The sequence below is a fragment of the Polypterus senegalus genome, chromosome 10, assembly GCF_016835505.1.
Source record: "Polypterus senegalus isolate Bchr_013 chromosome 10, ASM1683550v1, whole genome shotgun sequence".
Lineage (NCBI taxonomy): Eukaryota > Metazoa > Chordata > Cladistia > Polypteriformes > Polypteridae > Polypterus > Polypterus senegalus.
In genome coordinates, this window is record NC_053163.1 from 32823360 (window position 1) to 32895448 (window position 72089).

The following is a 72089-nucleotide window of genomic DNA, read 5'->3' on the forward strand; positions in this document are numbered from 1 at the left end:
AAGGAACTGCTTACTGACTTTCACCACACCAAAGAGCCTCTATGTTAGGTCACTATTCAAGGAGTGGATGTTGAGGGGGTCCACTCCTACAAGTACCTGGGGGTCCACATTAGTTAACAGTGGAACTATATAAGAAAAGGCAGAACACACTCTTTGTCCTTAGGAGACTGCATTTGTTTAATATGTGTAGTGACATCTTCACATCTTCTACAACTCTGTGATCACCAGTGTGATTTTCTACACTGTGGTGTGTTGGGCTGGTAACGTCACTTCAACAGAGGACCACTGAATCAACAAGCTAATTAAAAGGGCAGGCTCATTTATAGGATGCACTCTGGACCTCCAGGAGGTCGTAGCGAACAAAAGTGAGTGTCATTATGAACTATGCTGCACATCCCCTCCATGACACACTAACACTGAGGACTTTCAGCCAATGGATTACTCAGCAGAAGTGCATTAAGAAACACAACAGGGGCTCCTTTATAACAAAAGCAATACACCTGCATAGTTGCTTCAGTGTAACTGGGACAGCCAAGTCAGAAGTTTTCTTTCTTTTTCAATTTTCTTCCTTATAGTCATTCTTTTGTGTGTTCAGACCAAAGTGTGTGTGTATATTTATGTATTAATTTACTTATTTATCTTCCTAGTTATTATTTATTTAAAGAGCTTCTGTAAAAGGACAAATTTCCCCCTGGGGATGAGTAAAGTTCTGTCTATCTAACTGCTTGTAACTCTTTTTTTTAAAGTGGGGGACAACAATATGGAAAAACTCTGAAATCACTTCTACACTGCCTTGCTTTGACCCTTCTGCTTAATCTCCAACAAAGAAGATGATCAACTGGAAGTCGGTGTTCATTTTGCACTCTCCATTGAAGAATCCTATTGATCAAAACTGTTGTTGCAAACCAGTGGTGCTTTCATCTTTGTGCTGCTTATTAAATGGGGTTACTGCCCTCACCCCCCAGAACAGCACGATCTTGTCATGAGCATGCAAACAGCAAAGTGGAATTGTAAGACAGGAAAGGGTTGATTGATTCAGCAAAGTTTTAGAATATTAAGCAGAATCATTGAAAATCAATACCTCGAGTACCAAAGAAGACAATTCACTTTTATTCTTTTACAATGACATAGTCTTTATGTTTCGTTCCTACAAACCTTCCCTTCTTAATAACATGCTGTCTTAATACGCCATCAATTGACAAGTGTGTAGTGATCACGTTACACGTGAAAGTGTTACTGGAAACAAAAATTATTTTGAAAACAGAGTGGTGGTGGTGTCATCAAAAACAAAGAAAAAAATCAGTTCTTCAAGGAAATAAAACATGAAAAAATCTCCAATGGACCAAAAAAGTAAATGTAACCTGCACGTGATTCTGAAAGTCATGTGCTTGACCTTAAAACTCCCTAAGCCTCAGTGTTTAAATCAGGACTTGAGATGAGTATTTTAGCCCTTTTAGAGCTGCCTGCTAGGCTCTTCATATAGCACTTTATTTTTCTTTTTCTTTGCCAGGCGATAATATTAGCAATAATCATAACTGGATATTCCGGTTTCTTTAAAATTTTCTTTCATCTCACAATGTTCATGCTTTGTGCCAATGTTACTTCAAATATGTAAATGTGACATTCAAACATTAGAACACTCTAGACGAGAACAGGCCATTCAGCCCAACAAAGCTCGCCAGTCCTATCCACTTATTTCTTCCAAGAAAACATCAAGTCGAGTTTTGAAAGTCCCTAACGTCTTACTGTCTACCACACTACCTGGTAGCTTATTCCAAGTGTCTATCATTCTTTGTGTAAAGAAAAACTTCCTAATGTTTGTGCGAAATTTACCCTTAACAAGTTTCCAACTGTGTCCCCGTGTTCTTGATGAACTCATTTTAAAATCACAGTCTCGATCCACTGTACTAATTCCCTTCATAATTTTAAACACTTCAATCATGTCACCTCTTAATCTTCTTTTGCTTAAACTGTAAAGGCTCAGCTCTTTTAATCTTTCCTCATAACTCAACCCCTGTAGCCCTGGAATCAGCCTCAGCTCTCTGGACCTTTTCTAGTGCTGCTATGTCCTTTCTGTAGCATGGAGACCAAAACTGCACACAGTACTCCAGATGAGACCTCACCAGTGCATTATAAAGGTTGAGCAGAACCTCCTGTGACTTGTACTCCACAGATTGTGTGCTAGGGTGGCAGCATAAAGATGAAAGACGCCTCACGCCTGGACAAACTTGTTAAGAAGGCAGGCTCCATTGTAGGATTAAAGTTGGACAGTTTAACATCTGTGGCAGAGCGACAGGCACTAAGCAAACTCCTGTCAATCATGAAGAATCCACTGCATCCACTGAACAGTGTCATCTCCAGGCAGAGGAGTAGCTTCAGTGACAGACTTTTGTCACCGTCCTCCTCCACTGACAGACAGAGGAGATCGTTCCTCCCCCACACTATGCGACTCTTCAATTCCACCCAGGGGAGTAAATGCAAACATTAATTTTACTTTTATTTTTTTCATTTTTTCATTTTTATTACTATTTAATTTAATATTGTTTGTTTGTATCAGTATACTGCTGCTGGATTATGTGAATTTCCCCTTGGGATTAATAAAGTATCTATCTATCTATCTATCTATCTATCTATCTATCTATCTATCTATCTATCTATCTATCTATCTATCTATCTATCTATCTATCTATATAACCTGACATTCTGTTAGCCTTCTTAATGGCTTCTGAACACTGTTGGGAAGTCGATACCTTAAAGTCCACTATGACTCCTAAATCCTTCTCACAAGGTGTACTCTCAAATTTTCCAGCCGCCCATTGTGTATTCAAACCTAATATTTTTACTTCCTATGTGTAATACTTTACATTTACTGACATTAAATTTCATCTGACACAAATCTGCCCAAGCCTGTATGCTATCCAAGTCCTTCTGTAATGATATAACGGATTCCAAATTATCTGCTAATCCACCTTTCTTGGTATCATCTGCACATTTAACCAGCTTGTTACTTATATTTCTATCTAAATCATTTATATGTATTAAAAATAGCAGCGGCCCGAGCACTGACCCCAGTGTAACGCCATTCTTAACATTGGCCAGTTCTGATGAGGTTCCTCGCACCATCACCCTCTGCTTCCTGTGTCTGAACTAATTCTGCACCCATCTAAAAACATCACCCTGAATACCCACTTCTTTTAACTTGATGCCCATCCTCTCATGTGGCACCTTATCAAATGCTTTCTGAAAGTCAAGATAAATAATATCATAAGCTCCACTTTTATTGTATCCTTTTGTTGCCTCCTCATAGAATTCCAACATGTTAGTAAAACACGACCTCCCTCTTTTGACCCCATGCTGACTGTTCAGAATAACTCCTGTCCTTGCCAGGTGTTGCTCTATCTTATCCTTAATAATAATAATAATAATAATAATAATAATAATAATAATAATAATAATAATATTATTATTATTATTATTATTATTATCCTAAGTAATAATAACGGTGCGGGTCAGCTCCTTGCTCCATCTTCCATAATGGAAGCCTCTTGAACCCGACACTGTCAGTACCATAACTGAGATGAGCATGGCATATGAGGAGAAAACACACCAAGCAAAGGGATGGTGAAAAGTGCAAGTGCTGTTATTAAAGCAGTGTTCAAAAAGTGTAGTGCTCAAAAACTTAATAAATGATCCATAATGGAGGTTAAAACCAAAATGAATACATCCATTTAAAACAAGGTTAAACACAATGTAGGAATCTTCTTTAAAATTCTCAGTCCCCAGTGCTTCCCTTTAAAAAAAACGACTCCTCTCCGGCTTATCCTGCTTGGATCTCTCAGCACGGGGAGACCACCAACAGGAGCAGGCATCATTCAAATCTGGCCCGTATCCCCATTGCCCGATCCATGGTGTTACATGGAGACCCACCAAACCCTGCTGCCTCGCCAACCGCTGCCTTTCCAGGCACCATCCTCCCAACGCTGCCAATCACTGACTGCACCCAGCAAGAGGACACTCCAGGAGTTTAATAATCATTACTGCTCCCTGGTTGCTCAACAGGAGTGATCTTTGTGCCCCTCTGTTTGTCTTTCTCTCTGTCCTTTAACCTCCACTTTCTTTTGTTTCTCTCCCTTTTCTTCTCTTTTTAACGTATGCACCCCTTTTATATGATGGGGAACTATTATAACATATTATAAAGCAATCAGACTTCCTGTATGTGCCAGGAAGGCAACGCATCATCCCAGAGACAGGGTGTCTTCACAGCAGATCGCTGGCACCTGATCCACTCCCCAGCACAAGCAAGTTCATTATTCCTTTACTTTATTAAAAACTGCCAGTTTTTCTGAGCCGCGGACCCACTATACCACAGTAATCAGTCTGGTCTTGAAATGGTACACATATTAATAACGAGAGAAAACATGGAGGCAAATACAAGAATCAGATCATCAAATGATTTCAGCACAATTAGATGGTTGCCCAGGGTGGGCATGAGCAGCCTGGCATGGGTAGAATTGCTTTCTGCAAATACCTGATGTTTGCTTCCACCAGAATCTGCATCCAGCGGAGTTTTAATTTCCTGTTCTCTGTTGTCAAGTGGCCTTACTTTGCCAGCTTTATAAGCTTTATTTTTTGACCATAAACACCAAACTACAATGACTAAAATGGAATTTAATAAAAAAAATTCAAGGTGTATTCACAATAGCAGTTAATTCCGTGCCCAAGCATGTTTACCCACATGTAACCCCGCCAAAGTCTAGTTTGTTTGTCTAATGCGATCACTCCATGCCAGGCCCTGGCCAACTTGAAAGAGATGGGTCAGTAGGGAACCGTGTGATCGCTAAACGTACCTGAGCACGGATCACAGACATGACGTCAGTGATGCAACGTCATTCTATTCGATACCATTTGAGTTAAAAACAAGCTTTTATTCTCACCTTACCATTTAACGTGAATTGCAGTTGGCAAGAAAAGCTGCCAATTCCTCCCTTAACATCATTTGTCTCTATAAAAATCTCATACGTGCAACATGATTAACTGCAAAATATTGCGCTGCACACTTGATCTGTAAGAGGGTGGCATGTTATCCTGCCCTACACGACTCCAAAAAGAAAAGCACAAAATAAGGAAAATCATTTTGGCATGCATACTGTCCCTCTGTGTTTGGATCTTTTTTCAGCTTTACATAAAGTCACAGGGCGACAACGAACATTAAAGTGCAGTGTGAGGTCAGGCCAGCAGGGGGAGTAGGGAGGGCAGACAATCAAACTCGGGCAAAGTAGGGAACAAACATGCCTAGTGTGAGTACAACCTCAATGAGTCTGACATTCTGTCATTATAACATAATCAGCACTTACGTGACAGAGAGCCTTTTGTAAGATAGTTCCTCATATATGTTTAAACATCAAAAGCAAAGCTGAACACAGACATTCGCACGGCAAGCTTATTTTAGAAGAATCTTAATGAATTCTTGTTAAATTTTGAAGAAACACTACACTGTTCTCTGAAGGGAAAACTTATTTTTTCCAGTTGTGAAAAGCACAACATGTTTCTCCTTTGAGCTATGGAAGGTCAGTCAATGTGCAAGCACTGTAGTACAAGAGATTACAATTCCAAGTGGTGTTACTGCAAACAACACCACTAACTGGTTTAGACATAGCTGTGGCTCCACCACTCTCTGACAAATAAGCACATCTTTTGTTCACATCTTGTCTTAATGTAGGACAATGTGGAAGTGTACAGTAGATTCAGAAAGTATTCATACCCCATCACTTTTTTTATTTTTGTTTTTAACATTTTGTTATGTTGCGGCCTTATGCTAAAATTATTTTTTACCTAACATTATGTAATACTCAATAACGAAAAACAGAATTTTAGAAGTGTTTTAAAATGTATTTTTATGACACTTTGGAATTCTGGCTTCATGTGCATCCCATTTCTTTGATCATCATTGAGATGTTTCTACACGTTGTTTGGTGTGGTCAATTCAATTGATTGGACCCGATTAGGAAATGTCTCTCTATTGAAGGTGCCACAGTTGATAATATCTATCAGAGTCAAAGAAAAAGCCAGCCATGATCACGAAGAAATTGCCTGCTAGGCTTACAGACAGTTTGCTGGACATGCAAGGCATTGGTGCCAATAAATGTGTCACCGTTCTGCTGTCAAAATGATAATGATTATTATTTATCTCTTTCATATGTCATTGAAAATAGGCTATAGGAGTTTTTTTTTTTACTTCTTGCTTCACAAAAACAGTGTCTTATGATCTGTAAAAAGCTCAGGTCGGTCTGATTAAAGTACACAGACTGAACGTAAATTGGAAAGCCATACCCATAACCACCCACTCTCTTCCGCCCTTTAATCTAACTCACTAATTATGCAGGTTACTTCATGCGCCTGAGCTTCTCAAAACTTCTGCCTTCGCATAATGCTGCATAAAGTGATCATCAGTCATGCTTGAGTAAAAGTAGCAATAACTTTCAGAAAAGTGACACAAGTAAAAGTAAAATTTGCCCTTGAGAAAACTACGCAAGTAGAACTTTTAAAGGTAAATATAGGACCTCTCTCCCCATTTTATATGCATTTTCAAAACCCACTTATCCAGAGCAAGGCTGCAGGGAAACCAAAGCCTATCCCAGCAAGCATTGGAGTCAAGGCAGGAACAAGCCCTGAACAGTACAGCAGCCTATCACAGTGTGAACACACACACACACACACACACACACTTTTTACATGTGAGTCCTACTGAGACTGACGCTCTAAGCAACCCCATGGTGTTCTATCAGTGCAAACTGAGCAGGTTAGAATGTTTCAAACAGACCAGGGAATGAATCTGAAGTCTTAAAAGAAATTAGCTATAATCCAATAAAATCAAAACCTAAATGTAAACCAAGGTCAAATTCAAAAAAGAGATTGCCGGATTTTTAAGAACCTGAGTATAGTATTTAAAGCTCAATAACTGTGCGTGTGAGATATTCAACAGCTTAAGGGCTCTGATGATGGTAATTTTCCTGCCAAATGAGCGGTTGTTTGACTGATGCCTTCTCTCTTCCTCCCTCTGCAGAATGGATGATTGACAGCCTTTCCACTGCTGACATCACTTCGATTGTCCTCCCTCCTGGACCCTCCCCTAATCACCTGGAACTCAAATGACCTCAAACCTCACCATTGCTGTCAGTTCTTTGTTTGGTCTAGTGTCTGAAAAGGCGTTGGTTTGTCTTTCACTTTACATTATATGGGGTCATGGAATGTACCCCAAACCTTTTAACAGTGTTGATTCTCTACTTTTACAATATACTAAGGGGCTTCGCCCCCTGCTCACATCGCTCACCAATCCCCCCGGCCTGCGCTTTCACCATCCTCTTCGCGTCTCTGTCGTTCACATATGTGGATTTCACTTTCACCAAAAAACAAATCTTTTAATTCTCACTGATATGCCTCTACATTGGGAAGAAACACTATTTTCCCCTGATGGCAACACAAATTAGATGATCTACAAGTCTCCGACTTAAAGTTTAAATCCGAATAATATATTCGATCGCTTTTCGCTGTTCTGTTATTTCACTGAGTAATAATTTCCATTTGTTTGCGCTAATGCGATCTTTATTATAATTTTTTTGAGACTTTCGAATTTTAGTACTTTCATTATCTCTATCCTTCTCTGCATGTGTATCACGCCGACGTTTTTTAATTCTTTACGACGTTCTACTTTGTCATCTACTCTGACTTTTATTTCCGACCCATGGATAAATTTCTTGGCACAAAGTCTCATCTTGAGGTATTTCAAGGTATCTCTCTGAAAAAGTCATGTCTCATCCCACGGTTTTTTATATGTATACACAGATGTGCTTGAAAGTTTGTGAACCCTTTAGAATTTTCTATATTTCTCCATAAATATGACCTAAAACATCATCAGATTTTCACTCAAGTCCTAAAAGTAGATAAAAAGAAACCAGTTAAACAAATGAGACAAAAATATTACTCATACAACAATACAATTCTCACTAATAAACAATAAACCAATTCTCCACTCCCAGACGCGTTGCCACCCTTCCACCCAGCTCAGCTCGACATCTGGGATTTCCCATAGTCCTTTTATAGTCCTTGACCTGGAAGTGCTTCTGAATCCGCAGTCCATGTGACTTCCTAGCACTTCCGGGTCAGATCCAAATTCTTCTTTTCATCCCGGAAGTACGTCATTTCTTCTGTCGCTGTAATTAAGACGTTCTTCCGGTTTAGAGGTGACATAGAGGTCTCCGAGCCTCCCTGCAGGGTCCACTGGTGTCCCCGACTTTATCCAGCAGGGCTGTAGAGGAAAACTCCAATGTCCATGATGCCCTCATGGACATTGAAGTTTTCCTCTACAGCCCTGCTGGAATTCGGGGCATCTCGATGTCGTAGGGATGGCTCCCTCTGGCGGCCTGGAGGTATTGGCCAGGATGAATATCTATATATAATATAAATATATATACTATATATATAGTCAAAGTCTCAGTCAACGTTTGCAATTACCCACCGAGACAAGAGTGAAGCTGCTGGTAACTTTATTTTCTCTTTCTTCCCACTAAGGGGAACCGAATCCTGCCCCTTCCAGTCCAGGCCCCATAAAAGTGTGTGTTTTCAAACATCTTGAATTCTGAAACCATTTTGTTGGTATTCTTTGGTGATCCCAAGGTGTTCATGTATACTTGTCTAATATGCTATTGGGGTGGCCACTGCCGATCCTGGAGAGCCACAGTGGCTACACATTTTCATTCTAACCATTTTCTTAATTAGTGACTAGTTTTTGCTACTAATTAACTTCATTTAATTCATTTGCTATTTAAGACTCAAACCCTTTAAATCAAGGCTGAGTAACATCAGTTCTGGAGGGCCGCAGTGGCTTCAGGTTTTTGTCCCAACCCAATTGCTTCATGAGAAATCATTCATTGCTGATGAAGCAGTTGTTGCTCAAGTAACATTTATTTGGTTCATTTTAGTTGTCTCACTTGTTAAGATTTTGAACCCTTAATTGCTTATTTTAGTCTTAAACAGCTGTATTGTATTACTTTAACTGCTCCTTATTAGCATTAAGATGCAAATGACAAGGGAACCAGCAGTTCTTTATCTAGCTTGTCTCCATTTCCACCCATGAGTATTCCTCATTCTCTATTTGGTTTAGTTAAATACTCAGAAGGAAACTAAAGGGAAAGTGAAGAACAGAAATTACTCAAACGTTTAAGGATTCAAATCACTTTGATTTAAGAATGAACTGACATGGTAGAGTTAAAATACTAACAAGCCATGAAATTAAATAAGATCTGTTATTGGTGAGGGTTGGCTTCTAATTAAGCAACTGGGATGGAACAAAAACCTGCAGCCACTGTGGCTCTCCAGGTTCGGAGTTGGCCACCCCTGCTGCTGCACATGGAAGTGTGAGTGTTTCTAATATGGCAGTCCAAAACCTGTTAAGTCCCATTGATTGTCACAGGGAGCCCGAGCATCAGGCACAAGGCAGGAGTCAATACTAAACAGGGTGCCAGTCCTTGGGCCTGCTTATACACATACTTACATAACCATGTGGCTAACTAGGAATATTAGACAGAGCCACAGGGACAACATGCAAACTCTACACAGGCAATGACCAGGCATGAGCCATAAACCCGGAATGATGACTCTCCAGAGGAGAAGTGCTAAGTTTAAAGCTGTTTTTATTGAATAATTCAAACACAGCACACCCTTATTTCAAATGAACAATTCTAGACACAAACTCCACATTCTAAAATATTCAAATCTTTTGAACCTAAAGTCCCAACCCACTCCATGTATATAGAAAGAAAAAAACATGAACGGAGGAAGTGACCTTTGGGTCAGTCTGTTTCATCATCAGGTTGACTACTGCACTCAGAAGAAATCTGAAAAAGAAGCACAAACATTTCCTGATGATGAGCAGTCAAGAGCCCTGGGAAAAATCTGCTGGGATTTCAGAAAGCTTAAGAAACTAATGTCAGAAGTGCAGGTTTGATTTCCTGCCAGTCGGTCCTGTGGGTGGACTGGCTATTTATTTGAAGCAGACAGAAAGTGTAGAGTGACAGTCTGTTTGGCATACCACAAAGGAACACTGTGTGCAGGTCCAAAAGGAGCAAGGGCCTACGCGCTCATGTGACGGTTATGTTCGGAGCTTTTATGGCCAGCGTGGATCACATGATATGCACACTCCTCTCTATCAGCGACATGCATCTCCCATCTATTTAAGAAGTTTCAATTTCTCTTTGTATGTTTCCTTCATCATGTATTCATTTGAGCAGCACACACAGACAATGGCTTTCTAGAATTTGGCATACAGGTACAGTAAATATTAGGAGTGATATAGTAATTTACACTACTGTCGCAAAACTCCATGATCCTGTGGTTTTCCATCCATCCATTATCCAACCCGCTATATCCTAACTACAGGGTCACGAGGTCTGCTGGAGCCAATCCCAGCCAACACAGGGCACAAGGCAGGAAACAAAACCCGGGCAGGGCGCCAGCCCACCGCAGGGCACGCACACACACACACACACATTAGGGACAATTTAGAATCACCTCAAGAAATGGCTACGTATTTTTATGAGTTTTGAGTATTTAGACTTTCCTACAGCATACTCAGAATTCTGCAGTGTAGTTAAAACAAGTGACGTCTGTATGTGTATGTGACTGTGACTGATACCCTTGTCCAGGGTTGCTGTTGATGAGGAACCTTCTCACCTTGATTCTAAACTGGAAGTTTGGACATGTGCTATAATGGGTGTATGTTAGACTTCATGGGAGCTTCCTGTACATGCACATGGTAAGGATGGTGTTTCTTATCAAGGATCACAGAAAGTATTTGCATGGCGTAGGCCAGGGGTGCCCAATGCGTCGATCGCGATCGACTGGTAGATTGCATTCCATTAAAATTTTTTTTTTTTAAATGTTAGTCTATCATATATCCTCCCTATGGCATTTGCCACTTGATTGACATGCAGGGCGGCCAGTCTGAGATCTCTTTTCTTGTAACACAATGGTCATCCCGCACGCACAATCAAATGCACAAGCTACTGCAAAACACCGGCTGTGATCTAGTAAGCCTTCCAATTTATATCGACTAAAGAAGGGATTTAAAAAAAATAGTTTGGGGACGGTATAGGCTGGATGTGGAATTGGAAAAGGAATTTTTTCTCACAATGTCACAACTGAAGTGCGTTTGTCTGATCTGTCAATCTATCATTGCTATTCCAAAGAAGGAAAATGTGGAAAGGCACTTTCGAACTGTTCATAAAAACTACGAAACTGACGTCCTTCCAAAAATCGATCTGAGAAAGACAAAGGAGAGGGAACTAAAATCGCAGTTAATCGGACAGCCGTCATTTTTCACTCGGCTGAATTCAAAAGCTCCTTGACTGGGCACTACTTATTTATGCAAGTCAGCCTTTTCCCACATGACGATTATTAAATCCAAATAGAGTAGTGACTATAAATGTAATAAATTGTTATTGTGCCATAAAGGTTATTCAGTTATGCAAGGTACGACAACATACATTTTATGTATAAAGCATACTCAGTATATATATGTACTGTATATATATATATATATATATATATATATATATATATACTGTATATATATATATATATATATATATATATATATATATATATAATTTTTAATGTAGGTAGATCATTTCGGCCTGGTCATTTTAGAAGTACCTCGCAAGCCGAAAAAGTGTAGGCACCCCTGGCATAGGCACTCAGCCCCTTCCGGGTTAATTAACATACGCTGGGTGCTCCTTTGTCTTCACTGTGTATTTTACCGATTTACCACAAGTTGATCCTTTCACATTCAGGTTTTTTTAAACAACAAATTGAAACCCCAGGCTGGTGATCTCCATTGAGCTAATTCTGTGACTTCTGAAAGAACATGGGCTGCACCAGTGATGATATAGAGGTGTCAGAATAAAGGGGATAAATACTTATGAGATCAGCCATTTTGTATTTGTCAATAATTTAGACCACTTTGTGCAGATCTGTTCTCACTTTGACATTGAAGATTTTTTTTTTTTTTGCTGTTGATCAGTGTCAAAAAAGCCAAATTAAATCCACTGTGACTCAATGTTGCATATCAAGAAAAGGTGAAAACTTCCAAGGCGGTGAATCCTTTTCATAGACACTAATTACGGTGCCAGAGAGTGAAAATGAATTCCATGTTGATTAGCATATACAAGTATGAAATTCACTGTTCTCTGTATACATAACAATAATGACTCCATAAAGATATAAGGAGACAGACAAATAAGAGGAGACCATTCAGCCCATCCAAACTACATTGGTTGAGTTTTTTAAATCTGACAATCTGACAAGGCTTGATGTAGATGGGCTTCCAATAAACATTCAATATACTGTAGGTATGCAGCGTAGTGATGTAGTGGATGGGCACTCCTGCTTTCCAGCATCCTGGTTTAAATTTCTATGGTTGGCTGTTGCCTGTATGAAAATTATGTCTGATTTTAAAGCCTGCAAGGACTTTCCTTCACCATTGCCTACTCTACTTCTGCCCCTTCACTCTTTTGTTTGAATGTCAGGACTGGCACATTATCCATCGTTCATTAATAGCAAATTAGACCCGGTTCTCTGCCATCCTTACATGTCTGTATGGCAATGGACACTCATGCATTCATTAATTGATTTGTTTGCCCACAGATCATGACTGCCAGGGGAGTGATGTCTACCTGACCAGAGTGTGTACAATACAGCAACAGTGTGCCCCAAAAAGGGCAAACACAATCACCTCTACAAAGATGGACAATAAAGAGGTGCCAAATAAGCAATGTGCTTCAAACTGTGTTGGTGTGACTGCAATCCAGGAGTGAAAATTCAAATCAAAAAGATCCATACCAGGTAACAAAGAGTTTTTATTTAATGGATTTCATAAAAGGTTACTCCATATAAAAGAAAATCAATACAAAACATACAGTAGTTACTACATGTTAAATGCTGTCAGGGGAAAGAAAGGTTACAATGTTGTAGCAAGCAAATGAAGAACTATTAGAGCCCTTTATTTATACACCCAAAGGTTCAAATTCTAAGTAATGGAGACGAGGAGACACTCTGTGGGTTTCAGCCTATGTATAACAAGATAGATGTTTTCTCCCCCTTTTCATTTCCCCTTATCTATCTCTGCATCTAGAAGAATTTACGATCATAAAAATAGAGTAACCATGACAATGAAAAACCATGTAGCTTCACTTTCTAAAGCTCCTCTTGAAGCCGACATCAGATTGTCTATCTGTTCAACATTCATACAAGTTGCCCAAGTCAGTGACGACAACCTTCAGAGCTTTCCTGAGTGCGGCTTGACCATCTGCCCCAAAGTCAGGCATTTTCTCTGACATCACTTTCACAATGACTTCAGAGATCAGCTGCATGAAAGAAACAAAAAGGGAAAAAGGGAGGAAAAAGTTAAAAGCTGGAATCACAAATCTCATTGATATTTGTTTCCTACCAAGTCACAGACATGAATCATCTCATTGTCTCATAGCCGTAGTGAACTTACCGGGTGTTGGTTTACCAGGACGCTGAAAGTGAGTATCGAGTTTGATTTAATGAACAATGCTGTGCTTAGTAAGGGTCTCACTGACAGGCTGCAGGAAGCGTTTAGTGGTCTGATTATCACGATGAAAACCGACTTGTACAGCACCAGCCCCCCAGTGAATCTTCCCAGAAGAAATGATGAAAAAGCTCCTTTTCCTCCAAAATCCCTAATCACTGACATATTCAGTTTAAGTGTATACACCGCCAGCATCTTACAGCCCAAAGCACCATGCTGTGGGTCCAGCCACTGACACCTACTGTCATTTCTGCTCCTGAAATAAAATGAAACGACTTTTCTCCATATGTTTCAGAACTGCCCATGTTTCTCTTCCAGTCTGTCTTTGACTCTCTTTCCTCCATTCTTTCTATATTGAGCTCTTTCTCACTCTCCATCTTTACTCTTCTGGACTTCTCTGTTTTTATTTCTACACAGCAGAGGCTTTTCTCTCTTGGAACCATTGGCTTTGTCTGACCTGTCATTGGATATCCCTGGAGTCGCACTGCTCTAACATTTGGAAGTCCTGCATTTACAACCGGATTCTATTCGGACCCTCTGCTGTGCTCATTAAAGGGTCATCAGGTCCCAGGCTCAGTAGGTGAGTTTCTTCAGTGGGTGCTGGGTGCCCAAGGATAAGAGACATGGAGAGCCTTAATTAATACAGCAAGGCTTCTCCAGTCTTTGTCTTTCCTGTCCGACGGATGCATCTGACGTCTTTCCTCATAGACATTCTGGTTTCCATTTTATTTCTTATAAAAATAAAAATTTGATGAGAAAGAAAAAGTATGAAGTCCTTTAAATGCAAGCAAGTTAAAGTCACTTGGGCCTAGTTTTTCTCCCTGTATTTTCAGTATCTAAAGTTATGAAGCCCCTTGTGAAGGATGCTATGTAAATGACTAACTATGGAAAATGTACTGATGGAAAAAAAAGAAACATAACACCGGTTGTTGAAATAAGAATAAGTGAATGAGAATGATAGGAAAACAAAATGGTGTAATATCAAATACAGAAAAAAAATAGATTAGCAATGGCAGTCTTGAAGTCCTTCAGTATCATCTGTGACCATCTCTTGCAGTCACCACCGTTTGACTCAAAGAGGTAATGAACCTCTGAATCTGCAGTTGTGGGATGTTGTCCCATTGGTGCGGAAAGGTCTGATATAAATGCTGCTCATGGGCAGAAAAGGGTCACGTCTTTGAGATTTGCAATCCAGAGCTCTATGGGGTTGAGGTCAGAAGTGAAGGCAGGCCAAGGCGGCACCTGAATAACGAGATTCATCCTGCAGGGCAGCCGTGACCTGCCATTGCTATAGGATGAGGTCATGTGGGAGATGTGAGAAGCGGGTCTCTAGTCCATTTACTCTAAGGCTAGCAGAATGGAGCCTATCCATCACAATCCTGTCACTGATTGTACCCATTGTGTCTACCAGCACTTTCAGCAGCTGTATGGGTAGCACATCTGAAATGATCCGTTAAACTAACTAATCAGATTTCATAGCCCTGCTGTGGAGTAGTCATTCAAATGCATTCAGATCATGGATAGTCATTTATCTTGCCAGACTTCTAAAACCTTGCCTGCAATAAAGATACAGTGAAGAGGCTTAATCCACAATGTCTGCTAACAGTGACACATGATATGCCAATGGTCACCCCCCTCGCTTGTGAAGACATCATAAGCATTATAGAAAGCATAGAAATCTAAATGGCCTTTGTCTTACTGTGACCTAAACTTTGCAATGAGATCTTTGTACAGGTGACCTGACCAGGGATTGCTTCAACTGGATCTCACTGGTTCAAAGGAGCATTTGTGAAACTGCAACACCTCACTGAAAAAACAGTACTGCTAGCCAAAGAGAAAAATATATCAATTACATTTTAATGTGGTGATTCTTGTATTTCTGACTGCTGTGCCAAGTCCTGTTTTTGAAAACTATATACAGAAAGGAATTGCTGCCAGACGGACAGACAATTTGTTGACTGGATGATTGATCCACTTGCTTATTCATTTATCTTCTGAATTCAATAAAGCATTACGGAGCTCATATGCCTATCTGTCACCCATCGGGCACAAGGCAGGGCCCAACACTGAAAAAAAGTATCCAAAAAGAAACACATTGCTCTATTTAACATTGTGACTCACTTTGTTTATTGGCTAGACGATTAGGCAGAATGGACTTGTATAAGCCTGCGTGAGACAGGTTGTCTTTGGCACTTTTCCTAATATTCTGGAACAAGAAACACCACTTTGTGGCTGGCTGGTGAAGTGGTGATACTGCTGCCTCGTAACAAAGAGACCAGGGTTCATGTCCAGAGTGCTCTCTACATGTTCTCCCTGTGTTAGTGTGTGTGTCCTCATATATTCTAAAGACATGATAGAATTGGAGATACTAAGTTGAATCTAGAGTCTAGTGTATGTCTGTGTGTTCACTCAGTGATGGACTGGCATCATATCCAGGGACTGCTATTGCTTTGTGCCCAATGCTTGCTAAGATGGGCTCCTGTTTCCCTGGTTTGTAAAACTGATGGATAGTATAACATTTACTCTGGCATTAATGATGGTTTCTCCACTCATTCATTGTCTGCACTTGCTGAGTCACCTGATAAATTAAGAACTGTCTTTGCTTTTTACAGCTGGGCTGACTTTTATATCGCACATATTTAAATCTAGTGCTGAATATCACCCTGCTCTTTACAAGGTCAACCTTCAAATAGCATTGTCTCCCTGGCAAGTAACACTAATAAAAGTAAACTAATTTTAGATGCATTAAGCAATGAACAAAGTTTGGACTGGAGAGTCATGGTTGGAGTTAATGGTTGGGTTGGGGACATCCTCCTGCTTGTGTTAGGTCTGGGAGATTCAGGCCAGAGTGATGAAGTGCTTAGTGCCATGGGCTCATGGTTATAGACATCATCTGGACCGGATTCCCAGCCTGGCCTCTGACTGTATGGAGTTATGATGTTCTCCCTGTTGTGGTGTGCATTACCTGTAGGTGCTGAGCTGGTCCAACTCACCCAAAAAGGTAATAAACGTCTGAATCTGTAGTTGTGGGATGTTGTCCCATTGGTGCAGAAAGGTTTGATATAAATGTTGCTCATAGGCAGAAGAGGGTCAAGTCTTTGAGTTTTGCAATCCAGAGCTCTATGGGGTTGAGGTCAGAAGTGAAGGCAGGCCAAGGCGGCACCTGAATAACGAGATTCATCCTGTAGGGCAGCTGCGACCAGCCATTGCTATAGGATGTTGTCATGTTGGAGATGTGAGAAGAAGGTCTCTATTCACTTTAATGCTAGCAGCATGTAGCTTGTCCCTGCCTCTCATGATAAGTAACATTAAAAAAATTAAACTAAGCATTAAGTAATGAACAAAGTTTGGACTGAGGAGTCATGGTTGGAGTTACTTCGGTGACATGCTCCTACTCATGTTAGGTCTGGGAGATTCAGGCCAGAGTGATGAAGTGCTTAGTGCCATGGGCTCATGGTTATAGACATCTGGACCTGATTCCCAGCCTGGCCACTGACTGTATGGAGTTATGATGTTCTCCCTGTTGTGGTGTCCATTACCTCTAGGTAATGCTCTGGTCCAACTCACCCACCTTCTAAAGGTCTGCATGACAGGTTAATTGGAAATACTAAATTGAGCCAGTGTGAGCATGTAAGCGAGTGTATAGTACATCGGACTAACCAGGCTTGAAAGAATGGTTGATTTCTGTAAGATATGGCTGCTCTGAATTCATTCAGTCATTCATACATATTCTAACACTATTTTCTAGTTCATATATTTGTCAGGGCCAGACAGTATTCAGCAGCACCAGACAGCTGTGTAGACAGGGTATCAGTCTGTGGCCCTGCTGTGGCCCACATCTGGTCATTGTCCATGTGGAGCTTGCAGGGTCTCCATCCCTCATCCTTATAAACGTCTGTGTTAGGTTGATTAACAACTATAAATTGTCCCCTGTGTGGGTGAGGCCCTGTGATGGACTGGTTCACCACACAAGACCGGTTCCTGCATTGCAGCTAATGCTGCCAGGATAGGCTCCATGCTCCCTGGACTCCGAACTGGATTATCTGGCTTGGAGTATATTATATGTTGCAGTCTAACATTAATGAGTTTTTGGACACAAGGAAAGTTTCTTTCCATGAGCATGGGTGCAGCTGATTACCATTAAAAGGTGTTCTTATTATAAAAGTCAGAGAAACGTCAAGCAAAATGACACCTTTTATTGGCTAACTAAAAAGATTACAATATGCAAGCTTTCGAGGCAACTCAGGCCCCTTCTTCAGGCAAGATGTAATCGTCAGAGGCTGGGTGATGATTTGTTTTCATCTTTTTGTCATTGTTTACGTAATCGAATTATCGGCTACAATAGTCCCTCATTGCTTCAATTGCAATTTGAACTGATTTTTTTTCTTATAATCCAATTATCACTTTACTATTACATTTGTCCCCCGTCAGTAAAATTTCGTTTCATTGTATATTGTCCCGACAGACAGTCAATTGCAGGGTGGACCCGCACACGCACCCTACAACTCACTCAGATGGGGTTCCTGCCTTTTAAAACAGAGCACTGAAACCTGAGTAGCAGGACAAGCTCACAGCAGACACGAGTGCGGCGTAAAACTTCCAAAACCAAGTCGGTTTTAATTGCTGCAGAGCAGCTGCAGAACAGATGCGCTCGCCATTATGACGTTTCTGGCTGAGGTTTTGTGTTTGGTGCAGGACTGGATTAAACATTAACCAAAATAAACATGTGCTTAGGACTTCAAGGGAAGGGGGCCACCACAGAAGTGTCCCATTGCCGGATTTACCATGGACCATATGGTACAAAACTGCTAATGTTGTAGCTGAGCCAGGTTCCAGAGAAAGAAGCTTACGCATTAAATGAAAAAATACATAATATAAACAATATTAAAATAGTAATAATAAAGGTTAATGATAGAAATTAATTTTAGGAAAAACAACAAAAGGGGTCACGCGATCTCTGTCCCGTTCTGTCGTCTGTAAGTACAGCGCAGCGTTGCCAGACTACAATAATTATCAAAAAATATTTTTTTATTTTATGGTTTATTATTGTTTATATTTTGAATGCATAGGGGGCACTACAATCTTTTAAGTGCTTAGGGCCTCTAAAGGTCTTTTTTTGTGATATTGCATACTGTGTGAGTGCCTCAAACAGATGGAGGTCTGTCAAAGCTCAGTAGAACATAACGGGAAAGGGCAAACTGCCAGATAGGCTACGGGGTGCCCGACTATTAATGTGCATTCTTGTGGTTACCGTACAGTTAGCTGCAGTCGGGTACATAAAAAAAAAAACGATTGCATCCAGCTCAAGTAATTTAATACTACACCTTTTCGAAGGTCATATAGACGCTTCAAGAAGCAAAACTATACGCAACAGAAAACGCGCTTTATGATTGATCCTTCCGTTTCTGCACCCCCCTCTTTATTTAACTTGCTCGCCTTACCTCAAAGTTCTGGACTGGGATCTTGTGCTTTTTGGAGTGGGACTCAGCCAGCGGCTTCAGGATATCTGCATGGTTTCCTTTCTTCTTGAGCAGCTCGGTCAGCTTGTTAACGACGACTTGACCATGAGTCCTGACATCGCCAGAACTCTGCAGCTCAGCCGCAGAGAGGTTCTTGAACTTCGGGAAATGGTTTTGAGTTTCTTTATGATCGTGAAACAAGCTGAAAAAAAGGATAAATAAAATACTTACAGGTAATAAGATCGGAAATAAAAACGTGTCCCAAATCAGTTCAGTGAATGCGCTGTGAAGAAGCTGTATGAAATCATATTGTATTATTTGAAAATAACAAGGTAAGCTGCAATACGATTATCTTATCTGAATATATAGATCGTTCAGTATATGTGTCTTAGATTACGGGCAGTATGACGTAACAGCCAAAGCACTGGACTTTAAAACATAACGTTATTATTAGGCTGGCGCGTTTATTCACGGCGCGTTACAGCATTTGAACTATTATCTGTTACGTTTCCATTTGGAGCACATGTGACTTTGTTCAGGGTCACACAGTTATTTGCACCCACCACCTCAAGGTCTGAAGTCCAAAGTATTTAACCACTACGCCAAGTTGCACGTCTGAAGAGTTTGCTCCAATTGCTGCAAAACATTAGCCCGCTTGAGCTCCAACTATAAAAATATCTACAATTACATTGTATCCATAACTTGTAAGTCACCTTGGCTAAAAGCGGCAGCCAAATATGTAATAATAACAATAATAAACTGGGTCTGGTAACAGAACAGAATAGCCACTCTAAAGCTGATCACGAGCAGTCAACATTTTCTACTATAACAGTAATAAACAAACAAGTAAACAAACAAATACATAAATATTTTTTTTGTCTTTCTCTCGATTAAAAATAACTGAAATGTCCACGGCCATCAATCCATTATACTGACCATTGTTCTTTCTCCTACTTAATAGGATTGATTCTTAACAGAAAGTCTGTGCTTTGTGGTGTGCGAAGCACGGCTCCTTCTATTTACTTTCTTTACTACAATGTCATCCGGTACACGATTTTTTATGGATGATAATTCACACATTTTGGCTTTAGGCGTTATACATTCCAACAAAGCAATATTTCCTTTCAAGATAAGTGCTCTGGCAGATTGCCCTGTATCTCCGTGTGGAAGTATAGACGGCCTCTGGCACTTGTCTAGAAAAAACTTTGACAATTTAATTAAATCCAGATTAATAAACATTAAGTTTACTCTTAAAAGTAAAGGTGTCATTTGGAACCAAAAGAGGATGTTCGAAGTCATGCCAAAAGTGGGACCATTTTCGATTCTGTAAAGAACGATTCCTATGAAGCTTCAAGATAAAATGATAATTTACCTGCTAACAATGACACAGGCTAAATTCTGGATTTCTTATAACCTGCTAGGTGTCTTACAGTAAAAAAAATGTTTTGTTGAAATATTTGCAGCATTGTTAAAACTCAAAGAACCAATATCATATGTTAAGAACCCTTCCCAGAAAGAAAAGGTTCTTAGTAACGGTTCTGCGTGGAAAGACCGCATAATTCCTACATTACCCACAATCCACCCGTGAAATTAGGCAGCACCAATTGTCTACTGAGGGCGTTTTTGCTCTTCCCCATATCGTAGTTTTTTTTTTTTTTTTTTATCGTACCCAGAAAGTGCGCAAGTCAGAAGTTAAAAATTGCCACTACTGGACAGGTGTCATGCTGCCATTGCCGGTGGTACTGTCGAGTAGAGTGACTAACCGGCTTTATAAGAATTCTGAATTCCGGAGTTATGTCATACAGTAAATGTCAAAAGGTTTAATGTAATTTAGAAAGAAGATTAACGAGCGTGCCAAAAAAGTGTCTCCACGGTGAAACTTTAATTGCTGAGCTGCTTCGAAAACTTCTGTTAAAAATCTTAGAAGCTACTCGAGCACCTGAATGATAACCGGATTCATTTTAAGTCTATCTGCCTCAAACCAGGTATGAATTATTAAGAACAACCATTACTTTCTGGCTCTTTGCCCTTTATAAGGTCGTGGCGCATCGCGAGAAACGCTGGACTGGACGTCAGACCAGCACTGCAAGGCGCACTCAAAACCACAAACACAGTGGGGCAGTTTGGAATCCTCTGTTGGTGCCTATGGTTTGGTTAATGAAGACCTTTGAGATTTAACATTGAGACCAAACCGGAGAAGGGTATTGGGGGTCTCTGCTTAAGAGATGTAAAAGCTTAATGAATCCCATTAGGTCAGCTCAACTCTGTTAAAATCAGATTGCGTTAATAGATAGATAGATAGATAGATAGATAGATAGATAGATAGATAGATAGATAGATAGATAGATAACATTTTTTGTCCGCAAGAGAAAATCAAAACTTTACAGAAACCCAAGAAATACAGTGTAAATAAATCCTACAGTATTAAAAATATACTAAGCCAGTATAAATTCTGACTGTGTTTAATTACCCCTGGACATACCTGTATAAGACAATAAATAGTGTTCCGGCATATTTATTAATGAACCAAAATACTTATCAAAGAAACGGATCACTTTTTCACAGACAGAAAGATCACATTTACTTAAACGCTTTGTGCAATGCCTCCCATCGATATTAATTTTCATTTCAATAATAACACATCTGAGCCCCTCTTACCGAAGTAGGACAGCTTGGCCGACGCCTGCCGGGTCCGATTCAACGTTACCCCAAGCCTTCAGCACCAAACCCCATTCACCTTCTGACAAAGCCATTTTCAGCTCAAGTTAATGTCACCTACAGATTTCCAAAACTGTACACCACCAGCGAGTCACCTCTAAAGCCCCCCGTCCTTTATAAGCAAGTTCATTGTCCTGCCCCTTTGCCACCCGCCCCTCGCACCCCCCCAACCCCCACCCCACGTAGGAAAAGTTTCTGCCTCTTACACTTTGAGATGACGTGATTTCTAAAGAACAAAGCGTTGCTGCCCTATAATTATGTAAAATAAAGATTTAGATGTCGTTTCTTATTGGTTGGTTTTTTGAGAACATCAAATCAGTACATAGATGTAAATTGACAGAATGAAAATTCTTTCATTGTTTTCCGTTACAGGCACTTTGACCTTGTGAGTGAACGACTTTTGGAAGGTAGTTCAGCGCGCCCCTCTTTTGGGGGCGCTTGTGGGTTAAAGTAGTACATAGTATCTCGAGAGAATGCCCTTCATGTCACAAGGCATATTTGCTTTTTATAAGTTGACGGCTTAGTGATCGGAAGCACGTAGCCAACACGTTACGTGCACTGGCTTGCACGAGGGTGCCTTGCAGCGGTTGGGCAAGGTTAGCCACTCGTGTCAGTGCCTGAACAGCTTTAGGCATTCAGGTTGCGTGTGCATCATTCTGGTTTAGCTCTGGTTGTCACTCTGGACACCTTTGTCTTAAGGAATGAACGGGTTTATCGCGGAACATTATTATGCTATATGCGCAGGTTAAAATAGCTGAACTGTTAGATTACACCACACACAATGTTTGACAAATTCATTATCTCATTCTTTTTTGGTATGATTTGCGGTTACAATCGCAGCTTCATCTGCCGAAACTTGGGACCATGGGCTAATTTAGAATCGCCTGTTAGTATGTACGCCTTTCAGGACACCGGGGGGAAAACCCACGGGAAGAACGTTCACTTTCAACTCGGATAAAAATCGTTAAGTGGGATTCGCACTTTGAGGCTGCAGCGCTAAACACTGCACCACCTTACCACGTAAGTATTACATCTATTCCAAATAGGAAATTGAACACGTTCGAACAAGTACCTTATATTTCATGAAAACGTTGAGGTCCTTTTTAGGAATTTTGGGTGTATACGTGCAGAATCATTCATTTAGCAGGCATTTGCTCTTTTTAAAAATGACAACCTTGTACTTGGCTATAGGTTTTCATTTCGCGCCAGTCTTCAGTCGGTAGCTTCAGCAGAATATTTTTAGTTAGTCTGCATGGTGAAAGTTTTGGATTTTTTAAAATTTCCGACAAATAAAATGTTCCCATCGTACATATTTTCGTATGCATACCACATATTGTGCAAAGTGGTTGAATCAGCGCTCCCTGATAATATTAAAACCTTTCACTCCCCTGAAATACAATTGTATTTTCCGGAACGCGTAATTCTGTTTTATATTCTCTGAAAGTTTCCAAATCTAACGGTTTATGGAAGTGTACAGGTGCTCGGAGGCTAAGCCTTTCTAACTCTCAGTGTTCATAGTTAACCTCTTTAATTGTATTGTCCCATAAACTGGATTTGTTCTTATAGTCAGTTGTAAAAAGCTGCTTTAGTCCTGAAATATTTTTAGTGCCCTTGAACTTCTTCTGTAAAAGACACACATCCCCTGTACGTGCCAGTGAGATTTGCTAACCTAGTTGTTTTAAAAAGTAAAGATTTTACTACCCATAATTATGTGCGTTCGTTAGTGCACCAAAAGACACAGCAAATCTGGCAGTGTTCAAATTTTGGTGTTACCGATTTCAGAGTTAGAGTGTTTAGGCTACAGTGCAGAAAACCAAATATATAACACTAGTCAGTGTGAAACGTTGGGTGAGCGGAGTCGCAAATGTTCGAGGTGAACATTCAGCCCCGTGTTACATCCGGGATCTTTTCACGCCATTCTAAGAAGTTTCTGGAACAAGTCCATTTTCCATCGCAGTTGGCGACCGAGGAATACCAGGTACACCAACTTTATGTTTTTTTATTGTTACGCTAGCCACGTCAGTGTTTAAGTTAACTACATGCATAACTGTAATACTACTCAGGTTGTTTTTAAATTAGCTATGCATAACTTTGTAAGCATTTTAAAGTTTACAAACAAATTAAATACGCAAATTAGCTAAGCATTGGAACCTGGAATGGTCAAATAGGTTAAATTCAGTAACTTTGCAACATGACGTGCATAGTTCGCATGTATTTCTGTCATTGTGTTCAAAGTGGTTGTTTCTTAGGAACAACAGGCATTATTAACTTTAGTTACTGGTGGTACAGCAACCATGTTACAGTTCCAGGTAAAGAATATTACTTAGTTAAAAACCACCAACGTTAAAGTTACCTGCTTGTATGCAGCATTTCTAAAATGCATATTAGAGTAATGACAAGAGCTTTACAAATGTTAAAAACAGTTTGTGCCATTAGGACACCTTGAGCAATGCCGTTCAGTCTCTATGGTTGGACTTCGCGCTGTTTGAGGAATGCCAGTTACAGCTAATTGAATTTTTGTTTTTATTATGCTAACTAATTCCGTTTTTGATAGGAATGTGCGACAACGCTATTTTTGAAATTATACTTAAACAAGTATTTTATGTGTCTGTGTTTCCGATGCTGATACTGAATATTTTTTAAAAAACATAAGAAATTGTTTTCAGATGATGACCGTGTTTTAGAATGGCTACTGTTAATTGGTCAGTCTGTACTTACATTAACCAATTTCATGATACGGCATCAAGGTCAGCGTAACAAATTCATTACAAAACATATATTAATAGAATAAACATATTGTGTCATTTTCTAACCCGCTTACTCCAGACTAGAGCCGCTTTGGAGAGGTGGTGGTGGTTATGAAGTGCCCAGCTGCCATAGGGTGCCTGGCATCCTACAGGGCACCCATCCATTGCAGGGCAAACACAACATACGCCTCCATTCATCCATTGTCCAACCCGCTATATCCTAACACAGAGTCACCGGGGTCTGCTGGAGCCAATCCCAGGCAACACAGGGTGCAAGGCAGGAACAATCCTTGGGCAGGACGCCAACCCACCGCAGACACCATACACCTGCTTTGGCCAATTTAGATTTGCCAGTTCACCTAATCTGAGGCATGTCTTTGGACTGTGAGAGGAAACTTGCGCAGAAAAAGGGAGAACATGCAAACTCCACGCAGCGAGGATTCGGGTCATAAACCTAGCAGCATTAACACTGTACCACCATGCATGCCATCCAGAGTGAATATACTGTACAAATGGAATAAAGATCATATGAACTTTTACATTTTCAGAAAGGTTTACCTATTTGTTTAATAAATGTGAAACAGGTAGTCACTTCATGAAAATACTTACAGTGATTCCTGTAGAACATTAAAATTTCCAAAATTAATAATATTCCAACATTTGCATTGTCTATTATATTCTGCCCCTCTGCTTTATCAGGAAAGATTTTGTAATATTAGCTTTACATTTAGTTAAGTTTCAGATAAACAACATCAACCTTTTTACACTTAATCCTATCTTGTCTCTGTGGGTGTAAGGCAAGAACAACCCCTGGACAGGGTGAGAGCCCATCACAGGGTAAACATATGCACACACACTCTCTCTCTCTCACACACACACACACATACACTCACACACACATTCTCTCTCTCTCACACACACACAGACACACACACACACTCACTCACACACACACTCTCTCTCACACACTCACACACACACTCTCTCTCACACACACTCACACACACACACACAGACACACACACTCACACACATACACACTCTCTCTCACACACACTCACACACACACTCTCTCTCACTCACACATGCACTCTCTCTCACATACACTCACACACACACTCTCTCTCATATACACACACTCACACACACACACACACACACTCCGTCACAAATACACACACTCTCTCACACACACATTTACACACGCACACACACACACACTCACACACACACAAATTCACACACAATTATCAGGAGCCAGTTTAACATTGTCAGTTCATCTAACCTGCATGTTTTTGGATTGTGAGGCGGGGGGGAGAGATAGGAGAACAGTACAGTTTTAACAGTGTAAAATGAAGTAGGAAATTAGATTTGATTCCACTAGATTACTGCAGAGTTGCCAGTAAAATATTATAAAATTTACAGTAGAAAATACAGTAACATAATGTAACTATACTGTATCTACAATACAATACACTACTGTAAACAAACAGGTATACTTCCTGCAACTTACTGTAAAAATGCTCTTAAATTTGCAATAAAAAACTAATATTTTAATATGTAAAATTTCAAACCCGGGTGCTTTTATTTGAAATGAAAACCCCATGACAATCCGTGACAGTTCTTTTTCTATATTATCAATTTTCTACAGTAGAACTTAAAAAATAAATAACCACTGATAATAAAATTAAACATTAAGACTGGACAATATATTGATAAGTCTATTTTGTGCCAAAAAAATCAAATAATTTAGTAAATATAAAAACAATAATAAAATAAAGCATCCCAAATTCCAACTAGTTTGATATTAATGTATGTTTATGAATATAGTTTCTAGAAAATGGTGATTCAGAAAATAAACACATGACTGGAAAATGTGCTGACAAGTATATAACAAAACCTCTTTTACAATGATTTATTCATAATCAGTAGAACATGGCTGGAACTAGGAACAAATGTCTGCATAAAAATAACACATAACATTTTCCTCAACATTAAGATCAATAATGTGTCACAGAACGCAGAAAGATCTTGTTTCTTTAGAGATAATTCAGTAGACCTGTGGAAATATTTTAAAATATGCTCTGTGACTCTGTTGGTTTGCATGTTCATGTTGCTTTGGTCCTCTATCCCATGCACTGGGGTGCAGTTATGCCCCTGTTATTCAGTTTGTGTAACACCTTTTTCCCAATGTCCTTTTCAAGTTATTATTGTTTTTTAGTCATTCTATGAAATGTAAATTTTGTGTTCCATAATGCTGATTTAGCAACTAACCTAAATGTCATAACAAAGATCTGACTCATAACAATCATTTTAGCTACAGTATATGTTTATTCCATTATTAGGGAGCACCTTTCATAGGACTTTCTATATCTGAAAGTAATGGAAGCAGAATGATAAGCACTGCTAATGTTTTTGGTTCAGAAATTCCCTATTGGGTCAGCAGTGCCGTCGGTCAGTAGTGTATCGTGTAGCACTCACGCTTCTCAGTGCCAGAGTTTTTGGCTAATGTCCAGTCTGGGTTGAATCTCCACATTCTCATTGTGCTTGCATGGGTTTTGTTCCACAATCCAAAGACATGCATGTTAGGTGACTTGTACAGGGTGACACAGAAAAATGGGAACTTTTGAAAAACCCAATAAAAATAGAAGAAATCCAACAAAAAAAATATATTGACAGCAATTAAACTACTACAAATTACCTTTTAAGAGACAGTAATCCAAATTATTAATGTCTGAAACTTGCATCCTGTAGATGGCGTCCTCCTGTACGTGTGCATTCTTCCAATCTGCTGTTGAGGTTCCCCATTGATCGCTGCAACATCCCAGCTGGGATAACACAAATTTCATCTTGAATTCTTTGTTTCAATTCATTCAGTGTCCTTGGCCGAGTCGTGTAGACTCGACTCTTAAGGTAGCCCCACAAGAAAAAACCACAAATGGACAAATCCGGTGATCTTGAGGGCCAGGGAATGTCACCGAATCTTGAGATGACACGGTTACCGAACAATTCTTGCTCAGCTGCCATTGATTGCCTTGCAATTGATTACTAAATTACTAAATGGCGAGATTGTTTACAGCTCAAGGTTCCTGTTCCACAGTGCTGCCAACTGTACATGGCTGCCTCTACGCATTTCAATAGTTCCTGTTTTTCTGTGTCACCCTATAGATGCTAAACTTTCTGTGTATGTGACTGAGTGTCTGTCTGTTTGTGTGTGTCCCGTTATGAGCTGGCACCTTTTCCAGAAAGTCCCCTGCACAGCACCCTATGATCCCAGAGATTACTAATATTAATGTGACACTGAGAAACAGGACTAAGTGCTTTCAAACTGTGTGTGTGTGTGTGTATACACATCACTATTTTCAACAAAGTAAGCTTAGAAAGTTGTTTTTTTCAATGTCTTTTGTGGAGAATTGGAAAACAGTAAGAACTCTAAAAAAAATCAGTTAATAAGTATGAAGGGAAAAGAATACACGAAATACTGACAAGCTAGTAAACTTAAATTTTCCACCTGGAGAACAATAGCAGTCTTCAAAAAATGGCCTTCATTCATTCTGTCATAAATGAAATTTGTTAAACGTTTTACAGCTGACAATGAGTGTCTTTCTTTTTGCTCTTCCTTGGTATACAGAAACAATGCTTACCATTCTTACACTGCACTCCACTCGATATGTGTGAGTTTCCTGAGATGAGAGCCCATACACGGATTAAGGGATGCAGTCTTTTTTGTCCCACTCTTCTAGACTGCTTGCTGACAACCTTCCCATGGTAGGCTTTGGAATTCGATTCTAGACTGACACCTATATGCAAAAGTCAAACAACTATGAAATCAAATAAGTACAAAAACAGTTGTTTCAAATTGCTAAACTGCAGATAAAATGTTTTTTTTAAGATGCTGTCATTATAATTTCCCAAACAAATTGTGTTTCATGTAAGTCATCATACCATTATGAACAAGTCTGTTGATAAGAAAAATAGTTCAATCAGAATAGCATAACACAGAATATGCTGAACCAAACACAAAGTAAAAAAGAAAGAAAATTGAATAGTTTTGGCACCACTTAAAAAAATATATTGACATGAAAATCTTGTTTTTTTTTTTTTTTGTATTTTTTTAGAAGTTCAAGGGTTAATGTGGCTTCTTCTTGATGCACAAAGTTAAAATTGTAGAAGCATGAAAAGACTGCTGCAATTCCACTCAACAAAGGATGTGGATGAACCTCACCCCTCACACACCTTTTATCTGTCAAGGCTCACCCTTCACTTCTGTGCAGTCATCAGCGTGTTACCTGAATCCTAACTAGGGAAAGAAAATCCGAGCACATTTCTCCAGTTTTGATGTCACTACACTGGTTACCTGTGTCATTCAGAACTGACTTTAAAATACTGCTTATGGTTTACAAAGCCTGCGGTGGGTTGGCACCCTGCCCAGGATTGGTTCCTGCCTTGTGCCCTGTGTTGGCTGGGATTGGCTCCAGCAGACCCCCGTGACCCTGTATTCGGCTTCAGCGGGTTAGAAAATGGATGGATGGTTTACAAAGCCTTAAATAATCTCGCTCCATCTTATATATCGGAGAGTCTGACATCTTATATTCCAAATCGTAACCTTAGATCTTCAAATGAGTGTCTGCTTAGAATTCCAAGAGCAAAACTTAAAAGAAGTGGTGAGGCGGCCTTCTGCTGTTATGCACCTAAAATCTGTAATAGCCTGCCAATAGGAATTCGCCAGGCTGATACGGTGGACACATAAAATGAAAAAAAGCATAAGCTATCATTATCACAGTTAGGTTTTATTCACAATTAAAGTATGGATAGTATGATTTAGTTTAAACAATGCATTGAATGAGTCATTGGTTAAGTGATTGTTTTATAAAATGTCCACTGTACTATACAATGAAAGGCAGGATACATACCATGAACAATCAGCCTTGGGGTTTCTGACAGGCTGAGAGTCTTCTCTATGACAGCAGGAGTAGCAGAAATCTGTAAAACTACTTTATGATCCATTGTTAAGACAAATAATAAAATAGGCCTGCAGTACTGTTTGGTATTGAAATGCATATCGTAACCTTCACTTACATTGGCATGGATGAAAAGTGCATCACTCTTCTCTGTAAAGTATGCCATTAGGAACATTGTGACATATGGGGCCAATGCACCTTCTTCTCCTTGGGAGAGGATGACCTTCACATCATTTGTTGCATTTGCACTGAAGTGCATAATAATTGTCTTTCCCTTTTCGTGGAAGGAGAGTTCCAGCTAAAACATAGGTGGATCATCTGTCAATAATTAGAAATGTCTGTAAAGGTAATTTTGGACACACACCTTTCACATCTGACACTGCAGTATTCCACATGGCACAATTTTGTTGCATCGATCAAAGTTTTGGAGTGTTTATTTGACTTGTCTGTATGCTTTTTGGTCTCTATACAAGTGTTCGTTAAATACTGTGAATTTTACAAATAAGCGACTACACTCCGGTAAACCATGCTTAAACAGGGAGTTGGGAAGATCTCAGTGACTCTGAACATGAATAATAAAGGGTGTTTCATAAAGTACGCAGTTTTTGAATTGTGTGGGATTTTTTTGTTTGAAGGTTGTCAGCACTGTTCCTATCATTTTCGTTATCTATTATCACTCCCTTTAGAAGACCATTGGTTGTTTTTCCATTTAGTAGCCATGGAGCAGTTCAGTATTGCACAATGCATTCTTATTGCGTAAACTCATTAGAAAAACGGGGAGTGCTACGCAGAGACTGTCCGTAAAATTTGTGCAATCTTTGGACGTGACAATGCCCCTACCACAACAACAGTTTTGAGTTTGGTGTAGAAATTCGAAGAATCTGGGTCAGTTGCAATCAGAAAATCGCTCAGTCGAAACCGTAATGCTTCAAACACAACAAAACATTGCGGTAGTGCAAGACAGTGTGAATGTGAGCCCCGTGAAGTCGCTTTGCCGTCATTCACAACAGCTGGCTATGTCATCATCTTCAGTATATCGAATACTGAAAAAGATCTTCATATGCACCCCTACAAGATTCAGTTGACACAAGAACTGAAACCAGCAGATCATGCAAAATGGCAAAGATTCGCCGATTAGATTTTGGAACAAGAGGACAACATTTTTTCAAAAAGAATAATCTTCAGTGACGAGGCACATTTCCATCTCTCGGGGCATGTCAACAAACAAAATTGCCACATTTGGGGTAATGAAAACCCTAGAGTGATCCAAGAGCACGAAATGCATCACCAACGAGCCACGGGTTAGTGTGGTTTTTGGACAGGAGGCATGATTGGCCCCTTCTTTTTTGAAGATGATGATGGAAATTCAGTTACTGTAAATGGCAACCGTTATTGGGACTAACTTTTTGTGGCCTGCTCTGGAAGAAATGGAGAATGACGGAACTGATGAAATATGGTTTCAGCAGGACAGGGCTATGTGCCATACATCCCAGGAGACAATCACCTTGCTTCGTGAAAAATTCCCAGAGCATCTGATCTCGTTTCATGGCAGCGACCAAGAATGAACTCCGAGGTCATGTGACCTCACACCTTGTGACTTCTTTTTATGGCGATATGTGAAGTCACAAGTTTACTTGAACAAACTTCAAATGATTGCCGAACTGAAGAGGGAAATTGAACGGGTAATCTGCGAAATCAACAGGGACGTCTGCGAAAGTTAATTTCAATGATCAAATGACTGCCTGCAGGGAAAGCGAAAGTGGACATATGCTCAATATAATTTTTCATTATTAAATCGAAGTACATGTTGAATGAAATGAAATAAAAAAATTGAATTTTGCTTCGATTTTGGCTTATTTATTGCATTTTTAAAAACTGTGTACTTTATGAAACACCCTCTACAAGCTCTTAAGGTGTTGGCAATGTGATCACAAAAATGGAAGTGATGCATCGCATAGTCTAAATAAATGATAATTTCTCAATCTTTTGTCAATCAACATAGCACACTAACCATTACAGTATACTGGTCATATAACTAAATATGCAAAATCACAGAATTCTTAAGTTCTTTAATCACTGAAAAAGATCTAATTTAACACTTAGTCATAATCACCAATAATGTGAACTAGCAGTAATAAAGAGCAACAGACCCGTGTGTTTTCCACCTTCAAGTAAAGCTATCAAATAACTCTGTGTAAATATGTAAATGCCTAACTGATTAATAATGTGATTAAAATTCATAATTACAAACTTGCTAGTTACATGCTGAAGCAGATTCTCTTTGTGTGCTCTGTTTTTTTTTTGCCTGTACAATTAACAGTAATGAACAGTAATCTCAAGCAGAATGATATTTGCAGCTAGATATTCCAACTGTCTTGCCAAATGTCTTGCCATGTGCCCCTTCTACACATACTGCAGAACACAAACGTTTAGCAGTAAAAAAATTAATTTATTTCTACCATTGCCTTCCAAACACTAATGAGTTTCTTTCCAGAGACAAAAGTTTTGGCTCGAAGACTCTTTCATTTCCGCTTGAAGTAACTTTTCTTAGCTACTGCGTTTATCCCACCCCCAACTTAAAATAATTATACTTAATCACCAAAATATCAAATTAAACGTAACACTTGTTGCATAAACAAAAAAAAAAAAATAGATGTGAAGTTTGTTTTATGTCTACTATGTACTGGTGAGTTTCCTGAATTAATTCGTTCCAGACTGCCAACCTGCCGTTTAAACAGCATTTCTGAAATGAATGAAATGGCATATGTCGAAGCCACCACCTAACTGAAAACAAAGAATTGTAAAATACAATTTAAATCTTAAATTAAATTCAGAATACCCATCACTGAGTTTCCCATAGTTAAGATAGTTTGTTATATGTTTATATATGATATAGAAAGTGATTTGGGCTTTGATAAAAGCACACTTGATTAACAAAAATGACATAGAAACACTTACCTTTTCATTTTATTTCCAAAATTTCAGTGGTTTTTGGAGACGGGGTGATTTATGAAGATATCTGTTAGGCCTAAAATGCATTTCAAAAATCATATCCCGAAATGCATTGCATTTTCTGGTAACACTAGAATGTAAAAACATTGGAAGCAACAAAATATCCTGTAATTCTTAACATTTAACAGTAAAATAACATGAATACACTAATTTACTGGTGAAAAAATGCAGCAATTTTTTACAGTGTGTGAGTGGAAAACGTGTTAGTACAATCTATGCCTTTGCAAGATCCTTGCTTCTATATCTTACAGAAAAAGTAGTAATTAATATTGTTTAATAGTACTTGATACCAAATGAGTACAGTTTGAGTATCGAAGTATCAATTACTATGGTATCGATCTGCCCATCCCTAGTGTTTAACTTAACTACGCATTACTCCAATTTGACTTGATTTAAGATTTTAAATTAATGAATTTATTGCAAGTCTGGACTGACTGTGCTCACTTTATCTGGCATGCATAGCTAACTTTTTTAGGCGCAGACATAAATCACTGACACAGAAGTACAATTGAATGCTTTTTACGCATATGAGATTTAGCCTGTGGCGTGAGTGCGTGTTAGACAGATCATTTACCTGAGTCTCACCTTTGCAGACCTGGAATGAGATGAACAAAACAATGTTAACGTTTGATTCCATATTTAATTTTGTTCTCCTTTTACAAAACAAACTCTAAAGTAATAGAGGTGATTGTGAAAGTGCTGCGTCTTACACACAAAAAATACATCAAAATCTGGGAGCCATCTTTTGATGAATTCATCTCTACTACTGGTAAGAATGAGGTTTATGACTTTAATACATAGGACGGCGTTTAAAGGAAATAGCTTGAAATTGTAACTTTTTAAAAACTTTTTAAAAATTATTTGTTTAATTGTCTTTTCAGCAGTAAGAGAAAAGTTTCCTATTCCTCTGGACAAGACAGTTAAAGTGTCAGATGAGGCAGGCACAGAGGTTGATGGGGATGTCTTTGATTTGCTGAACACCAAGGACATATGCTTTGTAATAACAGATGACAATAACGATAAACTACAAATTCTTCAATATTTACTCTCTATTATTATCTTAATATACAGCACTTCAGGTTATATTCGACTATAGGACTGTGCTGATCTTGTTAGCCTTTGGTTTTTTGCCTTTAAGTGCTTTAAATTTAAACACTCTTTTATTATAAACGATCTGCTACCTGAATATTTAGCAAGTTGCTTAGTTTTTCTAAAAGCTTTGGCTGTTTTTTCATGCAGAATGAAGTGATGAGGGCGACATGGTGGCGCAGTGGTAGCACTGCTGCCTCACAGTTAGGAGACCAGGGTTTGCTTCCCAGGTCCTCTCTGCGTGGAGTTTGCATGTGTTCCCCGTGTCTGCGTGGGTTTCCTTCCACAGTCCAAAGACATGCTGGTTAGGTGGATTGGAGATTCTAAATTGGCCCTGCGGTGGGTTGGCACCCTGCCCGGGATTGGTTCCTGCCTTGTTGGCTGGGATTGCCTCCAGCAGACCCCTGTGACCCTATGTTCGGATTCAGCAGGTTGGAAAATGGATGAAGCGATGACATACTGTAGCTTCATTTTGAGGAAAAAAAATATTTCCCTCAGATGATGTTCCAATGCCTCATCCATCATGGATACACTATCAATATCAAGTTGAAACAGTGATGTTGATATTTTGAGTCTGTCACAAAAATGAGCAACACATAATGTTCTGGATAGTACAGAAGCCAAAGACGAACTTAGTTTGTACTTAGTTTTAAAATATGTTTTAATGTTGTGTTTCTTTTTCTCTTTAGTTGATGAAGAGTATTTTACTTCAAAGGTCCAGAGGCGACATTGTACTTACAGAGCATATTGAAGCTGGAACACTTTGTGACCGCACAAGGTGACAAATGCTCAACATCCTTACAGCCCATATGACCATTGCTGAGAGGTAGGATTTACTAATGCAGCACTACCTGTCTAACAATAAACACATGTACATTATTCTTTTAGTGAACTTGAATGGATTCATTCATTTTGTATTAGTGTTTAAGGGAGTGCAGGCCAGCATCCTTTAGTATATTATTACCTTTGGCCTTGCTGAGCACATCTTATTTAATGATTTTTGTCAGTCAAATGTATGGGTATTCTGTTTTTGTCTTTAATTACTTATTTTTATTTTGTTGTAGAAGAATATACCATTGATTAACAAAAGAAAAGTATGCCTTGGGTATCATCACTTTGTTTCCAGTCCACTGAGATCCACTGTCCAGGAAAGGATATGTAAGATTGTTTTTCTCAAATACTTTATAGGTTTTAATTTCTTATATAAAGTACATAGAAAAAGATCGTAAGAACCTTTGTAGATAATCATATGTTTCAAGCACAGTTTTTTTTTAGTTGTTAGTATTTGTCTGCTTCCTACTTCTCAGATAAGTGGTAAATGTCAACACATCCATCCATCCATCATCCATCTTCTAACCTGCTATATCCTGACTACAGGGTCATGGGGGTCTGCTGGAGCAGCCAACACAGGGCGCAAGGCAGGAACAAATCCCTAGGCAGGGCATCAGCCCACCACAGGGCACACACACACACACACACCAAGCACAATTTAGGATCGCCAATGCACCTAACCTGCATGTCTTTGGACTGTGGGAGGAAACCCACACGGACACGGGGAGAACGTGCAAACTCCACACAGGGAGGACCCTGGAAGCAAACCCGGGCCTCAAAACTGCCAGACAGCAGCACCACTACTGCACCACCATGCCACCACAAATGTCAACACAATATTATACAATGCAATACAACTTATTTTTGTATAGCCCAGAATAACACAAGGATTGCGACAATGTGCTTTAACACACCCGGACTTTTGACAGCCCCCCAGCCTTGACTCTCTAAGATGACAAGAAAAGAACCCTTGTAGGGTAAAGAAATGTTAAAACCTTGGGAAAGGCAGTTCAGAAAGAGACCCCTTTCCAGGTAGGCAGGGTGTGCAGTGGGTGTCAAAAGCAATACGATACACAGAACACAACACAAGTAATACTCAATACAATACAATAGTACAATAATAATATTACAAGAACAGAGTGAAATGCAAGAGTAGATGATATGACATAATTGGATTCCGATTTGTTTACAGTCCTGGAGGCCTCAGCCATCAAGCTGCCTCCCCCCTACTGGCCATTCCTCAGCTAAGTCAGTGCTGAGCCAGCCAATCTGATGAAAGGAACTTCTACCCGATGATTCCAGTGCTCCTCCATCAGAGATGACTTTTTGTTAGGCAGGCAAAACAACTTGGCAGGTGGGCAGTGACACCAAGTGCCACATTTGAGTACTGAGAAGAGAAACAGAAGAGGTGAGGGTTGATAACAAATTAGAACTATCATATTACTTATGTCTTAGTGCTAATGACTAACAACAGAGATGCAGTCTGTACAGTTAATCAGCAGCTCTAGTCAGGGTGTGCTAAACTGAAGTAATGAGCCTTTAGCCGGGGGTTTGAAAGCTGAGACCGAAGGGGCATCTCTTATAGTAGCAGGCAGACCATTACACAGTTTAGGGGCCCTGTAACTAAAAGCTCGACCTCCCACTGTTATTTTATTAATCCTTGGAATCATAAGCAGACCGGCACCTTGTGATCTTAATGTGTGTTCAGATAAATAAGCTGGACCTTGGCCATTTAAGACTTTATATGTTAAAAAGAGGATTTTGAAATCTGCCATAAACTTAACCGGGAGCTAGTGTAAGGATTTAAGAACTGGAGTTATGTGTTTGTATTTTCTTGTTCTTGTAATAATTCTTGCAGCAGCAGGCTGTACAAAGAACAGTTTGAACAGCCAGTGAACACCGCATTGCAGTAGTCAATCCTACTAGAAATAAATGCATGAATTAATTTCTCAGAATCCTGTTTATTTAGAAAACGCTTTAATTTCCCAACATTTTTAAGATGGAAGAAACATGTTTCAGACAACTTTGTAATATGCGCTTGTAATGACATGCTAGAGTCAAAGATAACTCCTAGATTGCGGGCTGATTCAGTAAAGTTAATGGTGATTCCAACTGAGTTAAATGATGACAGAATATTGTTGTGATCAGCGTCATTCCCTCCAACAATTAACATCTCTGTTTTATCATAAAGTGCCTGTCATATCTATCTATCTATCTATCTATCTATCTATCTATCTATCTATCTATCTATCTATCTATCTATCTATCTATCTATCTATCTATCTATCTATCTATCTATCTATCTATCTATCTATGCAGAAAGCCCCAGTTCCATCTTTTCCATATCAGAGTACACCATTATAGACGAAAAAGGGTGGAAAGTCGCTTTTATTGCTTTCAAGATTTTTTATTTTTCAAGCTCTGTTTCTGAGCTGTTTTATTAGGAGAAAGTCAAAGGTTTGGGCAGTTCCAGCCTGTAACCTGAAGGCTATCACAGAGTCGAGAAACACAGCTGCATCCTAAATTAAGACAGTTACCATGACTGGAATGTAATGTTTAGGCCGACTGTGTCAATTTTATGGTTCTTTGCTGGTTTGAATGAAACCTTTGATAGACAAAGCACCATTTCATTCTGAGACCAGTGATTTGCATGTGAAGTTGGTTCTTTGTGCTTTGAACAACTAATATGTCAAAATGTAATGTATAGTAGGCTACCGAATAGGTTAAGATAACCTGAACGTAACCCGTGTTACAAGTATGCAGCAAGAGTCCTCATACAATTTGGAACTCATTTCTGTTTTACAGATCTGGTACCATTTATTCATGATTATTTACTATACAGAGACTGTTATGGATTGAAATAAAGAAAGGTTCTTTCTGGAACTTTCACATGGATGCTAACTTTGGGAACCAAAAATGGTTCCCTTATGGCACTGTCTTGAAGAATCACTCTGGCACCTTTAATACTGAAATGATATATTCTTTTAATTGCTTAAAAAGAGTTTGAGACAGTGGCCTCACAGGCTCTGCCAGTGTCCAGGATTCAAATGTCATGCCTCCTTGCTGTCCTTAAGTGAATAATAATAGAAGACCACTGGTCAGGCACAGACAATTAACAGATGCATTATATCCATCTGTGCATTGGTGATCCTAAACTGTCCCTAGTGTGTGCTTGGTGTATGGATGTATGTGTGTGTGCCCTGCGTTTGGCTAGCGCCCTGCCTGGGGTTTGTTTCCTGCCTTGCACCCTATGTTGGCTGGGATTGGCTCCAGCAGACTCCTGTGACCCCGTAGTTAGGCTATAGCGGGTTGGATAATGGATAGATGGATGCATTATATCCATCTGTTTCCCAGACCTGTTTTTTTGTAAAGGTAGTAAGAGTAACCCATGATCTGAGCCTGTTCCATCCAATAAAAAGTACCCGTAGTGGGGTCCAGTTTTGATAATCAAAATGTAAGAACCACCTATTAGTCAATATGCCTGTCCTCCACAGGGCAAACATCATGTATGTATACACAGTCACAATCTTGTCTTATCATAATCACAAAATTTTAAATAATAATAACACCTGATGATTTGCAATGATTTAGTAACTCATTTAACACCCTTAGTCAGAGATGGCACAACAAGTAACACTACACGGCATTGTGCGGCCCCAGCTATTCTCGTCTTTATGGACTTAACTGAATTTGCTTGACAAATATGCGCCATCAGTTCTGAACATAGCAACCTGTGTTTAATAAATAAAGAAATAAACACATAAAGGTACAAGGTAGAATTCGTTGATGTAGATTATTTTTTAAGATCGTGTTGAGTCTTGTTTTAACAGCCACGGGAACTGCACAAAATTGCATTTTACTTCACAAAATTAATTTATTTTCTAAGGCAAGGTTTTGCACTTAAGACATACCTAAAATGTTGATGTGTGTTTTGATTATTAAGATGATTATTACTATTAGAATTTGAGATAAAGCACTTTGGAAAGCGACAGATACAAAGAACGCATGTTTATTCATAGCAGGCACCCATCTGATGAAGATAAAATCAGAATCATAATCAGAAAACTTTACTAATTCCTAAGGAAATTACTTATGTTACAACTTAACAACAGACAAGGGACATGTTACACTAAGAACAAGTATAAAGTAATCATGTACATAGAAATAAAGTATATTAAATGTAAGTATAAAACTATTTAAGTTAATATTGTACATTATGAGAAAAAATCAGGTAAAGTGTGGGTGAGTGACCAGAAAAGGAGTTATGATGGCTGTGAGGAGGAAGGATTTCCTGAGACGTTCAGTGGAGCACTTGATGCTAGTCAGTCTACTGCTGAAAACGCTCCTCTGTCCAACCACAACACTATGAAGTGGGTGATCAGCATTTTCAATAATAGACCGAAGCCTAGACAACATTCTCTGATCTGCCACAGTTTCCAAGTTTCTCTCCTACCACAGACGCAGCCTTCTGAATTAGTTTGTTTAGTCTCCTGATGTCTGCCACTTTAATGCTGCTCCCCCAGCATGCCACAGCGAAGAAAATGGCACTGGCAGCCACCCTGTCATAGAACATCCGCAACATAGTGCTGCTGACACTAAAAGATCTGAGCTTGCGTAGGAAATACAGCCTACTTTGACCCTTCTTGTATTTGGCCAGCGAGTTATTGGACCATTCTAGATTATTGTTCATATACAGCCCTAGATACTTAATTTTCCCCTTTCAAAAACGTGATGAACATCAATGCAGAAAACATGACACTATGTACAGTACTATTCCAACAGGAAGCATGCTGTGTAGTTGTTTTGTAGCTGCAGGGACTGGTAGTAGACTAGACATGGTTGAGAGCAAGCTGAACGGAACAAAGAACAGAGATGTCCTTAGTGAAAAGTGTTACTAGAACTCTTTGGACCTCAGACTATGTCAGAGGTTCACCTATCAACAGGACAATAACCCTAATCACAAAGCAAAGACAACACAGCCAGAGCCTGGACTTAAACGTAATTAGACGTCTCTGGAGTGACCTAAAAATAGCTATCCTCTGACGGTGTCCATTCAGCCTGACAGAACTTGAGAGGATCTGCAGTGAAGAATGTCAGATAATCCCCATACCCATGAGTGTGAAACTTGAGTGAGTCAAACCCAAGCAGACTCCAGGCTGGAATCTCTGTCAAAGGTGCTTCAACTAAGTACTGAGTAGAGGGTCTAAATACTTGTGTCAATGTGACATTCCAGTTTTTTTTCTCTTTGTCATTATGCTGCTTAATGAGGGAAAAAATGAATTTAAATTATGTACTGACGCTAGGCATATTTGTTCCATACTGTGCCCAAGAGCGATTGCCCCACCTCTCCCTACTCCCACGATGGCCTGCACTCATACTGTACTTGACGTTCTGGCCACATTTTGAGATCCGAACGTGGAGTGACAGCATGCAAGTCAAAATGATTTTTCTTATTTTGTGGTTGTTTTGGAATCATGTAGTGCGGGAAAATGCTCTACACTCTTGTAGATTTATTGAGCGTACAGCAAAGCATTTTGCTGTTAATCATGATACACGTACAAGAAGATATTTATGAAGACAAATGATGGCAAGGGGGGAATTTACAGCTTTTCTTGCTATCTACCATTCGCATTCATGAGTAAGGTGAGAATAAAAACCTGTTTTTAACTCAGAAATGGTATTGACTGAAAGGAGAATTCCACTATCTGACTTGCTGCATTATTGACGTCAAGTCTGTTTTCTGTGCTCGGGCACGTTTAGCGATCACACTGTTCCCGAATGTTACTGAACCATGCTTGGGCCCACTTTTTCCAAGTGGGACAGGGCACGGTACAGTTGGCACGGAGCAATTCCACTACTCAAATGAACTAGTTTTTACAGGGTTACATGTGGACAAACGTGCATCGAACGAACTGCCTGTGTGAGTACACCCTAAGACTCTGATGTCCTTATCCTGTTGTAGCAGACAAAGAAACCAGCTAAGATTCACACTGCCTTTGATGGTGATTTATTTATTTTTTCGGTGGGGATCCAGGGAACACACCCAGCCTTGGCCTGACTCACACACACTCCCTCACAGAGACAAAAAAGCAACTGGTAATAAAACAGAAATTGATGAATGTATTAAACAATAATAAATGAAATATAACTACACAAACTAAATGATCCCACCCCAGTTCCCTTTATGGCGATATACAATAAACACGAATTCAACAATAACAAACAACTAACAAAAACCACACACGATGAAGTCCTTGAAAAACAGCAATCGATGTATGAAATGATGGAGATAGATAGACCAGAGATGTGAATGTAAAGACAATTTTACTTGTATTTTCTGAAGTTGACAAATGATGGGATCAGGAGTGCTCATTTCTTCAAAGGCAGACACAGAATTCAAATTAGTCTTCATGAAGCAGGTAGACACTAGACAGTCCATACACACATACAGGAGGTAATCCAGGACAAAACAAGAATCCACAGGCAGTAAACGGGAAGGCAAACAGACAGGCAACTCAAGACACGAAACAACAAAAGACTTCTCTTCCCCTCAGTATAACTGGCCTTCTTTTAAATCTCGCTCCTGCCTCCTTGTTCCCACCAGCCCCTGCACCCTCAGCAGACGACCAATCAGAGCCACTGTGGGGACTATTGAGAGTTGAAGTTTTCACTCCCCAGTAACACCACTACAACCCCCATCCCTAGGCTGTGGTGTACAGCTGAACCAAGGCTTGAGGTTAGAGATGTTTACAGTGTCTGCTTTTTTGGTCCCCAGCAATCCCCACTTTACTAAATAGGTTATAGTACAGGTGTCGAACTCCAGGCCTGGAGGGCCACAGCAGCTACAGGTTTGCATTCTAACCCTTTTCTTAATCAGTGACCTGTTTTCACTGCTAATTCACATTTTAATAGCCCTGTTAGAAGGAATCAGTCCTCTGAATTGATTCGTTTCCTCATTAAAATGCAGCCAAACAGAAATGAGAAACTTGAAACAAGCCAACAGATGACCAGCTAAACTGGGGTTTCAAACTCCAACCAGTTTTTTAATAAGAAGCCAATTCTTGCTGTTAATTAAACTCATTATTTAATTCTACGGCTTGTTGTTGCTCTCGTTCTGCCACAGCTGACATTTCCAAAACTGTTGATTTGCTGTTTTTCATAAGAACATCGTCAAAGTGTTTTGGTGAGTTGAGAGATCAACCTTACTGAAACCTTTACCTTTCTTTATTTTCAGATATTGTGTGATGTGGCTTGTTTTATGTCTCATTATTGTTTGGCTGCTAATTAAGGAAAAAGAAACAACTAAAGGGCCTGAGTCAGGTTAATTAAAAGAAGTAATTAGCAGCAAAAACTGATCACTAATTAAGAAGTTGGTTAGAATGAAAACCTGCTGCCACTGCGGCCCTTCAAGATTGGAGTTTGACACCCCTGGGTTATAGGACCATTTTTCTGTATTATCTCAGCCAGGCCGAACTATTTTGGAGCCAGTTTTGCTGTGAATTTGTCGGAGGCTTTGGAGAGGGGATGCGTCCTGATCCAGACTTTCTCCCCAACCAAGAATTGTACAGGCTTATATGTCTGGCTGTACGATTGAGATTGCTTGGACTAGGACATCACCCTCCTCTCCTTCACCCATTGTGTAATTTTGTGTAATATTTGTAGATAACCGTGAATCGATGTGTTGAGTTTGGGTGGATTGTGATTGAGTATCCTTTCCAGAGGGCCATTAAGTTGTCTGCCTGAAGCTAACAATACAGGGGTTTCACCTGTAACCTCATGCACCACTGTGTTCAGTGCAAACTGGAGTTCAGGCAGTCATTTAGTCCAATCCTGATGGTGGTCTTCAACAAAAGATGCAATCATTGTCTTCAGGGTCCAGTTCACCTGCTCAGTGTGATTAGATTGGGGGGGTATGCTGTCGTCTTCAGGTGAACCACCCCCTACTGTCTCCAAAACTCTTTAGCCACTGAGCTTGTAAACTGCGAGCCCTGGTCTGTGATGATGTTCTTTGGCACCCCCCATTGGATAAATATCTTGTGCTTCAGGGTGGACCATATCTTCTTGGCTGTGGCATTAACCATGGGCCATAGCTCCAACCACCCAGTAAAATAGTCCACATCCACCATCAGTTAAGTCTTCAGGTCCTTAATTGAAGGAAATGGTCCCATTAGGACCACACCTAGGCTCTCCCCTGGGATAGAGATGGTTACTGGCTAAAGCTTTCTTGAGAGGAGACAAGGTGAGGTTTTATATTGCTGACAGGTGGTACAAGTCTTAACATGAGACCAGACGTTTTTGCATATCGACGGCCACCATGCCACCTCCAGAATTTTGAACAATGTCTTTGTGCGTCCAAGGTGACTGCCGATCGGGTTGTCATGGTAATATTGTAGGAACTGGGGCACATATGTCTCAAGCACTACCAACTGATACAGGTAATCCCGATCTTTTGTTGGTACACAGCGATAGTGCCCCTTGAAGTTACCTATAATGTATGCGGTCAGGCCTCCCTTCTGTGCCCTCTTTTAATCTCTGACATACAGTACGAACAGCTTGGCATTGAACAATATCCTGCATGTTCAGGGGAAGTTCAGACCAAGGGTTAGAGACCGATAATGCACATACCACAGGTGCAGGCTCCTGCACCCGTGACAGAGCATCAGGCACAATATTAGCACAGCCCTTTCGATAGCACACCTTGAACATAAACTGTTGGAGGTGCAATACCCACCTGCTTAACCTAGATGTGGTCTTTGGGCAATTGAATGCCCAGGTCAGTGCCTGATGGTGAGTGTAGATTTCAAACACTGTCCCCTCCAATTAATGATGCCACTTCTCCATGGTCCACATGACAGCGAGGCATTCCTTCTCAGTGGTGGAATAATTGTACTTGGCACCCTTCAGTGACCATGAAGCATAAGGCACAACTCTTTCCTCCCCCTGATTTATTTGGTAGAGGAGCGCTGAGTCCAAGGTCACTCACGTCAGTGTGAATCTGGAAGGTTAGTGTTGGATCTGGGTGTTGCAGGATGGGTGGAGATGACAAAGCCTTCTTAAGCACTTCAAAACAGTCCTGGCATGCCTGCTACCATTCCCTAGGGGACCCCTTCCTCAGCAGTTAAAACAATGGAGCTGCAGTCAGTGAACCCTTTCACAAACTTGTGAAACCACCCAGCCATCCCCAGGAAGCACTGGAGACTTTTTACTTCTTGGGGTAGTCCATGATAGGTTTAACTTTCTTTGGGTCTACCCATACCCCATCCGCTGACACCACATGACTGAGGAAGGTAAGCTTGTTTTGTAGGAATCTACACTTCTTAGTGTTGAATGTAAGATGAGCCTTGTGTAGTCACTGGAAGATGATGTCAAGGTCATTCAGATGTTGTTGGACAGATAGGGAGAACACAATGATGTCATCAATATATACGAAGCAGGTCTTTCCAATTAGCCCCCGGATTACCTCTTCCATACAGCTCCGGGTGATAACGGTGGTCTTCTCAGTGCTACACATCTCCATCTTCACCTGCCAATACCCAGACTTCAAATCTAGGGAGCTGAACACTACCACCCCATGCAAAGATTCCAAGATGTTGTGGATGAATGGCATGGGTTATGTATCATTCATGGTCTTCTTGTTCAGCTCCCAATAATCCACACAGAATTGGTAGGTCCCGTCAGGCTTTTGAATGAGCACTGCAGGGCTAGCCCACGGTGAGGTGGAAGGCTCGATGACCCCATCTGCCAACATCTGCTCGACCCACTCCTTAACTATTCTTCTTTTCAGAGGTGACACACTGTAGGTTCTGTGCTGAACCAGGACTGGCTCGACTGTGTGGATGTGGTGACACACCACCTCTGTCTGACCCACTTTGTCCACACAGGGTGCCATCTCATAAGCAGTGGCTGAACAAGCTCCGGCTGATCAAAAATTGCCTTTTCTACTGGGCTGGGCTTTTGAACCAACTGCGCAAGGTAATAATACAAGTTAGGCAAAACCAGATTGCTCTGAGCCTTCCTCCCAAACTGATGAACCCCCTAGCAACTCATACTCCAGCCGTGACAGGTGGATGATGAGCCCTACAGACATTAGTGAGTCCATTCTAATAAGGGCATTGACAGGTGGTCATCTACCAGGACGTATACCTCTGTCTCCCCGTGTGCCTTGTGCAAGCAGAGCCTCATAGGAACCTTGTGCCCTTTGCCTCGTGCACCCTTCCACCCTTTCGCACTTTCCCTTAACTGATCATGAGGCACTTTAAGCTTTTCCCAGAAGCTGTATTTCATAAGGGTATAAGAGCTGCCTGTATCTATGACCACCTCTCCTGTAATCCCACACACTTGTATGCACACCACTAAGAGGGGCAAGGTGGCCTGCACCAAGGTGAGATCGGCATGGGGTTCCACTGGGGCTTTCCCTTGTGGTTTGGGACAGGAATCTTCCAGAGGTGTGCGACCCTTATGAAACCCACCAACCTGGATAGCTGCCCAGTCCTTTTCCACTCGGGACCCCAACTTTACCAACTCGTCCACTGCTGCCACCCAAGGGTCACATGCATCAAGGACACTTTGCCATATCTCTTCCTCACGCATGTCAGAACACCACTTAAGGCACAACGCACATAATTAAAAGACAAAGTCCCTGAGACTCTGTGATTGCTTTTGCACAAAGGTCTGGAGCTTTCTTCCCACAGCACCTGGTACAGATCCGAGAGGAACGCATTCAGAAAGGCAGCAAGAAACTCCACTCAGTTGTTACACTTGTGCTGCTTAGCAAACCACCAAGCATTAGTGGGATTGCTGAGTGCCGTGCTCAGAAATCCCCGTAGCTCTGCACTGCTCAGTCGATGCAGCTTTATGAACAGCTTAACCTCTTCTACAAAGTCAACAATGCTCATGGGTGCACACTGAGGGGGTAAGCTTAGAGAACGACATTTTTTGCACTGCAACCAACAAGGACGACTGTCCCCAGTCATTCCCCACCCGCGCTATAAGAGTCAACTGCCTCAATGGCTGCGAGATGGCATGCTAGCTCTCCTGTACCTGCCTACTGATCTTCTCTCTGTCATACTTGTTTCCAGGCACTGCACACACCATGCGAAGGACCCTTCAAGACGCTGCACCCTCATAGCCACCTCACTGGATACTCAGGTGGCTGTGGCATCAATGAGGTCATAGATAGTCTTGTCTCTGTTGATAAAGCTGTGGACGATGTCATCCACTCATGACTCCAGTTGCTGTAGGCACAACATCAAGTCTTATATAATCCATTCCTTGCTGGTCTCGGGCTACACCGGACTGGAGACACACAAGGTATCCAACAGGCTCAAAGCTTCCTCTAGTTGAGGCTCTGACCATGACGTGGTGTGACCTAGGTGTCAGACGTATATTAATCAGGGGTACACTTGGCTCAAGCTCCTCATACTGCACTGTGCCTTCGACAGACATGACTTCTGTGTAAGTGAGATATATGCCTGGAACTAGAAGGGTATGTGTAAGAAACCTGGCTCCTACCTAGTTCACCAAAATCTGTAGCGGACTGAAAAACCCAGCTTAGATTCACACCACCTTTGATGGTGATTTATTTATTTTTTCGGTGGGGATCCCAGGAATGCACCCAGCCTTGACCCGACTCACACACACTCCCTCACAGAGACAAAAAAGCAGCCGGTAATAAAACAGAAATCACTAAATGTATTAAACAATAATAAATGAAATATAACTAAACAAACTACATAATCCCAGCCCCTTTACATTGATATACAATAAAAACAAATTCAACAATAACAAACAAACCACAAACAATGAAGTCCATGAAATGATGGAGACCAACCTGCTGTATGTGAATGTAAAGACAATCTTGACGAATAATGGGATCAGAAGCGCTCCTTTCTCTGAAAGTCAATGCACAATCCAAACCAGTCATCACACAGCAGGTAGACACCAGACAGTCCATACACATATGCCGGAGATAATCCAGGACAAAACAAGAATCCACAGGCAGTAAACGGGAAGGCAAACAGACAGCCAACTCCAGGCACAAAACAATAAAAGACTTCTCTTCCCCTCAGTATAACTGGCCTCCTTGTCCCTCAGCAGATGACCAATCAGAGCCACTGGAGGGACAGCTGGGAGTTGAAGTTTTCACTCCCCAGTAACACCACAACACTCTTATGCAGTTGTACATCTGTGTCTTCCTCTGCTTTTTCTATTCTAGTTTGCCAACTCCTCTCAAAGTAGTACTAGACACCTTTTCAGGAAATGTTGTTTCTTTACAATTTGTTGCATGGAAAAAACCTTATTTTCACAAAACAAAACAAAAAAAATTGTTTCATTTTGGCATTTATAAACCAAGAATTGAATACCAGGACCTTGCAACCCAAGACAAGGCAATTTACTTGTTGTATTGTACAGAATAAAAGGTTTCAGCTGACACAATTACTAAGTTTCTCCAATAACCGATAAGCATTTAAAGAAGATTAATTAGGAATACACAAAGAGAGTTGACCATTAGGTGGAGTTTTGCAGTCATATCTCAATAATAAATTATAAATCAGTTATTTCAATAGCCATTTGCAAGATTAGTATAGTCCTGGTAGTATTCTTAAATCAGTGTAATAGTACTTTGATTAAAAAAAGTATCAAAAAACACATGAACATCTCCAGTGATTCCAAACATTTGAATGCTAGTGTACTTCACAATATACTTGTATTTATTTAGAGAGAGGAAAGGAAATATTACACTTTCTTGAAATGCGATCCATTATTAATTATTTGATCATTTTGCCATTTTAAAGCTGAGGGGGCAGTGCAGACATTAGGAAGACAGGCCCAAAAAAACCCTCCAACTGATGATACAAGTACACATCCAAAACCAGTGAAGGGACAGCGGTTCCTTGCTGTGAGATCTCAGTCCCAATAAGCTCCTGGAAAGCCACTTTTATGAAGAAGAGACTGTCATAAGCCCATGCTTAACCTGTCATTTAATGAAGTGTCAATAAGTGAGATAGTGGTATGGGGGTGGGGGGTTCGGTTGTACTACTTCCCTGCTAATCCAGCATCCTAAATTCAAGTCCTGTTCCTGGGACTTGGAATTTTTTAAGAAGAAGAAAAAGACTAATGAGGGAGGCCACAAAGATAACTCTGAAGGAGTTACAGCAGCTCAGATTGGAGAGACCGTGCTGAAAAAAAATCAATTGTTACAGCTTTATGGGACAGTGGCAAAAAGACAGTCAATGTTGAAAAAGCTCATGTGTCAAGTTGAGTAGAGTTTCCTAGAATGCACTTAGGTGGCTCTGGAAAATGATTCTATGGTGTGATGTGACCAAATTTGATATATTTGACCATCAGACTGAACTCCATACACTCCTCATTATTAAAAGCAAGATCGGCTCTAAGCTAAATCCGAGTAGGCTCTGTTCTGGGGCGCCATGATATGGAGGGAGCATAAAGGCATATCCCAAAATCCCCCCATTCCTTAATAGAATATCAGTGTTGCATCACATGTAACTTCAAAGGGAGCCCCCAGAATTTCAATATCATCTGATTTCCATGTAAGGCAACACTTTGATTTAATTTACTAATATGAACGAGCACCATTCTCTGAGAGGACCCCCCCCCCTGCTTTTAGATATCTTGTAACACAAATAGAAATGAGCTCCTACCTTCAAGGGTGAGACACTTCCAAACCTATGCCCTGATTAAAAACACAGCATCCTCCACCATAAAGCATGTCGGTGGAGACATCATGCTTTGGGGATGCTTCTCTGCAGCAGGTGCTGGAAGGTTTGTGAAGGTAAAACGAATGCAGCAAAATACATGGAAATCCTGGTGGAAAATCTCATGCAGCCTGCAAGAAACCTACGACTTGAGAGATTTGTTTTCCATCATAACAACTTGACAAATATAAAGCTACGGCTACAGAGGAATGGATTAAAAGCAACAATGTAAATGCCCTGGGGCCTCATGTATAAACGGTGCGTACGCACAAAAATGTTGCGTATGAACGTTTTCACGTTCAAATCGCGATGTATAAAACCTAAACTTGGTATAAAGCCACGCACATTTCCATGGTAGCTCATATCCTGGCGTATGCAAGTTCTCCGCAAACTGGTGGCACACAGCGTCAAAGCAGTGCTACTGTTCCAGTGTGGTAATCCTTTCTTTTTTAGATCCACATCCCTGACGTGGCTTTATAAATACACTTAAATTAACTGCATATTGTTTATTAGTTTAATGCATCTGATTGTAATTAACCTGGAAAAATATAATGGTCCACAGAATGGTCAAACTATTCTAAATACCATAATTGCTTTAGCGTTGTTACTCTCACTGCACCTCCTTCTTCTTCTTCTTTCAGCTCTTCCCGTTAGGAGTTGCCACAGCGGATCATCTTTTTCCATATTACTCTCACTGCACCACTCGGAGTATTTATATCACTGTATCAGAGTGGGGAATCAAAGATCTACAGAAGCTGAGAAAGAGAATTATTGGTATACAGCATCAAGCACGTGCTGCCTCAGCCATGCTGTCTATTAAACTGCTTTCACACGGCAAACATTTCAAAGCCTTTCCTGTACAGACCTCGTGGTTCACAAACAGTTTCATCCCAAGGACTTTAAACACACTCAATCAGTCCATCAAGTGCTCCTTGTAGAACTGTTTGTACTTATAAGTACAATTTATCCATCCATCCATTATCCAACCCGCTATATCCTAACTACAGGGTCTGCTGGAGCCAATTGCAGCCAATACACGGCGCAAGGCAGGAAACAAACCCCGGGCAGGGCGCCAGCCCACTGCAGAATAAGTACAATCACCTCACTGTAAACTTGCACTACAGTTACAATATTGCACAACCTGAACCACGTCATGAAGTGCGTATTTACATATGATGATGATATCATTTTTAAGATGAAATGCAGTAAAATATGTTTATTATATTATACAGATAAAACTTTAACTTTATTTAAATAATTTATATTATTAATAATTAAACATGCCAGGACATGGTGCCGTAGCGCTAGCGAGGAGCTGGCACTCCATTCACGGATTGTTCCTGCCTCGCGCTGTATTCTTGCTGGTGCTGACGCGACACTGGAAGGACAGATGGAGAGGATAATTAAACATGTACTATGAAGAAAAACTAAAATGTTCCTTAAAAGTTTTGAAGAATCGTTGTTCTAAGCTTACAGATGGCTTAACATCGATTACAGAGCTGATTGTGTGGCGATTGGGTATTTGGAGAAAGAAAAGTAAGGACAGGAATTGGAGGTTAGTACATTAGAAAGAGACAGTACTGCTGCAATAAATTATTTCATTGAAAATCACGCACGGTGCAGCAAGCACCTTGCGTGAGACATGAACAATCACTGCGCCACCGTGTTCCCATGTTTAATAGCATGCTTTAACTCCTATCATCATGAAAGTGATATCATGTATACATCTCAGTATTTTAATTATTCAGAGAGCTGTAATACAGTATCATGAAGTGTAATAGATTCTGTGTCCTGTTGGAGGAAGAGAGCTGGTTTAAGAAGTACGTAGTGACTCACACACATAGAGCACATAGAAGATCAAATACAAAACAAAGCATTTAATGTGCTACTTTAGTTACGATGGGGTTTGAGAAACTAGTAAATTAAATGATTTTAAGATGAAGTTTATGATGTTCTTCTTTAATGACAAAATAAACTATGTGATTAAAGTAGAAATTTTGAGATTGAAGTTGACATTTTGTGCTTTTTTCCCCACTGTGTGCCTATTTTGTTTCTCTGTACCCTAATAAGCTTTCATATGATACTCAGATGGTGGGCTACGACTTGCCTTTTCACGGCGACTTTGATATCTGACAACTTCTTTTTTATTTCGGGCACTGTGAACTTGAGCTTTCGAGTTTCTCCAACATGCTATGTCACTCGATCAACTTGCTTTTGTTGTTTATACCACTTTTGTAAACCAACAAATAGTATGTTTTTCCTTGCCTCCACTTGGTACTCGCTGAAATTCTTCTATTTTCCCCTGTGTTTTGCCATTGCCTTTTCATAGAAGGCTGAGCTTAAGGGCTATTTGTATCGATTTGCATATTCAAGAGGCATAATTCTGGGAGGAGTTGGGGTGGGGCAGCAGGCTCGTACACGTGCGTTACTTTTCATGCTGACCGGGATTTATGGAGCAGGAGAACGTGGAAGCTGGCGTTTGCAGAGATTTATGCATTGGGATTTTTTTCTGTGTAAGCACATTTCCACTTTTGTCCGTACCCCATGTTATAGTGTGAATTCTACGCACGGCGTTATGCATGAGGCCCCTGGAGTGGCCGAGTCAGAGTTCAGATCTCAATCCAACTGAGAATTTCTGGCTGGACTTGAAAATGGCTGACCACTCACAATCTCCATGCAATCTGACAGAACTTCGGGAGTTTTGCGATAAAGATTTTCAAAAAATGTCAATGTCCAGAGGTGTCAAGCTGATAGAGACCTGCACACACAGAGTCAAGGCTGTAATGGCTGCCAAAGTATTTACTGATTTGAAGGTGTCAGGGGCCACGGGGGATACTTGTGTGATCAGTTATTTTGTGTTAGGTATTTGTAAGTATTTTAGTTTACTTTGCAGAGATCTGTTTACACTTTGACATTAAATGTTCTTTTTCTGTTAATCAGTGAGATAAAAATCCAGATAAATCCACTGTGAATCTGTTAGACAGCACCAATCAGGATACACATCTCACATTGTAGGGTGTGTGTCCCAGCAGGCACAAGACCACATAGTGTAATGGGATGTTTGTTTAAAGAAAGGGATCCATGTGCACTAGTCATTTCCACATACAGAAATGGTTATTTGTAATAAATAAGAGTCCTTATTATCCTGAATCAGTAAGAAAGTGAGTGTTTAATGACCAGAAATCACACACACACACATTTATTCAAAAACATGTATGCTTCTTTATATATCCTCAAACAGATCAGCCATAATTTCTTTCTGATCTGCTAAATGGAATTCTATAAATCCTTTTCCAGTGATCTGACTGACACTCCTGCATGAATACTGCATGTCTTGAACTCCTCACAGATACACAGGCCCTCTTTGCTGCAGATGAATTGTTGTATGATACTAAAATGTGAAAACTGCAAATGTGCTTAGATATTTTTTACAGGCACTATATAAGTTGCTTCCTGCTCCTACAAGACCTTAACAAAGTCATATTAATAATTTGGCAAATTATAGCAGCACCTGAAAGCCTGTTTTGAAGTGTTGCCCAAATTTCTTTATATGACCAAGAGTCATCATGACTCGAACACCCACCACTCGGCCCCTTTGTTTTTTTTCTTAATTTGAGTTTTCCTCAGATATTCCATTCATCCATTTAAAGAGCTGATCATCACCAAGTTGAAGAAAATGTAGGTGTTGTGATGGCTCAGTGGTTAACACTAATGGCTCACAGAGATTGCAGATGAAAGACGTCCTTTCTTCTTCATGTTCTTCTGGACTTTCTCCAGATGCTTCTTTTATATCCCAAAGATATCCTGGTGTGACTAATTGCCAACATTAAATTGTGTAACTGTGTGACTATTTACCAGGGTGGCCCCAGTGCTGTCAGAATTGATTCCGGCATCCCCTGTAGTAAAGTAATCATTGCCTGCACATAAGCAGCCCAGAAGCAACCTCAAAATACAGGTATTTAGAATTCCATAACATAGCAGCCATCTTAAAGGTCTGACACCACTATTGATGCATGCTAAAAGCAAAAATAAAAACACCTGATTTTGTAGTTTGAAAGGACTTTCCTTCACCATTGCCTACAGTATATTAGTCCTGCCTCTTCATTCTTTTGTGTGAATTTCAGGCCTGGCACATTGTACATCGCCCATTAATAGCAAATTAGACCCGGTTCTCTGCCATCCTTACATGTCTGTATGGCAATGGACACTCATGCATTCATTAATTGATTTATTTCCCCACAAATCATGACTGCCAGGGGAGTGATGTCTACCTGACCAGAGTGTGTACAATACAGCAACAGTGTGCCCCAAAAAGGGCAAACACGATCACCTCTACAAAGATGCACAATAGAGAGGTGTCAAATAAGCAATGTGCTTCAAACTGTGTTGGTGTGAATGCAATCCAGGAGTGAAAATTCAAATCAAAAACGTCCATGCCATGTAACAAAGAGTTTTTATTTAATGGATTTCATAAAAGGTTACTCCAAGTAAAAGAAAATCAATACAAAACATACAGTAGTTACTACATGTTAAATGCTGTCAGGGGAAAGAAAGGTTACAATGTTGTAGCAAGCAAATGAAGAACTATTAGAGCCCTTTATTTATATACCCAAAGGTTCAAATTCTAAGTAATGGAGATGAGGAGACACTCTGCGGGTTTCAGCCTATGTATAACAAGATAGATGTTTTCTCCCCCTTTTCACTTCCCCTTATCTATCTCTGCATCTAGAAGAATTTACGATCATAAAAATAGAGTAACCGTGACAATGAAAAACCATGTAGCTTCACTTTCTAAAGCTCCTCTTGAAGTCGACATCAGATTGTCTATCTGGTCGATGAGCATTATTAATAAAAGCTGCTAATGTCATTGGTGAAAACCTTCAGAGCTTTCCTGACTGCTGCTTGGACATCTGGCCCAAGGTCGGGTATTTTCTCAACCATCACTTTCATAATGACTTCAGAGATCAGCTGCATGAAAGAAACAAAAAGGGAAAAAGGGAGGAAAAAGTTAAAAGCTGGAAGCACAAATCTCATTGATATTTGTTTCCTACCAAGTCACAGACATGAATCGTCTCATTGTCTCATAGCCGTAGTGAACTTACCGGGTGTTGGTTTACCAGGACGCTGAAAGTGAGTATCGAGTTTGATTTAATGAACAATGCTGTGCTTAGTAAGGGTCTCACTGACAGGCTGCAGGAAGCGCTTAGTGGTCTGATTATCACGATGAAAACCGACTTGTACAGCACCAGCCCCCCAGTGAATCTTCCCAGAAGAAATGATGAAAAAGCTCCTTTTCCTCCAAAATCCCTAATCACTGACATATTCAGTTTAAGTGTATACACCGTCTTTATCTTACAGCCCAAAGCACCATGCTGTGGGTCCAGCCACTGACACCTACTGTCATTTCTGCTCCTGAAATAAAATGAAACGACTTTTCTCCATATGTTTCAGAACTGCCCGTGTTTCTCTTCCAGTCTGTCTTTGACTCTCTTTCCTCCATTCTTTCTATATTGAGCTCTTTCTCACTCTCCATCTTTACTCTTCTGGACTTCTCTGTTTTTATTTCTACACAGCAGAGGCTTTTCTCTCTTGGCACCATTGGCTTTGTCTGACCTGTCATTGGATATCCCTGGAGTCGCACTGTTCTAACATTTGGAAGTCCTGCATTTACAACCGGATTCTATTCGGACCCTCTGCTGTGCTCATTAAAGGGTCATCAGGTCCCAGGCTCAGTAGGTGAGTTTCTTCAGTGGGTGCTGGGTGCCCAAGGATAAGAGACATGGAGAGCCTTAATTAATACAGCAAGGCTTCTCCAGTCTTTGTCTTTCCTGTCTGATGGAGGCATCTGACGTCTTTCCTCATAGACATTCTAGTTTCCATCTTATTTTACTCTTATAAAAATAAAAATTTGATGAGAAAGAAAAAGTACGAAGTCATTTAAATGCAAGCAAGTTAAAGCCACTTGGGCCTAGTTTTTCACCCTGTAAGTTATGAAACCCCTTGTGAATGATGCTATGTAAATGACTAACTATAGAAAATGTACTGATGGAAAAAAAGAAACATAACACCTGTTGCTGAAATAAGAATAAGAGAATGAGAATGATAGGAAAAAAAAATGGTGTAATAGCAAATACAGCATAACAATAGATTAGCAATGGCAGTCTTGAAGTCCTTCAGTATCATCTGTGACCATCTCTTGCAGTCACCACCGTTTGACTCAAAGAGGTAATGAACCTCTGAATCTGCAGTTGTGGGATGTTGTCCCATTGGTGCGGAAAGGTCTGATATAAATGCTGCTCATGGGCAGAAAAGGGTCAAATCTTTGAGATTTGCAATCCAGAGCTCTAAGGGGTTGAGGTCAGAAGTGAAGGCAGGCCAAGGCGACACCTGAATAATGAGATTCATCCTGCAGGGCAGCCGTGACCTGCCATTGCTATAGGATGAGGTCATGTGGGAGTTTGTTTACTCTAAGGCTAGCAGAATGGAGCTTGACCCTGCCTCTCATGATAAGTAACATTAAAAAAATGAAACTCATTTTTGATGCATTAAGTAGTGAACAAAGTTTGGATAGGAGTCATGGTTGGAGTTACTTCAGTGACATGCTCCTACTCTTGTTAGGTCTGGGAGATTCAGGCTAGAATATGAAGTGCTTAGTGCCATGGGCTCATGGTTAAAGACATCTGGACCTGATTCCCAGCCTGGCCACTGACTGTATGCAGCTATGATGTTCTCCCCGTTGTGGTTTCCATTACCTCTAGTTAATGCTCTGGTCCAACTCACCCAACTTTCAATGGTCTGCATGAGAGGTTAATTGGAAATACTAAATTGAGCCAGTGTGAGCATGTAAGCGAGTGCATAATACGTTGGACTAACCAGACTTGAAAGAATGGTTGATTTCTGCAAGATATGGCTGCTCTGAATTAATTCAGTCATTCATACATTTTCTAACACTGTTTTATATTGTAGCTCATATAGTTGTGGAGGCCAAACAGTATTCAGCAGCATTAGACAACAGTAGAAATCAGCCTGGACAGGGTATCAGTCCATGCCAATGTTTGGCAATACTGTTTCGCAGCTCAAGTGTGCTCATTTCGATTTTCACAACTCGTCATTGTACATGTGGAGTTTGCAGGTTCATCATCCTTTATCCATAAAAACATGCGTTAGGTTGATTAACAACTGCAAATTTTCCCCTGTGTGGATGGAGCCCTGTGATGGCCTGCTTGACCATACAAGACAGGTTCCTACATTGCAGCTATTGCTGCCAGGATAGACCCCACGCTACCTGGACTCTGAACTTGGAGTACGTTATATGTTGCAGCCTAATATTATTAGCAGCACCCATGATTTTTTGGACACAAGGAAAGTTTGAGGTAATTCCGTTAAAAGGTATTCTTATTGCAAACCTCAGAAAAACTGTCAGTTCTACAGCAGAGTTTAGGCTGAGCAATGATTTCTATTCATCGTTTTGTCTATGTGATCGAATTATCGGTTACAGTTGTCCCTTATTGTTTTAATTGCAATTTCCACTTTTTTTTTTTTTTTTTTGTTCTTAGAGCCCAATAATCGCTTTATTATTACATTTTCCCGCTGGTCAGTCCAATTTCGTTTCGTTACATTCCGTACCGCCTGTGCCGACAGTCAGTCAGTTGCAGATCGGACTCGCGCACGCACCCACACCCCTCTCAGATGGGGTTCCTGCCTTGCAGAATATGCCAGTGAAACCCGAGGAGCAGGTCTAACCCCATCGCAGACACGAGCCGCTTGTCATTGTTGCACAGCAACTGCAAGACAGATGAGATAGCCATTGTGACGTTTCTGGCTCAGATTTTGTGTATTGTGGTGCTTTATACCGTACCGTTCCTCAAACAGGCTGTTTTGTCGAAGCTCAGTGGAACATAACGGGAAAAGGGCAAATTGCCAAACAGGCTACGGGGTGTTCCGCCATTAATTCCTGTAATTGCCGTACAGTTAAGATATAGACAGGTACAACAAGATTGCATCCAGCTCGAATAATTTAATTTGTGGTACCTTTCGAAAGCCAAAGAGACGCTTAAAGAAGGAAAAACTGCCCGACGGAATAAAACGCGCTCTCTGATTTAGGCCTACTCTTCTGTTTATATCCACACAACTCTTTTTTTGTTTTAGGTTGCTTGTCTTACCTCAAAGTACTGGAGTGGGATCTTGAGCGTTTTGGAGTGATCCCCGGCCATCTTCTTCACGATGGCGGCATGTCCTCCCCTCAACTTGAACACCTCCGTCAGCCTGTTGACGACAGCTTCACCGTGAGTCCTGACACCGGGACAGTTCTGTAGCTCAGCGCGAGAGAGGTTCTTGAACTTCGGGAAATGTTCTTGAGCGTCTCTATGATCTTCAAAAAGACTGAAAAAAGGGATAAATAAAATACTTAAAGGTAATGCAATAAAAACGTGTCCCAAATCAACTGAGTATATGCGATGTGAAAAGATTGGCTATATGAAATCATATTGTATTATTTAAATATAATAATGTAGCCAAATTGCAGCCTACCATAATTGAATATATATATTTTTCAGGATATGTGTCTTAGTTTAACGGGCAGTATGGTGTAACGACCAAAGCATTGGACTTAAAACCACAACGTCTATCCAAGGCGCCTTACAACATTTGAAATATAATTAGTTACATTTCCAATTGGAGCACAAGTGACTTTGCTCAGGGTCACACAGTTATTTGCACCCACCACCTCAAGGTTTGCAGCCGAAAGTCTCCAATTGCCGCTTCTGATTTACTCTGCAATCGCAAGAAAAACATTAGCTTGCCCTAAACTCCAATTATAAAAATATCCACAATTGCATTATATGATGAACTTGTTAGCCATCTTGGATAAAAACGTTAACCAAATATGTAATAATAAAAATAATAAAATGGGTGGGCGGTACGGTGGGGCAGTGGGTAGAGCTGCCGGGTGCTCCCTGCGTTGGTTTCCTCCCACAGTCCAAAGACATGCAGGATAGGTGCATTGGCGATCCTAAATTGTCCCTAGTGTGTACTTGGTGTGTGTGTGTGTCTTGTGGTGGGCTGACGCCCTGCCCAGTGTTTGTTTCCTGCCTTGCGCCCTGTGTTGGCTGGGATTGGCTCCGGCAGACCCCCGCGACCCTGTAGTTAGGATATAGCGGTTTGGATGATGGATGGATAAACTGGGTCTGCTAACAGAAGAGAATAACCACTGATGATCACGAGCAGTTAACTTTCTTTTATAACACTAATAAACACGTAAACAGGAAATTTGTTTTCCCTTCTTTAGTTAAAACAGCTGAAATATCTACGCCTATCAATACATTATACTGACCTCGTTCTTACTCCCACTTAATAAACTTTATTATTTAAACAAAATTATGTGTTTCGTGGTGTGCGATTTACTTTCTTTACTACAATGTCACCTGCGGTATACGATTCTTCATGGATGATAATTCACACATTTTGGCTTCAGGCGTTATACTTTTCAACAACGCAATATTTCCTTTCAAGATAAGTGCTCTGGCAAAATGCTCTATGCCCCCGTGTAGAAGCAGAGATGGTCTCTGGCGCCAGCCTACAAAGAACGTTGACAATTTAATTAAATCCAGATTAATAAACTTCAAATCAGTCAATCATTTAATAACCCGCTTTGTTCTGAACAGTGTCACAGGGATCTGCCAGAGCATATCCCAGCTAGCATAAGGTGCAAGACAGGGAACAAACCCTGGACGTGGTACCAGTGTGGCAAACGCACGCACACAAGCAAGCACCAATTTGGGAGTGCCAGGATCAAACCCACATAGACATGGGAAGAACATGCAAACTCCACGCAGAAAGCACCCGGGACGGGGATGCGAACCCTGGTCTCCTTACTGCAAAGCACCACTGCACCACCGTGAATAAATCAAGGTGCGAATGCGTCAATTTCGATCCTCGACCTGGTGGGATTGTAGACAGTGTGATCTTCGAAAGTTAGGCAGCATCAATCGTTAAATGAGTATTTGTCGATCTTGGATGGCAATTTTTTTAAATCTCAAAAATGGCCACTAAACTCGACAAGTGCCAAGCAGCCACTGTAAGCGACACTGTCGAGTAGAACTGGATTTACATATTGAACCAAAATATTTATTAAATAAGTAGCAAATATACACTTCTAGAATCGGATCATTTTTTTAAATAACTAGATCATATTCCAATTATACGCGTGCTTGCAATGCCTCCCATTCATATCAAGTTTCATGTCAGTAATATAACACCGGTGCCCCTCTTACCGAAGTAGAACAGCTTGGCCGACGCCTGCCGGGTCCGATTCAACCTTAGCCCACACCTTCAGCACCACATCCCAGTCACCTTCTGACATAGCCATCTTCAGCTCAAGTCAGTGTCACTTGCAAATTTCCAAGACTGTACACTACCAGTGATTTATCACTAAAGCCCACTGTCCGTTACTATATAAGCATTGTCATTGTCCTGCCCCTTTGTCGCTCCCCACCCCCGACCCCACGTAAGATAAGTTTCCTCTTCTTACATTTTGGGATGACGTGGTTTCCAAAGAACAAAGCACTGCTACCCTGTGATTACATAAAATTAACATTTAGATTTCTTTTGTTTTGGATTGTGCTTTTTTTAGTACATTGTTTTCCGTTGCAGGCACTCTGACTTTGTAAATCAATGTCTTTTGGGAAGCAGTTCAGCGCGCCCCTCTTTTGGGGGCGCCAGTGAGTTGAAGTAGATAGTATCACGCGAGAATGCCCTTTAGGGCGCACGACATGTTTGCATTTTGTAAGTGGAAGGCTTAATAATCGGAAGCACTTAATCGAAACGTTAAGTTTACTGGCATGTACGAGGGTGCCTTGCAGCCGTGGGTCAAGGTTAGCCACTCGTGTCCTTGACTGAACGACTTTAGACGTTTAGGTCGCAGCATTCTGGTTTAGGTCTGGCTGGGAGTCTGGACACATTTGTATAAAGGAATTAACAGGTTGTTAAGCTATGCACGTATCATAATATTTTAACTATTACATAATAAAACATTTTCATGCAATGATTCAACTCCGATAAAAACGTGCGTGGGATTCACATTTTGAGGCTGCAGCGCTAAGCACTGCACCACCTTACCACGTATGTGTAACCCAAATAGAAGAAATGATTTAAGTTCCAACGAATGTGTTATATTTTAAAATACTGAGTATTTTTTTAAAGATTTTTACAGAAGCATTCGTTTAGCATCCATTTTACTCTTATTAAAAATCGTAACCTGTCCTATAGGTTTTCATTTCATATCAGCCTTCTGTCAGATATTTTCAGTTACTCTGCCGTATAAAAGTTTATGATTTTTTTTTTAAATCTTCAAACAAATAAAACTCGGCAATTTTCCCATCATGCATATTTTGTTATGCACACAACCTTGTGTAAAGTGATTGAATTAGCGCTCCCTGGTAATATTATAATCTTTCATTCCCTATCACTGAAATGTGTTTTCCAGAGTGCAGAATCATATATTCCCTAAACGTCTGAAGGCACCGGTTTCTAAATCTAAAACCTTATGAAAGTATAGCGGGGCTCCGAGACCTTTGAACGCTTCAGTATGTATTAACTTCTTTTATTGTATTGCCCCATATTTTCAACTTCATAAAATTGAATGTTTCATATTATCGGTTATAAAAAAGTTTTTTTTTCTTAAAAACGAGACACGCCTCTTGTACGCGCCAATGACATTTTCTAACCGGATATTTATAAAATAAAGGTTTGACTAGCCATAATAATCATAAAAGCCTCAAAAGAACTCGTCTATTCATGCTACCCTGTCTTCTTCTAAAGCCCCTGCTCCATCTTTTCCATAACTGACCCGTAGAGACACGCAGTTAACTCCCGCCGACTGATCACATTCTTCTTAGCAATTCTTCCTCACTTTGTGTATCCATCCCTTCCCACTTGTATACATTTATTTGATAGTATTTTATGATCAGCGCCCCTCTGCCCTGCACTGTCACTATAGCAGTGTAAGGTTTTTATATTCTCCTGTAGTTTTTGATTAAATTTTTGCTATGCCATCCGCAACAGATGCGTTTTAGGTTAATTTATGGATCCTGAACTCGTATCAACGAAATCTGCGTGTGATGGGAAGAAGAAAGAACAGGCGTCCCATTCGGGCCTCGTTCCTGCTTCATGCTGCACGCTGCTGGGACTCGCTGCGTCTCGCCTTAGACTTGCAGTGAACAAACGGCGAATGAAGTGTTCAAAACGCATGGAGCAACCAACTGCGCACCATAAGGCACAATGCCAAGCCGTCTCAACGGCATTTTTTTTTTTTACTCACGGTCCTCTTGATGCATTTGGATTTTACTCCGATTTGTTTGTTTTCGCGCTTCTTTATTTTTTTAAGCCCGGTCTCTTAGCTGTTTTATTAGGAGAAAGACAAAGGAACCGAAGGCTATCATCGAGTCGAGGGACACTGCAGCATCCCAAATTAAGACTGGCATGACATGGTTAGGGCAGCATTGTCCGTTCAAGTTGTATTTTTTGGAATTTCGTAGTATAACCCAATCCAGGGGCAGAGTAGCAGTCCATGGCACTCCGAATAAATGCTTATTAACTTAAATGATATAAGAATTCGCCATTATAGATATTGTGCTGAAAAAAGCTAGCAATTATGTTATATGCACTCTTAAAAATAATAGTTATACTTAATGGCACGTTACTTTACTGGGTTGTATGAAACCTTTCCTTAACCAAGCACCATTTCGTTCTGAGTTATTTGCAAATGATGTTGGTTCTTTGTGCTTTGAAAAAATTCCCAATATGTAAAAGAAACGTGAAATCTTTAATGTATGGCATATATGTTACCTATAGCCGTGCGCTCACAGATTAAGAACAGCCAAACGTAACCCGTGTTACGACAAGAGTCCTTTTAAAATTTGGGATACATTCTCATTTCACAGACGTTACCATCGATTAATGGCTATTTACTACAGGGGGACTGTTATGGATCTAAATAAAGAAAGATTCTTTCTGGAACCTTCACGTGGATCGGTCTTTTGGGAACCTATGGCAACGTCTTGAAGAACAACTCTGGCACCTTTATTACTGGAATGACATATACTTTAACTGCTTAAATAAAGGTTGCCATATAGTGGCCTCACAGGCTCTTCCAGTGTCCAGGATTCAAAGGTCGCGACTACACGCTGTCCTTACATACTGGTCAAGCACAGACAATCAACGGATGCATTATATCCATCTGTTTCCCGAACCCGCTCTTTTCTTTTTCTTTTTTTTTTTTTATTTCTAAAAACAGTAGGAGTAACCCTTGATCTGCGTTTACTCTATCCAGTACAAGGTACCCGTATGTCGGGGACCAGTTTTGATGAGAAAAATGAAGAACCGTCTGTTAGTCGATATGCCTGTTCTTATCAGGACACACGTCTCGCACGTACACAGTGCCACCATCTTGTCTTGTCACAATCACAAAATCTAAAAGAATAATAACACCTGATGAAATGCACTGATTTGGCAACTCGTTTAACACATCCAGTCAGATATGGCGCAACAAGTGACACTCCACGGCATTGTGCGGCCCTGACTGCGCTCGTCTTCACTGAATTTGCTTTGAGGAATACACGCCATTAGTTCTGAACACAGCAACCCGTGTTTAACAAATAAAGAAATAAATACATAAAGGTATAGGGTAGAATTCGTTGATGCAAATTACTATAAAGGATCGTGCTGAATTATATTTTTACAGCACGGGAACTGGACAAAATTGCATTACTTTACAAAATTACCTTTTTTTCAGGTAATATTTTGCAGTTAATGCGTAATATGTGGACTTATGTTTTGTTTGTTAAGACGATTATTGATAAAATTTGAGCTGAAGAGCTTTAGAAAGCGATAGATAGATGCGAAAGGCATTATACTACATATTATACAACGATAGATAGATAGATAGATAGATAGATGTGAAAGGCACTATAAGATAGATAGATAGATAGATAGATAGATAGATAGATAGATAGATAGATAGATAGATAGATATAACTCGTGTTTATCCATACAAGGCACCCATCTGATGAAGATAAAGTGTATCCCTTACAAAAACGTGATGCACATGAAAACGCAACGCTGTACGCATAAATCGACCTTGAAAAAGCTTGAAATAAAGCGAGCTCCTATATTTAAATAAAACTCTCTCCCTTTGATGTTTTTTCTTTTCTTTTTTTTAACCTTTTAAAAAGTTTTCGTTTCGCTGGTGTCTAATTTGGACATTTGAAGCATACTGACAAAACTGAAAAACATTTATTTTACCAAAATGATGGTTATCTCGCGAGCGGCAAGGTGGCGCAGTGGGCAGCACTGCTGCTTCGCAGTTAGGAGGCGTGGAGTTTGCATGTTCTCCCCGTGTCCTCCGTGTGCTCCGGTTTCCTCCCACAGTCAAAAGACATGAAGGTTAGGTACATTGGCGATCCTAAATTGTCCCTACTGTGTGCTTTGTGTGTGGGTGTGTGTGTGTGCCCTGCGGTGGGCTGGCGCCCTGCCCGGGGTTTGTTTCCTGCCTTGCGCCCTGTGTTGGCTGGGATTGGCTCCAGCAGACCCCCGTGACCCTGTAATTAGGATATAGCGGGTTGGATAATGGATGGATGGATGGTTATCTCATTTAAAGTTTTCTTTCTAGATTCATTGTGAAGCGTAAGCATGCCGGCAGACTTCGCACATGTAATTCTTCAAGTTCGTCAAGATATCTAACGCTGAAACAAACTCGAGAGAGAAGTTATCAATATCGTAGTCGACGTTCGATTTAATCTGCTCTTTTGGATTTTGATGTGTCTTTAGCGAAGCTCATTCATTCAAACCATTACAGCTACACGCGGTTTAGGACATAACATGCGCAAACATCCCGTACGGATTCTTTTAGACATTCGCCATTTAAAACATTCAGTAAAGCAATAAAATCATGAGTGGTATTTCTGAAATTCCATGTTGTAATTAAGAGTCACGGTGAGCTGAAGCCAATTTCCAGCAGTTTAGGACGAAGGACGTGAACCTGTTGCAGAGCAGGCATCACACCAAGACAAGGCACACTGGCACACATTTACACGCGCAGTGCCAGTTTTGAGTCATCAGTCAACTGGGTATGGAGCGGAGCAAACACAGGGAATATCGAGCATAATTTGCTTAAAATGATGTTGAAAGCTCAGGTCCCCTCAGATGACAGTCAGCAATCTCAGTCATTGTCAAGTCTATTGTATCTGTTATCATTAGTGTTCTTTACTGAGTGCCGGTTCAGAGCGCTGTATCAAGTTCACAGGTAAAATCCAATTACTGTATATCCTTATAAAGTAGTTATTACATAACGCATACACATAAGAGCACATTAAAACAGAGCCGATTCCAAACTCATTAACATAACTTGAACCTAACAGTATCCATCCATTAATGTTATGTTGAACTAACACCAGTAGACGGCAGCAGCACCACCAGAGAAAATAAACCCACAGCAGGACGAGCTGTATATGGTCAGCTGTAACAAACAAAACCAGACACAGTCACAGTCCTGGAGACCACCTCTCCTGAGCAGTCAACAGTACATTTGTGCATTAGAAGACAAAATCCTTTCCTCTTTGTATTGTAAACCTCCATTATTTTAGGTGTCTCTCCCATGGTCAGGAAAACTGCTTGGAAGTAAAGAGTGACACAGAAGGACATAGAAGACAAGTAGAAAAGTTTTGGGGCAGGCATGTTTCTTCATTATTAAATTACTTATATTTGAATAAAAATGACAAACAAACAGAAATTCTGTACGCACAGCTGATCATCAGCTCTAATAAGGGTATGGCAAACTAGAGTGGCGAGAGCCTTCATTGTGGATTTAAAAGGTGAGACTTAAGGGGCACTTCTTAGATTTGTTGCCTTGTGACTAAAAATTTGACCTCCCACTGTTATTTTGTTAATCCTTGAAATCTTAAGTAGAAGTACTACACTGTAAAAAAAAAACAATGTTAAATTTACGGTAAAATACTGGCAGCTGGGCTGCCAGAATTTTACCGTAAAAAAAAAGGTGACAGTATTTTTAGGTCTATAAAACGTTATTTTTACAATAAAAAACTGGCAGCTGGGTTGCCAAAATTTTACTGTAATAAATAAGGTGATAATATTTTTAGGATATAACTGATTTTTCTTTGCAATACATTCTAACAGAAGGGAATGTTTACCCATAACCAGAAATTCATTTAGTGCAAGAAATATGCCAATCAATAAACCATTACAAAGTATTATGAGAAATCAAACTCCAGTACACACCTTGTATCAATAATAGCAAACATGTGCCATTTTATTATACACATTGAGAACGATTCAATATTTAAGGAAGATATGGCACAAATGTCTGGTGGGGAAGTAAAGTTTGCTTTCGTGGTGTATGGTGTCTTACATGTGTTCCAGCTTATTGAATGCAACCCCCCATAAATCAGCTTCCATAACCTCTAAAAGCCTTCAGCACGCAGGGAAAATACGTCTGCTAACTGTGTTTGAGTTTTTTTCCCTACTATTCAAAGGTATGCGGCTCACCAGGAACAATATGGTAAAAGGGGGCGTGTCCTTATGCAAATATCGTAACTTCGGTGTTAGTGAAACAGCGCTTTACCGTTTTACATTTTACGGTGGTTTACCTTCGCTATTTAACAGTTTTACACTATAAAATTAACAGATTTTTTCAGTGTATTTGTAATGCATCAGTAAACGGTATTTAGAATACTTTGAAGGTAGAAAAATATCGATTTTACAGAACTTAGCAGCAAAAAATAATGAAATGTATTGTTTAAGGTATACAGGTAATTTTCAGTAGAACATAAGATAACTCCTTTTTTTCAGAAAAGGTCTTTTACTTTCACCATTTACAGTATTTTTACCATTCAATTTACTGACATTTTTTACAGTGTAGTATTTTTTTTTTTTTGCATTTTCTATATAGTTGTATTATCATCTTGAGATTATAATGCACTTTTTATTTCTTATGTAATGATACATTTTATAAGGAAAAGTGCTTATAGGTCTAGCCAGTCAGTTATTTTCTTACCTGCTTAGTCCTGAACAGGGTCAGCTGGAGCCTCTCCCAGCTAGCTTAGGGTGCAAGGCAGGAACAAACCCTGGACAGGGCACCAGTCCATCGCAGGGTGAACATGCACACACACACACACACACACAATTTAGGACTGAACAGTTCATCTAACCTGCATTTCTTTGGATTGTGGAACGAAACCTACACAGTGTACAGAGGGAGAACATGCAAACTCCACGCAGGTAGGACCTGAGACATGAACCCTGGTCTCCTTACTGTGGGGCAGCAGCGCTATCACTGTACCACCGTGCTGCCTTATAGGCTTAGTAATTTCCACAAATACACATATGGATATATTATGGTGATACAATACAGAGGAACCTGCTGCCACACTTATAAGAGCTAGGAGGTTTAACTGCAAATGTGAGCAATATCTGCAGAGTGCGCAATGTCTTGTCTTCTTCTCCTTATGTATTCCCCCTTCTTTCTAAGCACATGCGGGTTAAATTGACTGGTACCTCCAAACTGGCCCAGAGGCATTAAGAGTGCTCCACAATGGACTGGGATCCCATTCACAGCTGAGCTGATTTTTATGTTGCACTGGGAGCTACCACTACAGCTCTAGGGAATAACATGGGTTCAAAAAAGAAATAAATGAACTGATGCACCAATGTTTTCACACGATTTGGCTTTCCACTAGCTGTGATTGATGTTAGTGGCGAGACTTTTACTAAGGATGTCTAAACACACTCCAGACAAGAAAGCAGAAATTAGTTTTCTTTTATTGCTGGGTAACTGGGCACATGCTGTATATGTTGCTGCCAAGACATAATAACAGGTAGTCATCAAAAATGCAATCTGGGATTTGTTGGGTGAAGGCCTCACCCGCACTGCACTATCATTTGTATTATGCGTTGGTCCTGTGCCAACTCCTAGAAACACTGGCAGGCGTCAACTGTTTTTTTTTCCTTTTTAATGTAAGCATTTGATAAAAAAAGACTAAGATAAAAACAACAAATGTCTGTCACTTGGATTCTTAAGTTAGGAAGGAAATGAAAGTTGAACTTCCTAATGTCATTAAGTATCTTCTGCCATATCTTCAACATAGAGTCTATGGTCACCCATAGGGCAGCCCAAAGCTTTCCAAAGCAGGTTAATCAGTGGCAACTGCCATGATCTTTGCCTTGCTGCACATTTTATGCCATGCCTTTCAAGTGCCCCATTTTCAAATTGTGCCAAGAATGAATTAAAACCGTTTCATTTATTCTCCTGAAAAAAAAAAAAGCTAACAACCAAAATGAAACAGAGGAGCACATGAAAAAAAATAAAGGTTGAAAGTAAAGTCAAAGGAACTATAAAGGTCAAAACCACCAAATGGAAAGTGTTACTTGAGGAGTGCATCTTTAAAATTTTAAATTGAGATCAGTGCAAACTAATCAAAATTTGGTGGAAGACTCCTGGCCTAGAGAAGTGCTGCCAATCCATTAAAAATCCAAAGAGCTCACCACACATTTTAAGAAACACCTCCTGTGTATTCTGTGTTTTCTGCTTAAATCTGCTGCTTCTCCACTCCAGGACAGAGAGCTCAATTTCCAACATGGTTACTGGCTGTCTGGAGTTTGCATGTTCTTCCCGTGCTCCAGTGGCTTCCATTCACTCCCCAAAGACTTCAGAAGATCTTGGTGTGAGTGTATGCCCTGTAGCGGACTGGCAGCTCACCCGGGACAGACCCCTTTCTTGTGCCATATGATATAGGTGGGCTGCACCTGCTCCGACCATGTAATGTAGAAGGCGATTTATTAAGATGAAAGAAGTTTATTATATACTGAGTTTTTTTTTTCTATCAGTGCCGTTCCCACTAGATCAGATCACAGATTTAATTTTCAAACACAAGATCTGATCATTTTAAATTTTTTCCTTCTAAAAATGATGAATCATCTACTAAAATAAATGACAGTTAAACAAGAATAGCATGTCTAAATTAAAAGTAACCTTTTTACTTTTTTTACATTATACAAAGAAAACCACTTCCATGTTCAAAGTCAAAATTCAAATGATAAAGGATACGCTTCACTTGTTTCCACTGTGTACTTCACATGGCTGTGTGGTGGTCAGCACTGCTGCTCTGACCCCCTGCTTGAATTTTGAGGTTTGTTGATGAGGGCACCAGTGAGTGTACCCTGCAACAGACTGGCATCCGATCCAGCTTTAGTCCCTTCTTTGCACCCGGTGCTGCCAGAACAAGGCTTTGGCTCCTCACAACCCTTTAATTAGATTAAGAAGGCTTAGTGAATGCACTCTTAAAATTAACCGTTCCTTAAGGGCGCTTTACTGGATTGGATGGTTCCTCACAGTACCAATGCTTGATGAAGAACTGTTTAAACCAGGGAAGGATTATATAAATTTGGTTCTTAGGGCTTTAAAAAAATTCCTAATATGTGGACATGATAGAAATCTTTAATGCACACTCTTTAAAATAAAGGTGGTTCTTCAGAACAATGCCTTAGGGAAACCATTTCTGGTTCCCAAAAGACCCATCCACATCAACATTCTAGGAAGGAACCTTACGTGTTTGGCTCCATACAGTAAATAACTATGAACAGATGGCAACCGATTTGAAATAAGTCACGATTTTAAAAGGTCATACAAAACCACAGGCCAAGTCCAAGTCTTCTTCATCTGGCAGTGTCCTGCTAGGCAGCTTACTATACATTAAACATTTCAGTTTTTTTTTTTCCTACATATTAGTAAGATTTTCAAAGCACAATGAAACAACTTTATTGCAGGGAACCCTTCCCATAATGGATTGGTACTTTGTCAAGTAAAGTCTCAAAGAGGAACCACCCAACCCATGAAGAACCATAAAGCGCCATTAAGAGTGTATAGTATAGTAGGCTTCCTAGCAGAATACTAAAAGATCAAGGAAACCTGAAATCAGCCGGTGTTATCGTCCTTCTATTATCTACTGATTATGGTATCTGTTACAACTCTAAATAAAGTTTATTTTCGGATTCTCCATGCAGATGTATATAGGAAACAAAAATGGTTCCCCTGCAGCATGGTTATTGTAAAGGCCAGTCCTGACATAGACAAATGTAGGAAACAGGTTCAAAGCACATAGGTCTTTTATTTTCTTTTTTCCCTCTTGTGGAAATGTCTTTCCCGATCCCACAAGCACAACAACACAGTCCCAAACACCAAAGCACAAGCCTTTTTCTCCTTTCTTTCTTTCTTTCTTTCTTTCTTTCTTTCTTTCTTTCTTTCTTTCTTTCTTTCTTTCTTTCTCCTCAAGCTTTGTCTCCCTCCTCCCGAGTCTGGCTCCAAGAGTAGTGGCTGCTGGCTCCTTTTACAAGGCACCCAGAAGTGAATGCTCATTTCCGGCTGTACTTCCGGGTGTGGCAGAAGAACCGCCCACACAGGCACAGGAGCCACTGCAGCACCCCCTGGTGGCACCCCCAGACCCTAGCAGGGCCGAAGAGAACTACATTTCCCATGTAACCCTGATGGTATCCAAGGCATCACTGCCATCTAGCGTATTGTGCAGCCCATGCTTGTTCCCCAAGACAGTAGAGGAATATATGGGAATAGATAAAAAGTAAGCAACATAAAAGCGGACATTGAAATAAAATAAGATCAAGATTGACGGGAAAAAAAATGACATTAAAACATTCAAAGTTAAGGTATGTCAACAAGTAACAAAAAAGAAAGAAAAACAATAATAAGAATTTAAGCATTGTGGAGGATGGCCGGCTGTTTATCCCGGCCAATACCCCCAAGCCGCCAGGTGGAGCCCTCCTTGCAGCACAGAGGTCCCCAGAAGACCAGCAGGGCATCATGGACAATGGAGTTTTTATGCACCGCCCTGCTGGATGCCATGGGAGCCACGAGAGGGAGCTGCAGGGAGGACCGAAGAGTTCTTCGTGCCCTATGACCCGGAAGTTCGTCATAGTAAGAGCAACGGGCTTCCGGGGTGAGAAAAAGCATTGTTTACCCTGACCCGGAAGGAATAAGGACTTATGGACTGTTGGATTGGGAACACTTCCGGGTCGGGGGATATAAAAGGACTGTGGGAGCTCCCAGACGGCGAGCTGAGTTGGGAGGTAGGGTGGCTAAGCGTTTGGGAGTGGAGGATTGGTTTATTGTATTTTGTGATTTATTATTGGAGAATTGTGGAGAGGAGCGTGCTTTGTGCACATAATTATTATAATAAATAATTATTTGGACTTTTATCTGGTGTCTGACGTGTGGTCCAAGGGTACAAGGGTGCGAGAAAACCCTTAAATCTGTCACAGCATTTAAGTAATTTTTCAAAGAGGGTAGACCTGTCTGAATTCTAAGGCTGGTTCTAATGAAGGGAGTAAAGGTAGCCTTTTAGTTTTGATTTAAAAATATTAACTGAGTGTGCTTCTCTTACACATAACGGAAGGCCAATCCAAAGATAAGGTGCACGACAGGCAAATGCTCTTTGACTAACAGCTTTTTTTCTTAACTGTAGGAACGACCAGAAGACCAGCGTTAAGAGAGCGAAGAGGACATACAGGAGTGTACGGTGTGATTAGCTCAGCTAAGGACGGTGCTGCGAGTCCACGCAATGCCTTATATATTGTCAGAGATGGCTGGGCTGGCAACCTGGCTGGAATGCCCAGGAGGACCGGAGGAGGGCTTGCACCTTCCCCAGACCATGTGGGGGTGACCACCCTGGTACCTGTGGGGGCCACGGGTACAGAGCTTTGAAGCTCCACCCTGTAGGGGCCCGTGGTCACCGCCAAGGGGCACCCCTATGCCTTTGGAGCCCTGAACATCAGCACTTCTGCAACACCTGTGCTAGGGGGAAGAAGACTGGTGACACCCGGAGTGCTTCCTGGTACGCAGCCGGCACTTCCGCCACACTGGGGCTTGCCGGTGGAAGATTGCCGGAAAGCAGCTGGAGCACATCCGGGTGGCTATAAAAGGGGCCGCTTCCCTTCGTACAATGGCTAGAGTCGGGTGGAAGAGGACAAGGTCTGGAGGAGAGAGAAGGAGACAGCCTGAAGAAGAGGCATAGTGTGGTGTTGGCTTGGACTTTGGGGACTTCAGGGTTTGTGTGGCAATTTGGCTTGTAAATACTGTATAATAAACGTCTTGTCGGTGACATGAACATGTCTGCCTGTCTGTGTCCAGGCCAGCCTACACAACTTTTAAAAAAGAACTTTAAAAATCAGCTCTAGCTTGTATTGGTAACCAGTGTAGAGAAGCTAGAATGGGTGTTATGTGCTCATTTTATTTTTTCTTTTGTCAAGATTCTAGTTCCAACATTCAAACAAGCTGAAGACCTCTAGTAGCATAAGTAGCAAGATTTTAAGAAATCTTTTTATTCCTTTACATAGCTAAGGAGTTCAAGGCAGGTAGGAGTAAGCCACCAATCACACATATGGGACAAACATAAAGTCTGCTTGCAGATTCTTGAACCCCTGGGAAAAAAAAGAAAACAACCTGTGCCCAAACAGTGGCTGGGCAGGGCATTGTGTCGAACTCCATTAAGTTAATACTGCATATTGTACCATGCTTAAAAAGTTTTTGAATAAAGAAAGAATAATAATAGCAAAACAAATAATGTTTTTCTACTGTATAGATATGTAATTTAGTACGAGCATTTTCATAATTCTCTGCACTTGTATCTATATTGTTTTTCCTCTTTTGAGTTAAAAAGTAACAAATTGCAGGTTACTTGATATGTTATATCACTTTTCATCTCTAACAAGAAATTGGGAAAAAAAGGAAAATGCATGTAAAGAAAACCAACAATTCATTCCTTTCCCTGAAAGTCATTGAAACATTAATCAGGTGAAAAGAGGCACAAACATTTGATACGTTGTACAAAGAAACTTTGGTGTATTGTGGTTACAAATTGCATAATGTATCTACAGAAATAAGAAGATGAACATATTTTATCAGTGCAGGTAATCTGCGAGCAAGTCCTGCTAACTTTCCTGGGCTGGATTATCCATTAAGCAAAATAAGCACATGCTTAGGGAATCAAAAGATGGGGTGCACTGCAGACAGTTTCCAGTGCCAGATTTACCATGGATCATATGGTGCAAAACTGCAAAATAAAAATTATTTTCCATCTTACTGTAAGTTTGGTTTCATTTCATAAAAGTAAAATTTTATTTTACAGTTTATTATTGTTTATATTTTGAATAGATACAAATCGGGGCACCAAAATCTTTTAAGTGTTTAAGGCACGGGTGTCGAACTCTGGTCCTGAAGGGCCGCAGTGGCTGCAGGTTTTCATGCTAACCATCTTCTTCATTAGTGACCAGTTTATGCCGCTCATTAACTTCTTTTGCCTTAGTTTTAGTTAACTTGACTCCGCCACCCCTTAGTTGGCTCTTTTTCCTTAACTAGCGGGCAAACAATATTGAGACACAAAACAAGCCGCCACATGACCAGCTCACCTGTGCCCATCACACAGTATCTGAAAATAAAGAAAGGTGAAGGTCTCAGTAAGGTTGATCTCTCAGGTCACCAAAACATTTTGACAGCATTCTTAGAAAAAACAGAAAAATCAACAGTTTTAGAAATGTCTGCAGTGGCAGAATGAGAGCAGCAACAAGCCATGGAACTAAATAACGGGTCTAATTAACAGCAAGAATCGGCCTCTCATTAAGAGATTGGTTGGAGTTTTAAATCCCAGTTTAGCTGGTCATCTGTCGGCTTGTTTCACATTTCATTTCTGTTTGGTTGCCATTTAATGAAGAAACAAATCAATTCAGAGGACTGAATCCTTAAAAACAACTGAAGGGAAAAGGAGTTAATTAGCAGTGAAAACTGGTCACAGATTAGGAAAAGGGTTAGAATGAAAATCTGCAGGCACTGCGGCCTTCAACAGTCTCAGTCCGGCCATGGTCGGTCTGCAGCCCGA

The 72089-nt window shown here is 40.4% G+C and overlaps 2 protein-coding genes and 1 long non-coding RNA gene across 7 annotated transcripts; 1 reads left to right on the forward strand and 2 right to left on the reverse strand.

Moving 5' to 3' along the window:
• Positions 1–12891: 12891 nt before the first annotated feature.
• LOC120537046 (myoglobin-like) lies at positions 12892–21883 on the reverse strand. Its single transcript, XM_039765657.1, has 3 exons — positions 21724–21883; positions 19048–19267; positions 12892–13418 (listed from the first exon to the last, which is right to left on the reverse strand). Exons 1-3 carry the CDS (start codon positions 21816–21818, stop codon positions 13290–13292), a joined length of 444 nt encoding a protein of 147 aa, XP_039621591.1. The 5' UTR covers positions 21819–21883; the 3' UTR covers positions 12892–13289.
• LOC120537048 lies at positions 19201–54131 on the forward strand. Of its 5 annotated transcripts, none has more exons than XR_005635253.1 (4): positions 19201–19298; positions 34282–34418; positions 34657–34750; positions 53712–54131. It is a non-coding gene; the product is annotated as an uncharacterized LOC120537048 (long non-coding RNA). The 5 variants fall into 5 exon arrangements; XR_005635252.1 differs by lacking the exon at positions 19201–19298 and adding an exon at positions 21976–22803; XR_005635251.1 differs by lacking the exon at positions 19201–19298 and adding an exon at positions 22810–23761.
• On the reverse strand, positions 52573–58568 carry LOC120537047 (myoglobin-like). Its single transcript, XM_039765658.1, has 3 exons — positions 58410–58568; positions 56301–56520; positions 52573–53106 (listed from the first exon to the last, which is right to left on the reverse strand). The coding sequence occupies exons 1-3, from the start codon at positions 58502–58504 to the stop codon at positions 52984–52986; spliced, it is 438 nt and encodes a 145-aa protein (XP_039621592.1). The 5' UTR covers positions 58505–58568; the 3' UTR covers positions 52573–52983.
• Between the last annotated feature and the right edge of the window lie 13521 nt (positions 58569–72089).

Excerpts from the sequence above, each read along its gene's own strand:
- LOC120537046 (XM_039765657.1), bottom strand. The coding sequence starts at position 21,818 with ATGGCTTTGTCAGAAGGTGAATGGGGTTTGGTGCTGAAGGCTTGGGGT. Across the intron at positions 19,268-21,723 it reads GGCCAAGCTGTCCTACTTCG|CTTGTTTCACGATCATAAAG; the intron begins GTAAGAGGGGCT and ends CCTTTTTTTCAG. Across the intron at positions 13,419-19,047 it reads TCCCAGTCCAGAACTTTGAG|CTGATCTCTGAAGTCATTGT; the intron begins GTAAGGCGAGCA and ends TCTTTCATGCAG.
- LOC120537047 (XM_039765658.1), bottom strand. The coding sequence starts at position 58,504 with ATGGCTATGTCAGAAGGTGACTGGGATGTGGTGCTGAAGGTGTGGGCT. Across the intron at positions 56,521-58,409 it reads GGCCAAGCTGTTCTACTTCG|TCTTTTTGAAGATCATAGAG; the intron begins GTAAGAGGGGCA and ends CCCTTTTTTCAG. Across the intron at positions 53,107-56,300 it reads TCCCACTCCAGTACTTTGAG|CTGATCTCTGAAGTCATTAT; the intron begins GTAAGACAAGCA and ends TCTTTCATGCAG.